This window comes from Rhipicephalus microplus, chromosome 2 (assembly GCF_043290135.1).
Source record: "Rhipicephalus microplus isolate Deutch F79 chromosome 2, USDA_Rmic, whole genome shotgun sequence".
NCBI classification, from domain to species: Eukaryota; Metazoa; Arthropoda; class Arachnida; order Ixodida; family Ixodidae; genus Rhipicephalus; species Rhipicephalus microplus.
Window position 1 is genome coordinate 41,398,889 of NC_134701.1, and position 72,089 is coordinate 41,470,977.

Genomic DNA, 72,089 nt, shown 5'->3' on the forward strand with positions numbered 1-72,089 from the left:
AGAACATGCTGTACAGCTCCCTTCCATGCCCTCGTATACCGCCACGTTTGTATATTTGGAACGTTTATGAGACACACAATAATGCAATGATCAACAATTATTATGTTTTTCCACTTGTTTGCATCTTGCTTAGCTACACGTTCTTCATCCCTATAGAAAAAAAATACGCGAGTTTCGTAGCATGCATGAACATAAGCTGCTGTTTCTACTTCGTCAAAGACTGTCATTGGTGTGCTTTCTAAACGCATCACCTACAAACATTAAAGTGCGAGCTAGTGCAATGCATAAAATCCCCTCTTATATCACGAAAACTTACGGGTTTCCCGGAAACAAACTCCTAATGCCCTGATATTCAAACTGAAATTTGAAATCGTCCCGACGCAAACGGGATTAGCTCCAGGACCAAATACACTGTGAAATGTGCTACAATTAGCAGTGCACTATAGATGTATAATAATAATAATAATAATAATAATAATAATAATAATAATAATAATAATAATAATAATAATAATAATAATAATAATTGTGATTATTATTGTTATTTTTGTTGTTGTTGTTGTTGTTGTTGTTGTTGTTGTTGTTGTTGTTGTTGTTGTGTTTGTTCTGAAGCAGGTCATCGTGTTTAACCTCGCGTTTATAGTTGCTATATAACCTTCCTGAAGGGAGGTTATATAGCACCTTTAGCCAATCTCTGTCATCCGGTAAGTTACCTAAAGACGAAGATTGACAAGGTAGTCCCTGTATTCCAGGGCGGACAAGCACTCACCCGCAATTATCGACCCATTTCACTAACATGCATATCTGGTATTCCCCAAGGCAGTGTACTGGGTCCATTACTGGTTTCAATTTATCCACGCGTGTTTCTTACTTTCACTTTTGTTTCTTTCGGTTGTCACCCACAAGGCCTGTCATGAATGCTCAGTACAAACTGTGCCTGATTGTTCGAGGAGGTTCGCGACATTGTAGATTGTTCTACAATGGTGGCGTGCAAGAAGCGAACACTCGATATTATTACAGAGCTTGCGCGACGACCAGTGATAGCGCTAGGGTATTCTACGGCACATTTATAAAGGCCGACGCATGTCATCACTTGTAGTTGATCGACAACCGATGCTCTGTTAGCCGCTATCAGTGCCAGTGTCTTACTGCAATCTGAGATTTCTTTTACGTGGCCACACGTTCATCCCAATAGGCAGTTTATTTTCACCACTCTGTCTGCTTCCTTCGTCCAGATCACGAAACCGTGGCAATATACATTAAAGACTTACCCGCTAACCCTTAAACATCAGTTAGATTGTGCATGGACGATTGCGTCATATACCGTAATACTTAATTTCTTGACTATCATTCTGCTCTTTAAAATGAGCTTAATCTAACCTTCAGGTGAAGATTTGCAAATGTCCCTTTACACCTCTATATGTAAGTTATTCTCGTTCACTAGAAAGCGTCCTAACTCACCCTTTCTTTATGCTATTAAGAGTACTGTTGTTTCAGTCACACTATCATACAATCATCTGGGCGTTCACATTTCATGAGAATAATCTTAGACTACGCACATAGCAGGTGTCTCTTCAAAAGCCTCCCAATCTCTCAGCTATCTTCCAAGTAACTTGCTCCATCTAACGTACGCGCGTTGTCTTATCTAACTTATGTCCAGCCACAACTGCGGTATGCATCATCGACGTGTCACCACAACAAGATCACCTTGTGCGTATTTTGGAAACTGCTTAGAATAGGACATCGAGATTCATCACTGGTAACTACGAAAATTGTTCAAGCATCACCCTAATGAAACAAGACTTTGCATTTATGTCACTGAATCAACGCCGCGTACATTCCATTTTACGTTTATTTCATAAATACATGACAAGTAATAAGTCCCGCTGTTCGCCCCTTCATCTTCCTCGGCGCACATTTCGACGCATTCACAACGCTAGTTGTTTCATGCACGTTCGTTGTCAAACACATTGATTTACCTTATCACCATTACTTCGAGCCATAGCACATTGGAACGGCCTTCCAGAATGCATTGTTTCCGTCGCTAATCGTGAAACTTTTTGTGATAATCTGATTGATTGATTGATTGATATGTGGAGTTTAACGTCCCAAAACCACTATATGATTATGAGAGATGCCGTAGTGGAGGGCTCCGGAAATTTTGACCACCTGGTGTTGTTTAACGTTCACCCGAATCTGAGCACACGGGCGTACAACATTTCCATCTCCATCGGAAATACAGCCGCCGCAGCCGGGATTTGAACCCGCGACTGTGATAACCTGACTTCGTTGCATTTTACTATTATATAACTTTGTTGCACCTAGCTGCTTATAATTAGTTTTCTTTGTTTTTTTTAACTTTTTGTCTGTATTTTTTGCAGTGCATTTACTGATGCTACCCTTACTCAATGCCTTTTAATGGGAGTGTAAGGCATTTTCATAAATACTTAAACACTAGTGGCGTTGTGTATACGCGAATGTAAAGTCGTCATGCCCGACCCCGTTGCGGCCTGTATTTTTACATCCACATCAGTGAAAGCACCGTATTCGAGCACCAGCACCTGTGGCTGCAACGTTCGTGTTCACAAGGGCTGTGGTCACACATGCTCGGCTGCATTCCTTGCTAGTCGCGTAGGCAATGTTTCACGCGAATCTTGCTTTTGCGAGAGCGACTTGTGCTGGCACATGTTATGGACTACAATAGAGGTGTCACGTGTTGTGGACTGCAATACAATGACAGCCCGGCCACCTAAACTGATTCACAATTACAGAAATACAAATGACATTTTCATTCCTGATATGGGGGGTCTCATTTTCCGAACGAGACCGATTGTCTAACGAGACGGAATGTCCAATGGGTCACGTGACGGGTGAGACTGAATGGCCAACGAGCCTGAATGTCCAACCGAGACTGAATGCCCAACGAGCTTCAATGTCCAACGAGCCTGAATGTCCAACCGAGACGGAATGTCCATCGAGACGGAATGTTCAACGTGCCGGAATGTCCAACTGAGACGGAATGTCCAACGAGACAGAATGTCTACCGAGACGGAATGTCCACTATTGGACATTCCGTCTCGATGGGCATTCCATCTCATTGGACATTCAGGCCGCAAGCGCCTGTCACCCCGGTAGCCGTCGTATCTTCGTCACCAACCAAATCACAAAGCACCGTTACCTGGTCGCAGCAATTCCGATATTTGCTGCTATACCCGCGATTTTACCTTCATTGTATTCGCTCACCGACACCTGTAAAGCTCAGCGCGGTGAAGGATTCAGTTTTGAATGCCCAACGAGACGGATTGTCCAACGAGAGGAAATGTCCAATGGGTCACGTGACGGGCGAGACTGAATGTCCAATGAGCCTGAATGTCCAACTGAGACTGAATGTCCAACGAGACTGTATGTCCAACGAGCAGAATGTCCAACCGAGACTGAATGACCATTGAGACGGAATGTCCAACAAGCCTGAATGTCCAAGCGAGAATAAATATCCATCGATACGGAATGTCCAACGAGCCTGAATGTACAACCAAGACTGAATGTCCATCGTGACGAAATGTCCATCGAGACCATCGGCAGTTTCGTCCGTCGGCCCAGACACCATGCACCTGCAGAAAAAGCGCAGGGCATAGTGTGCCAACTGCGATGCGCCGACCACCGCTTCGTACGTTGAAGAAACCACGAACTTCCATGAAGGAATGCGGCAATACAAGAATGACCTCCGTCAAAGCAGCAGCGTACAGAGCACAATGGCGTAAAACTGTGAGCAGTTTGACTACCATACCAGTCCCGATGGTGCGCTGTCAAGCTCTTTGCCTTGTTTTGTACGCTTCCTGCATTCCTTGGGATGCATAAAGAGAGTGAAAACAGGTGCAAGAAACTTGAATCTGGAAAACGACTATGCCACCAAGCTTTTTGCAGTTTGGACTGCCTGAACATAATCACAGGTGACAGGCCATCGAAGTGCTGTGGCACTTCAAAGCTGACTATAAATGAAAAGGCGTCTGAAAAAAAGAAGAAAAATACAAAAATATGGGCGTAGCTTTGTTGTGTTGGTATGACTGAACTGCAGACGTGTTGGGAAATTAGGGAATATCTCAAACGGGGACTCAAGAATTCGGACAAGTCATTAAAGTTTAAACACCCTTCTAATTGCCCAGACGTAACAGACTTTTTTCACCTCATTGAAGCTTGACGAAACTCGTTTTTGCGAGTGATAAAGCGTCACATACGGCATAAACGCGGGGTTTAACCTCCTTCCTTCGTGAAACCTGGCCGCTGCAACTTTCAAGGTACCTTAAATAATGCAACTGCTGTTTAATATGAAGCGAAGGACATGACAAAATCTGATGGTCTCTGTCGATGCTACATTTAACAGAACCAAATTTGGCGATATGGTGTATAGCTATCGGAAATTTTCAGCACACAACAATGCCCTCACAAGACGTTCACAATAGCTCGTCCTGTATCTCTCGTTTTTGTAAATAAGTTGTTTAGCATTCATAACTTTCCCACAAACCACATTTATTAGTGGAAAACACGAAGTGGCATTTGAGGACACAAACAGTTCAATGCAACAGATAGAGAAGGGGTGCTCATCGTTCAAGAATCGTGCTGCTTTGTCGCATTTTAACTTACATGAACGTTGAAGCCACGGTATAGCACTCATTCTTCATTGATTGGGTACATAACTGTAGACCAAGCTCATTATGAATCACGAAGTCCCGTAATCTAGTTGGCCTGGAGTTGCACATGTGTCAGAACATGCTGCACAGCCCCTCCTATGCCCTCGTATAGAGCCATGTTCGTATACTTCGAACGTTTATGAGACACAAAATAACACAATGATCAAGAAGTATTCAGTTTTTCCGCTTGTTAGTATCACCCTAGCTTCACGTTCTTCTCTCCTTTAGAAAATATTACACAAGTTTCGTAGCATGTATTAACATAAATTGCTGGTTCTGCTTCGTCATAGACTGTCATTGGTGTGCTCTATAAACACATCGCCTATAAATTTAAAGTGTGAGTCAGTGCAATGCTTAAAAGTACTATTACATCACGAAAGCTTACGGGTCTCCCTGAAAGAAACTCCTAATGGCTAGTTATTCAAACTGAAATTTTGAAATTGCCTCGACGCGAAGGCGATTAGCTTCCGGACGAAATACACTGCGAAATGTGCTACAATTAGCTGTGCACCATGGCGGTATTCTCATTATTATCATTATTATTATTAATATTATTATTATTATTGTTGTTGTTGTTGTTGTTGTTCTGAAGCAGTTGATTGTGTTTAACATCGCGTTTACAGTTACTGTATAACCTCCCTGAAGGTAGCACATGCACCTTTAACCAATCTCTGTTATCCGGTGAGTTACCTAAAGACTGAAAAATCGGCAAGGTAGTCCCGTATTCAAGTGGGGATGGGCACTTATCCCGCAATTATCGACCCATTTCACTAACATGCATATCCTGCAAACTATTTGAACATATTATAGCTTCTCATATTTGTGATCACCTTGAATCAAATACTTTTTCGCTCTAATCAGCATGGCTTCCAGAAAGCGGCTACTCATGCGACACTCATCCCCGTATTTTGGAACGCCCCTTCACTCAACGCCCCACCTTCACTTGAAAAAGGCGATGGGAGCGCCATCCCTAGGCAGGGAAAGTCGCTGCATATCATGCGATAATTTGCCGCTATTGTTGAGTAGCGCAGCGTCTTTCTCATCCAAGCAGCGGCGCAGTCCACAACTCTGTCAAGTGAAGGGTGAAAGTCGAGTCGAGGAGCGTTTGTGAATGCGGGGGTCACTTATTCGAATTCAGCACTGACTTTTACTTTAGTAAGAACAGTGATGATCAAACCAACTGCCTCTTTTTCGACTTCGCCAAAGCTCTCGATACTGTTCCTCGTTGTCGTTTAATCTTCAAATGGTCTTCCCTCTGTTCACTAACACTGTCTTGGATACGCAACTTTTCCCGTCGGAAATTTACGGTGGTCAACGACACTTTGCCTATGACGATTGCAATGTCGCGTCTGGGGTTCCCCCAGCCCCGCCGCAGTGGTCTAGTGGGTAAGGTACTCGGCTGCTGACCCGCAGGTCGCGGGTTTGAATCCCGGCTGCGGCGGCTGCATTTCCGATGGAGGCGGGAATGTTGTAGGCCCGTGTGCTCAGATTTGGGTGCACCTTAAAAAACCCCAGGTGGTCGAAATTTCCGGAGCTCTCCACTACGGCGTCTCTCATAATCATATGGTGGTTTTGGGACGTTAAACCCCACATATCAATCAATCAGTCTGGTGATCCCCAAGGCAGTGTACTGGGTCCATTACTCGTTTTAATATTGCCGCGCATGTTTCTTATTTTTATTTTTGTTTTTTCGGTTGTCGCCCACAAGGCCCGTCAGGAATGGTCAGTGCAAACTGTGCCTGATTGTTTGACAAGGTTTGCGATGATTGTGTATTGTGCTGTTAAAAACGCGCGCCAGAAGCAAGTAATCGATATTATTCCAGAACTTGCGCGACGACCAGTGATAGCACTAGAGTATTCGACAGCACACAAGGCCTGTCAGGAATGCTCAGTACAAACTGTGTTTGATTGTTAGAGAAGGTTTGCTATGATTGTGGATTATTCTGTTAAAAACGCGCGCAAGAAGCGAGGAATGGATAATATTCCAGAACTTGCGCGACGACCAGTGATAGCGCTAGAGTATTTTACGGCACACAAGGCCCCTCAAGAATGCTCAGTGCAAACTGTGCCTGATTGTTTGAGAAGGTTCGCGATGATTGTGTATTGTGCTGTTGAAAACGCGCTTAAGAAGCAAGTAATCGATATTATTCCAGAACTTACGCGACGACCAGTGATAGCGCTATAGTATTCGACGGCACACAAGGCCCGTCAGGAATGCTCAGGGCAAACTGTGCCTGATTGTTTGAAAAGGTTCGCGATGATTGTGTATTGTGCTGTTAAAAACGCGCGTAAGAAGCAAGTAATCGATATTATTTCAGAGCTTGCGCGACGACCAGTGATAGCGCTAGAGTATTTGACAGCACACAAGGCCCGTCAGGAATGCTCAGTGCAAACTGTGCCTGATTATTTGAGAAGGTTCGCGATGATTGTGTATTGTGCTGTTGAAAACGCGCCCAAGAAGCAAGTAATCGATATTATTCCAGAATTTGCGCGACGACCAGTGATAGCGCTAGAGTATTCGACGGCACACAAGGCCCGTCAGGATTGATGATTGATATGTGGGGTTTAACGTCCCAAAACCAACATATGATTATGACAGACGCCGAAGTGGAGGGCTCCGAAAATTTTGACCATCTGGGGTTCTTTAACGTGCACCCAAATCTGAGCACACGGGCCTACAGCATTTCCGGCTCCATCGGAAATGCTGCCGCCGCAGCCGGGATTCGAACCCGCGACCTGCGGGTCAGCAGCCGAGTACCTTAGCCACTAGATCACCGCGGCGGGGCGGCCCGTCAAGATTGCTCAGTTCAAACTGTACCTGATTGTTTGAGAAGGTTCGCGATGATTGTGTATTGTGCTGTTGAAAATGCGCGCAAGAAGCAAGTAATTGATACTATTCCAGGACTTGCGCGACGACCAGTGATAGCGCTAGAGTATTCGATGGCACATGTATAAATGCAGATGTACGCCATCACTTGTAGTTGATCGATGACCGACGCTCTGTTAGCCTCTATCAGTGCCAGCGTCTTGCTGTAATCTGACATTTCTTTTACGTGGCCACAAGTCCAGCCCAATAAACAGTTCATTCTTACCACTTTGTCTGCTTCTTTCGTCCACATCACGACACCGTGACATTATACATTACAGACTTGCCCAGTAACCCTTAATCCTTAGTTAGGTTGTTCATGGACGATTGCGTCATAAACCGTATTATTGAATCTCTTGACTATCATTCTGCTCTTTAAAATGACCATAATGTAACCTTCAGGTGGTGTGAAGATTGGCAAACGTCTCTTTACACCTCTATATGTAAGTTATTCTCGTTCACTAGAAAGCGTCCTAACTCATCCTTCATCCTATTAAGAGTACTGTTGTTTCAGTCACACTATCATGCAATCATCTGGGCGTTCACCTTTCATGAGATTAATCTTAGACTACGCAAATAGCAGGTGTCTCTTCAAAAGCCTCCCATTCTCTCGGCTATCTTCGTAGAAATTTGCTCCTTCTAACGTACGCGCGTTGTCATATCTAACGTATGTTCACCCACAACTGCGGTATGCATCATCGACGTGTTACCACAACGAGATCACCTTGTGCGTATTTTGGAAGCTGCCAAGAATAGGACAGCGAGATTCATCGCTGGTATTTACGACAATCGTTCAAGCATCACCGTAATGAAACAAGACTTAGCATTTATGTCACTGAATCAACGCCGCGTACATTCCATTTAATGCTTATTTCGTTGATACATAAATAGTAATAAATCTTGCTGTTTACCGCTTCACCTTTCTCTGCGCGCATTTCGACGCATTCACAACGCTCGTTGTTTCATGCGAGTTCATTGCGAAACACACAGATTGATTGATTGATTGATTGATTGATTGATTGATTGATTGATTGATTGATTGAACGGTTATTATCATTTGTCACATGAGGTTTACAAATACTGAAACACTGGTTTACAAACAATGATGAGATTGACCTCATCATTGATCGAGTCATATATAGTGCATTCGAACGGCCTTCTAGATTACATTGTTTTAATTTCTAATCGCGAAACTTTTTGTGATAACCTGACATTGTTGCAATTTACTATTATATAATTTTGTTGCACCTTCCTGTTTACTATTTCTTTTCTTTGTTCGTTCCTTTGTTCATTTTTCTTACTTTTTGTCTGTATTTTTGCAGTGCATTTACTGATGCTACCTCATGCCTTTTAATGGGCATGTAAGGCATTTTAATAAATAATTACACTACTGGCGTTGTGTATACGTGAATATAAACTCGTCTTGCCCGACCCCGTCCCGGCCTCTATTTTTACATCCACATCACTGAAAGCACCGTATTCGAGCACCAGCACCTGTGGCTGCAACGTTCGTGTTCACAAGGGCTGTGGTCAAACATACTTGGCTCCATTCCTTGCTAGTCGCGCAGACAATGTTTCACGCGAATCTTTCTTTTTCGAGAGCAACACGTGCTGGCACGTCTTGCGGACTACAATACAGGTGCCACCTGTTGCGGACTACAAATACAATGAAAGCCTGGCCCCCTAATGTGACCCGCAATAAATAAACACAAATGGCGTTTTCGTTCCTGATACTGGGGAGTCTCGTTTTCCGAAAGTGGCGGAGTGTCCAACGCGACGGAGTGTCCAATGGGTCAAGGTACGGGCAAGACTGGATGTCTAACGAGCCTGAATGTCCAACCAAGACTGAATGTCCAACGAGCCTGAATGTCCGACCGGGACGGAATTCCATCAAGACGGAATGTCTAACGAGCCTGAATGTCCAACGAGACACTATGTCCATCGAGACGGAATGTCCACTATTTGACATTGCGAATTGATGGACATTCCGTCTTGTTGGACATCCAGGCCGCAAGCGGTGGTGAAGGAGTCCACAGTGAAGACCTACGCCTCGCTGCACCTGTACATCCAGCTCAAGAACCTACGCTCGACCTTCACTAGAAATTCGCCATCTCTGACGTCACACAGACAATCACCGGCTCAGAGTTTCTGGCTCACTTCAACCTCCTTCCAAACTGCCGCAACGACTGGCTCATCAATGTGACAATGATCATTCCACACCAGTCCAACGAACGGCCGCCCAATAGCGAAGCATCAAGGTGCTCAGAGTGGAGAATCACTCGTGGGACCGTGCGACCATCACCCATTTTTCCGGCTTGGTGCGCCCCAACCTACTGCCACGCGAAGTGCAACACACCAATATGCACTACACCCGAACCACTTCAGGCCTCCAAGATTTCTGTCATGCCCATCACCTTGCCAAAGACTGCGTGCACATAGCCAAAGCAGACCATGTTCCGAAGGAATCGCCCGTCGCTCTCACTATCCATTGGTTGTGCCAATCCGCATTGTTCCGAACAAGACCAAAAGCTGCTGCCCCTGTTGGAGCTACCGCGTCTTGAACGGGCGCACCGTCCTGGGCAGGTATCCCGTCCACCCCATTCATGACTTCACCCATCCCACTTATGGCCGCCACGTGTTCTCCGTGCTAGACTTAGTGAAGGCCTACACACAGGTACCCGTGAGCTCGGATGACGTCTCGAAGACTGCTCTAACCACATTTTTTTAATAGTTCGGGCTTCTCTTCGTGAGCTCAGGCCCACGGAACGCTTGAGAAACCTTTCAGTGGTTCATCGATGAAGTCGTCCACGGGCTCGACTTCTGCTTTGTTTACCATGACTATATACTGGTATTTTCCTATGACACCAAAAGCAACATAAGCCCTTTCATCTGCTGTTCGAACGCCTTCATGGCTATGACCTACTAGTGAAATCCCCAAAAAAAGATCACCGCATATCCACGGAGTGAACGATGATAAGCGGGGCAAAGCATTCCTCCGTCAGTCCGTCTGTCTGGGTGTCTCGCTGTCTGTGCGTATGTGTGTTTGTCCATGTGCGCATCTGTCCGCCCTTCTGCCCATGCATCAGTCCATCTGTGCGTCCGTCCAACCGTGCATCAGTCCTGCCATTCATTCATCCGTCTCTCCGTGCATCCGTCGTCCATCTGTGCTTGTGTCCCTGCTTGCGTTCATCTGCCCGTCTGTCCATTTCTCTGTCTGTCTGATACGGCTGGTTACGCCAGACGCAAGACAATGTGAGACTAAGAAGAGTCTTGCCACTAAAAACGCATGGTAGGCGCTTCTGGAGTCCGCTTCTTTGGTCACAAAGTTTCATCTGACGGAACTCGGCCCTTGCCCTAGCGAATCTTGGACCTGCAAAGGTACCTTCGATCCAACCCCGCTAAACAGCTTCACTGTTTCCTTGGCATGCTGAACTTTTACAGGCGTTTTTTGCCACACATAGCCGAACACCAGGCTACTCTCTCCGATGCTTTGGCTGGGCTATGAGGAAACCGAACTTGGACACCGACGTTAGCGAAAACATTTGATGAATGCAACGTCACCCTCTCCACTATTACGCTCCTCATCCATTCCGTGCCAGACGCTCCTTTGGCACTCTTCACTGACGCATGCAGCTTCGCCATCGGCGCCGCCCTCATGCACTGCGTGGAAAACACGCGACGTTCTTTGGCCATCGTATCTGAAAAACTCGCAACTTAGTAAACGACCCCTTCAGCCGCCAGTTCCACTGACGATACCACGGCTACCACCCCGACAACCTCGCCCGCCTACTACAGAGAACTTCTGGCGATATACAAAGTAGCGCAACACTTTCGCCAAGTTCTCGAAGCACAAAACAGCACTATCTATACCAACCACAAGCCTCTTGCCTACTTTTTCTCTTAACGTCGCTACAAACTCCCACCTGTTCTTGAGAACCAACACTTGTTCATCGCACAGCTTCCCACCGACGTCGAACATGCCAGCGCGAAAAGCACCATCGTCGCGGAAGTGCTTTCATGTGTAGCCACCATCAGCTCGGTGCAGATAACAGTGGACGTCCTTGCCGAGGCTCAAACCACGGACGCCGAACTGCAGGAACTTCTCAAGGGCACCTCCTGACTATAGATACAAGCAGGCCCAATTTCATGGTCGGAAATTATAATACGCTGCGACATGTCGTCAAGACAAAGCAGGCCCTGTGTACCCCTGTACCATCATAATGGTCTTTTCAACCAGCTCCATCACCTCAGCCATCCCGGTATACGCACCTCTACACGCCACATACCTGACCACTGCGTCTGACTCGCGATGCAGCGGATCATCGCACGTGGGTGCGCTTCTGCATTTCACATAAAAATCAGTGCCAATCACGAGGAACAAAAAAGGAGACAGACAGCGGCACTGACTTACAACAAGATTGATTTGCTTGTACCACGCAGTATTTACTTGAGCAGTATCTGACAAAAACAGAAAATAAAAATCAAAGAAAACAGAATTCACCTAAGAACCGAGTAATTATTGTGATAACACACCATGAACAGCACGTGGGCCAACGTTCTGAAGAAAATATATTTCCTTTTGTGATAAAGCAATCGAAAGCCTGCTGACGCATGCACTGCCCAGCCTTTCAATTTTTGCAGCTTCATAAATTTCGCGTATCATCTGGTCCCGTTGACGCTTAATGACGGTACAATGCTGAAAGGCAGGGACACAACTGCAGTCTCGGAAATGAATGCCGAGGTGGCCCGATACTGTAGAAGAGACGTTGTGAGCGTGCTCTTTAAGCCACTCATTTAAACACCTGCCCACTTGCCACCGGACAGGGGTAGAGAGTACACCACCCCTTCGATGCATGGAACGTACTTCTTCCGATGCTTGGTTTTGCAGCCTGGCTCTCCCCTAAAACCAGGATTAACGGCCTTGCACAACCTAGCCAGCTTTTCTGTGGCAGAAAAAAACAGGTCTACCTCGCACCTGCTGGCCACTTTTTGAGGTTGTGGGTGACGCCATAGATATAGGGAATAACGACAAAGTTTAGTTTCTCCCGTCCCTTATCCCTTTTACAGTTTCGAGCATTATTCTCTGGGCTCATTCTGATTTCTCGTAGTAGACACTCAGCAACGGCCGTCAAAACGTACATCGGGAAACCAACCTCAGTGAGGCGTTTAGTTTGCTGATTAAAGCTTGACCAAATCATGTGATGGCAGGACGTTCGCAGAGCGTTTGTGTAGCAAGTCATAGAAATAGCGCGCTTCACAACTTTTGAATGCGCCGAACCAAAAGAGAGAATTGGCTTGTTTGCGCGCGGCTCATGGGCCCAAAAAACGTGGGAAGGGCTCAACATTATCATCAAATCTAGGAGCGTGATGGTTCCTCTGCCCGGAACTCTATGTGTTATAACAAGCGGAGAAAGGCGCTTACTGAAAACTTCTAAAATACTAGTCGAAGATGAAACGGCCAACGAGGTTCCAGCTCGAAACAACACGAGGAAGTCGTCAACATAGCGGAATACTTTCTTAACAGTTGTGGATTCCAAGGAATTGTGAATGGCACGATCACGGCTGGCTAAATATAAATCCCTTAAAATGGGCGCAAGGCATGATCCTATGCCCACACCTTGACGTCGCAAGTAAACATGATCATCCCACTCTGCAAACGTCAACCTTAGGTAAGGCTTTAGCAGTTCCATAAAACCTTCAACAGATATGCCTACAGCATTCTGATAATTCACTGCGCAAAACTGTCAATGCACCCACGAATGCAAGCTAGAAGCTCACTGTGTGGCAATGAGTAGTACAAATCTTTAATATCTATCGAGCATGCCTCGTAGCCAGAAAATTTATCTTTCATCACAGACATCCCATCATCGGAACTCTTAGCTAAAAACGAGTCCTATATGCTTGATGACATCAGTTTATCCTGAAGAAACCGTGCCAGCGTTTTTTGCCTTGAGTTAGCCTTTGATAATTATAACACAGAGAGGACAGTTAACCTTTCGCGTTTTCGCGTTAAAGGAAATTTTCATGCTAAGGTTTTTCCCACCATCTATCTATTTTACCACACCATCTATATTTAACCATTTAAGGAAACTTTTTGCATAGGTTTTAACCTCCAGAAGTGACACATTAGCTCGGGGCTTATAAACAGACAAAAACGATTCACTAGCTTTTTTATTATGAAGAAAAATCTTGCTTTATTACTAAAAAAATAGATTTTCTTCAGAACTTTGGCACACGTGTTGTTCATGGCGCGTTAAAACGATGATTACTTGGTTCTTAGTTGAATTTTCTTTTCTTTGATATGTCTTTTCTCTTCTTTTGTCAGATACTGCTCAAGTATATATTGCGCGGTCTCAACAAATAAATCTTGTTGTAAGTCAGTGCCACTGTCTGTCTGTTTCTTTTCCTGTCTCTCGTTATTGGCGCTGTTTTTTATGTGAATCATGTCGTACCAACTCACCCAAGCAACCACGTTAGCTTCTGCATTTACTGCAAACGTGCTAGAATCCCCGGGCACATCACGTCTCCACTCGGAATATTTCTCAGCCTTCTGTTCGGTTCGAGCACGTCCAACTCGACATCATAGAATCATTTCCCCTGGCTAGACACTACCGCTATGGCCTCACTGCCATCGGCCGGTACACTCGATGGCCCGAAGTGTGGTTCATCGAGGGAATCACTGTAGCAGACGTCACCACGGCCTTCTTCCACAGCTGAATTGCCCGTTTCGGCGCCTCCCGCCGCGTAAACACCGAACAAAGACGACAGTTTGAGTCGCACCTCTTCAGGCTCCTCAGACTGACTATCGGCTTCGAACGCTTCAGGATCACCATTTACCACTCCGGTGCCAACGAAATGACCGAGTGTTTCCACTGACACTACAAAGGCAGCCACTATGTGGAACCCGGACTCAACCTGGCTTGAGGCCATCCCAGCTGCCATCTGGTCTTCGCGCCACTTTTAAGCCAGACATCCACGCTACACCAGCAGAGCTGGTCTACGACGAACTACTCCGTCTACAATTTGAATTTCTCGCCGCTCTTCCCTTCACCACCATGACGTCAGACTCCACCAACTTCGTCATCTGGCTCCGACACCCCATCGCCACCTTGCGTACGTCACGTGCAGCACACCACAGCAAGCCTACACCTTTTGTGTTCCAGAAGCTAGAATCGTGCACGCACGCTTTTCTCCACGACGAAACTGCTCGCCGGCCTTTCCATCCACCCTACAGCGTACTTTACCTAGTCCTCCATCGCGAGGGCAAGAACTGTCTTCTGTATCTGAACACGAGTGATGTCCGCTTATCGACTGACTGACTCAAGCCCACGTGCAGCACTGCGAACGAACCATACAGCGCCACTCCTTCCACAAGCATACTTCCAGAGGCACCGACGTCGCAGCCCGCTTCTTGCACGACACGCTCTGGACGCCTGTACGCCTCCGAGATTTCTACAGACTCTGGTGGCTCTGCATTCTACACTGGGGGCTGATGTAACGACAACTGCGCACAAAACTGCGTGGTCTCCGTCTCGTCACTAGTTGGCCGGACGTGACACCGTCACTTGCAGCAACACGCTTCCGATAAAGTAAAGCACCACCGCAGCTTCACGGGAGGCTGACGTCACCATTGGTGGCTAATAAACGTAAGCAGCCAAGCACAGTTTTATTCTTCTGTTTCTATGACCATTCAAGCGCATCGTCGACATGCTCGCACTACTGTTGCTACCACGTCGATAAGCAGTCGTTATGTTCAATGTTGCGATGTGTCATTCTGTCGGCTTGGCTACCTTATGACTATATCAGGGAACAAACGCGTGTTAAGGACATCATAGTGGCAATAAAAAATAAATTGTCATGCGCATGGCACGTAGTGCGAAGGCAAGATAATCATGGGTCATTAAGGATCACACACTCCATTCCGAGAAAAGGCAAGTGAGTGATGGGGAGACAAAAAGTTAGGTATACGAGGAAGTTTATGTGTATAAAGTGGCCGCACCAAGAATGGAAACGAGTTGAGGGGCGAAACAGAGGGGAGGCCTTTGTCCTGCAGTGGGCATAGTTAGGCAGATGGTGATGATGATAATAAAATTGGTACGCTTGAACATGCCAGTATGATGGACATGATGACTGGTCACATCATAAAAATCAGGAATATGAATGTTATCATTTAGACGCCATGGGCATGGTTCTTGTGCAGCCATTATCATAACTTCATGCATCCGAAAATTTGCATTTTGAGACATTTCTGCTTGTATAACATATGTGACCAATCGTAATATGAAAATCATCACGTGTACGTCAGGTACAGTCTGTTTCATACCTAAAGGAAATCTCGTAGCGCGTTGCGTCTCGATACGGTCATGATGTGACCAGCGCGGCAGTCACGCGTCAGCAGCAGCTCGCGCGTGCGCCGACGCTTCAGGGGCACTGTGTTGAACGATTGAGCCGCGTCATCGGCAACGGCGGTGCACGCTGGCCACGTTGTGAGGCAGCGGGCGAATTTGATCGTTGCTGAGAAACAGGGCTGGTGTTTTTCATCGTGCCACAGTACCCTCACTGCCGTCTAAAATGAGCGCCGTCACCGTTGCCACTGGGGGCATGACGGGGTGTTAAGTGAAGTTGGAAGCTTAACGCATCAATTTCAACGTCGGTGAGTAAACGCTGCCTCAAGCAATGAAATACCACATAGAAAAAGCATGTTCAGATCGTTATCTTTACCTACAGCATTCCTGAACTCGTTCTCGTTTGTTTTACTGTGTTGAACCCGCACGGCTCCGTGTGAGTCGTTGTAGAGTGCTAAGTTGTTTTTAGCGTGAAATAAATTACACGCACGGTACTTTCTCATTATGGTATTCCCCTTGGCAGCATACTGCGATTCACAAACAAACCAATGTACGTGAACGCACACAGTACCACGGCATTTCGAAAGAGCAAACAATGTCGGTTGTCAAAATGCCTTTCTACAACCCCATTATCGCCAATGAAGGCTGAGAGGTTGTCATCAGCATAAAGTTTCCTAATATACCTGAAGGACACGCCCTTCGGCGAGCTACCAGCTGCCATGCTTCCGCCACTCTGCCCGCCAGTGCCGCCGTTCCACCCGGCCTTACCCCAGGCATGGCTCATGCGGCTGGACGCCGTTATTGCTGTGAATGGTGTCGCGGACCAGCCGCTTATGCACGCCATCTTGCTCGACGCGCTGCCGGTCGAATTTCGCCATCTTGCTACCACATCGATCACGAGCCCGCAGCCATATGACGCCCTCTGCACTGCGCTGCTCACCTGCTACGGCCTCACGTACCGACTGCTTCCAGGATCCCGCGACTTTGGGGCTTTCACTGCGTTGCAACGTGTGCTACCAACCGGCACGCCACCCTCTAATGACCACGACCTCAGCACTCCGTCTACGACTTCCTCTACCTCAGATCCTGTCACAGAAACATTGAATCCTGCACACGACCACGACGACGAGGTAGAAGACGCTCGCACTTCCACTGACTACACCACCGAGATCTGCGTTCCATTGGCGCCCACGTACAAAGGCTCACCGCAGGTGCCTGCCACATGCACAATTTCCGTGACATCAACGGCACGCGACACCTCAGTGGCCCCAGACTCCAAGACGGCTACCTTGCCGCGTTCCTCGGAGTCTGGGCACGAGATATTTTCACCCATTATTCGGCACCCTATCCCGGAGCTTCACAGTCGACATTACCCAATGGACATGATATTCCATCAACCTTGGCGATCTGCGCATCCTGCAAGCAGCCACTACCATCTATCTACCTTGACGTCTCCCGCAGCTGAAGTTGTTGCCCGGAACATGCTACAGCAGAACTTCCAAAATGCTGCTACAATGACCAAGGACCAGATGACAGAATTGCTAATGGCAGAACAGCCAGCACAATCTATAACAACCACACAGGCGGACATCCACCAGGCTTGCCCGACGAGCACGAGTGCGCCAGCCAACTCTCCGGTAGAGCCCACGCCTTCCGGATCCCATGGCCAACCTCCGGAGCCTTGGAAGGACGACACCACAACGCAACAATCTACCTTGAATTCAGACATGACCCTCATCATGACCCAGGCGACTACCGCCTTTGCGCGGAACATCGGCAGACCAGTCACAGTAGACCTAACTGCCTGCAGTGACTTCCGTGCACTATTTCGACCATGGTGTTTCCACGCCCGTCGACTCGGTCACCCGCGCCGGCATGTGAGCCACACTGCAACGCTCAGGTTGGTGTTCCATCGCTGGCTACGTCCGGGCCAGAACTGCCAGCCCACTGCTGCTTGTCAACAGCCATGACGGCGCCATATGTGCTGTTGGAGGCGCCGCCGCATCCTTTATGTTTCAGTGCTCGGTCGTCCTGGTTCCGCTTCAATGCATAGTACCATCTCGCCACCATCACCGGCTCGGCCTTTCCGGCGCCCTCCCACGGCTCCACCTGTGGGTACTTTTGTCATACACGCATTCTGGAAACACCGGGTGCGCTCTCGAGTGATTCCGCCAAGTCATCGTGGGACGCTCGTGTTTATGGCCACAGCGACCCGGCGCTTCCATCTTTGCCCGCTGCGTTTCTCCCAGGGTCGCCCACCAGAGACCCACTGGTTGCCGATTGTCCCTTCCCGTTGACGAATTTGACTGCTCACGGACCCCGTTTCGTTTTGCGAACCTAACTCGCTTGTATATACGCTCTCACTATTTTCATTCCGGCTTCATTTCTGTGGGAGGGGGGGGTAATCTGTAGCGTCATCATCATCGCCATTCATCATCATCGTTATTTTTCTAGCCACCGCGCTACGCCTCTCGTGCAGCTCACGCGACAGCTCGAGGGCGAGCGGTGGAGATCGAGCTCACGGCCTGGCGGTTCGGACGTGGCAGCCGCCGCCGCTCCACTTCGGCAATTGCCTTTGATAATAAAGTGGCGAGAGAACAACACGACCACGTTGGCCGCCGTCCCGTCTTCCTCTCTCACTACATACCCTAGAAAAAACTCTGCCGCTAGTGTCTATGGGAGCTGCAACGCACCGTGCTTCAGTGGGCATGGAAAGGATGGGTAGTATACAGATTTGTCTAGTCTTTATACTGCTGGCCTACTTCTGGCGCTGTGCTTGTTCGTGTGGCTTGGGGCTGTTTTTTCAAGAAACAAAAATCAGCAAATGCTCAGCGGCTGCGCTTCACCACCTTATTCTTTTAGGCTTATCATTTCAAATAGAGTTACGAAATCTTAAAGGGTTCTTTCTGTTCTTCGAAATGAAACCATAACCAGCAATAATCCAAGACGCAAGTACGATTCGCTGCCCGCAAGTACGAAGACTAGGGAAATCTGCGTACTTCCCATCATTCAACAAGGTCACTGAACGATCGCAGCGCCAGAGTCCTGTATAGTTAATTTTAGGAAACTTTACGGGTACAGCACAACGTTTAGTACAAAATATTGTCCTACTTCCCGCAATAACAATGAAATCTGCAGGCTTCCCGACAATGTGGCCTGTACGTGCCGCCTTCGCAGACAATGCGATTCAATTGCACGCTCCTCAAACGTCTGGCCATGTGTGAGCTGCTGCCGGCGCGTGACTGCAGCGCTGGCCACGTGGTGATGCCATGCACTTCAACATTTCCGGAAGTGTGAAAGAGACTCTACAAGATCATTCACATGCCCCACTCATGATGTGCTGACGGCCATTTCACTCTAGCTTCATATACACCTAATTTTGTATTGCGTAGCGTCACTTAATTATGATGAACATGGTTATTAAGGTGTACTATGTAAATCATGACATGTCAAATGGGCAACACTACTTGCATGCCACATTAATTGGGAAGCCCATGACGTTTTTGCTCATTTGGTATACGCAAAGATTACTATTGCGTGACGCGGCTGTATGACGAGCATAAGAGGAAGGTTGTGATATGAAAATCATAACATGTCAAGTGTAACATGACTTGCATGCCACACCCATGGCACGCTCACGGCTGTTTCGCTACCTAATAAACACCAAATATGGCATTGTGTACGGACTGTGTTACGAACATGAATGATAACAGGCAATATGGAAACTATGACATGTCACGTGCGCAATATAGATAAAGCGCTGTGTGTGGTGTGAGTTTCTCGTGTGGAAGTGTGTGTGAATGTATCAGTGTATCGTGAGAGTACAATGTTTCACTAAATTTTCTTTACAATATGACAAATTACCAACTAGCCCAACAAGTGTTAATGAGGTGCTCTATGACATGCGTGTCACGTTTATGGCCTGCTCGCGGCCATATCGCTAGCTTGATATACACCAACATCGTAACTGCGTGACGTTACTGCTTCACAAACATAAGTGTGAGGCGGTAACGCAAAAGTTATGTCATGCATGGCATGTTAAACGCTGTTCACATGAAATTCTATACATTCATGTATGCATCACTTGATTTACATGCCGTGCTCATAGTGCACTCACAGCTGGTTCGCTAGCTTGATGTACACCAAACCTGGTAGTGCGTGACGTGACTGTATGCGGTCACGTCACTATTTACCGTCAATGTACCGGTACTTACATAAAAAACGTGACATGCATGCCATATACAGCCCTATTTACTCCGTGCTGACTCCTTCGCATTACCTCAATTCCCACAATACATGGTATCTGCCATTCTTTTTTGCTATAAGTGGGAGGTGAAATTAGTACAGAAGTGAAATTAGTACAGTCAAACTTGGAACAAAGACACTGCACAGCAGTACTGGGTCTGAGAAAAACGCTCTTTCTTCTGACACCACTCGAAACAAAAAGGCTCTTAGTATTTGGCCATAGCTTACTTGTTTCTTACCGTGCGAATAAGCGTCTTATGTAACTTCAGTCTGACAATAAGAAGTCGCGTAATTGTATGCAATCCTTTCTCAAAGGCTTTAATGGCCAGGTAAAACAATGTTTAGGGATGACAAAGCATGTGCGAACGCAGGAACAAGAGATAAATCAAGACACCACGCTAATAATTACGAAATGGTGCCACAAAGCAAGACAATAATATGTACCTATAAACTATAGACCCTTACCGACTTGCTCAGTTTTCAGTTCTAAAAACCACACTCAACTCTTGACATTTTTTTCTTGGATGCGTGTGCACATCCTGTATATATACTAATAGGAATAACAATGTCGCTGCACACAAAATAGTATCACAAGGTCGCCCTCTCGACTGGCGCAGAATTCACTAGTGAAGTTCGGTGAACGACGCACGTTTCCGAGTCTGTGTCGTAGTTTGGCACATCGTCTCCGCTATAACAAAGCTGCGGTCTCATGATGCATAGAAATTCCTAAGACGCTACTTTAAGGAAAGAGGTGAAGACAGTTGTAGTCAACCAGCTTCGTACGTAAGTCTGTTCATTTCATATCGCAAAGCGAGGCAGTGTGGGAGATATTGCGCTCACTTTCGTAATTTGTGCGCCAAGTGGAATTTGCATTCTTTAACATGTCTTCAGCCACTGGATGACATGAGATGTTCAACAGCGCAAGATGTTAAACCACATTAGGCGAACACTGGAACCTTACCACATGCGTACACTGAATCGTGATAAACACATGCTCACGCTCCAGCATTCTATCAGTATACCGCTCGTTGTGGAATCGTCGGGCTCTATTTAACAGCACTCAGCTTTTTAGATGCGGAGCATCTAATACTCGAGGCTTGTAGTGCGGCGCCGTCCGCAAGCTTCCTCCTCCTTCTTCCACCATCTGTGCATCCCTTCCTCCTCTACACACCGCGCGCGCTTCACTCCTCCACCATCTGTGCACCCTTCCTCCTCTACACACCGCGTGCGCTTCTCCTCTTCACGAACATTCGCTAGCTGTATAATGTAGCGCGCATGCGCCGTCACGCTTCGAGAACATCGGCAGCTGACGCGCGCGCATGCGCCGTCGCGCTTCGAGAACATCGGCAGCTGACGCGCGCGCATGCGCCGTTGCGCTTCTCCCCCTTCTCGAACATTCGACAGCTGACAGTGCATGCGCCGTCGCGCTGTATATATAATCAAGGTCGGTGCTCGCTCGCTCAGTTGCCGCTCGTCGGTTGGTTTGTACGGCGCGTCGACGTCATCAAGGACGATTGGATAGTCGAATACATGGCGTCGCGACACTCGCTGAAACGCGCAACACACGACGACTGCAAACACCACCAGCCGACAACCATTCGCGGAACCTGCATCGACCACGTCATTGCAAATTTCGACCTACGACCGCTGCAACCCGATCCACTCACTCTTCACTTTACCGACCAAAAAGCCATCGTGCTCAAAGTTCGTCGCAATAAATAAACACCGCCCTTTCGCATACGTGTCGTACGTGTTCACTCATTTAACACCCCCTCCTACAACCACGTTAACCAATTTAGCCAGCGACCCAAGTAAGTCGCAATTTAACACCCCATTTCACAACCACGTTAACGAATTTAGCCATCTACCCAAGTAAGTCGCACTTTAACACCCCGTTAACCAATTATATGCTCCGCATCCTCCTCAGTGTTCCCCCGAGGGAAGCTGCGGGCAATTTTTTTAAACTAGGCGTATCTCATGATCCCGAGCTCTTACCATGTTCCTCTTGCCGTGCCCTCAACACCAGATCTGCGATGCCGAGACGTTGTTTGCTTGCCGACTTGGCCCTTGTTATATGGCTCTTACCCACTTCGCGGGACAGGCCATAAATTTGGCGTATATATAAGGGTCAAAATGGCACTTCAGATGAAGAAGAAACCAAAACAAAATCTAATTATTGATGTGACTATTATAGATATTTCAGATTATCGTTTTATGTACCAATAGAACTATCATAAAAAATACAATGGTATGGAATTGGCTAAACAGAGAAAGAATAAAGTGCAAAATTTTAAATGAAAATAAATTGGTATAGAAATATTTCAGTGTCACCAAGAAATACACAATCGGCTAAGCACATGTTTTTGTTGCCGTGGCCTAGAGAATAAGCCCTAAAGGAAAGATTATTTTCCGAATTACGAATAATTCACGACTTTCTGATAAAATTTTGAAATGTTTTTTATCGCATTGAAGCAATAGAAGTTCGTAAAAATGATATAAGTTTTGTTGCTTTGACAACTCATGCTGCACAATGGAGATGGCATCCTACAAGACCTGTATAAATAAAAATATGGACACTACATACGGCGCAAACTTTTGTGAAGGACACATTTTATTCACGAGTTCGACCGCATTTATCATTTCAAGTAAAAAAAGCTGACCATATTCTTGAACTGGTAATTTGATTTTCATGCAATATTGAAGGAGAGATATTTGTGCTATCTGCATTGACTCAATAATCAAAGCTATGTAAGGCATATTGGACATTATAAAACTGTTAGGGGACCACCGGGCTATAGCGTCTGCCATCTTGATCAGAAAAATGCCACGATGACCAGGAACCCACACCAATCACACCGTACGCAAGTTTGCAGAGATGCATTAAGAATAGAATACTCGGAAGGAGAAGTTCAAGTGAGATCTCTACATACAGACAATGAACCACAGCCACCGAATCATTTATTTTAAGTTTTAAGACGGCTAAAGTAGTTGCTAGAAGCTCTGCTTCGAATATGAGAGGGAGACGCAAAGAGGAGGACCACAATAACGCAGCTGAAAAATGGACAGTTATAGTATACTGGGCTTACCGGGATACCGGGCGTACCGTGATACCGGAATCAAAGTGCGCATGCGCATATACGTACGTTACCCGTACCGCCTACCGTACGCGCGGTATTTTTCAGATTTAAGGTTATCGTGGTAGGGTAAGCGTACGTAGTGTACGTAAACAAGGCGGTGCTCTCGGACGCCCGCTTCGAAGTGATTTTGGCGTAGTTGTTGAACGATTTACCTTGTTCGCAGAAAACGACTGCCTAGGGTGGCTTCGCCTGTCCTCAGTTAGCTTCGATGACCGAGTTTTACGTATAGATTGGCGTAATTTTCGACATAACTTCCAATTTCGAACGCGTCTAGGCCTTACTACAAGATTGATGTAAACAAATCGGCAACATAATTTTTCTCGCGTTTGGTGCGTGGTTCACATTTATTCGCCTTTAATATTAGTAAAATAAACTTGTAACAATGCTTCGCGCGGTGGCATAGGCAAGCATTCTCGTTTTCTTGCCCTTTTCACTGTCTCTAACTTATTCACCATCCGACAAGTGGCGCCACCGTCTCAGCGATGGCACGTACACCACGTAAACGCTATCCCGCTAAACTATAAGACGCTGTTTACAACGAACGTTTGCTCCACGGTAACGCCATTCCCTTAACCTCCACTATCACGCAAACCGTAAACTATAACGGTCTGATGCCTAACCCCGCTTTCTTTTAAAGGAACACTAAAGACAACTAAAGGCAAACACCAAAGGACACTAAAAGCAGCTAGCTTGCTAAAGTCGACGTTTATTGTGCTAATAGTGCTCCAAAAGCCTCGCAGTGTTATATTTGTGCCAAGGAAAGGCATATTTTGAAAGAAAACGGCGTTTTAGTGACCCGAATCATTTTGGCGCACTTCAAATTACCCGCCTGAAGAAGCAGACTGACTCACGCCACAGTTGTCGTGCACAACGTTGCCAGGCTTTACGGTGCGGTCGCCGAAACTAGTAGACAGAGTGAACGCAGCGGGAGCCACAGCAGCAGCAACGGCTATGTATCGATTTCTTGCCATTGGCTCCGAAACGGCAAACGTGTTCTGGTTCAACTGGGCCCCAATAGATGGCAGGACCTGTCCAGTATAATTACGCGAAAATTCGCAGTGATTCGCAGCAAAGGGATCCCGGACTCAAGATCCAACTCACTTATCTACTCACGCAGAAAACCACAATAAACGTTCTATTCTCTCTCTCACGAAAGTTGAATTTTCAAACCACTCGCGCTTTTCCCCATACTAAAGTTCCACGGTTCTTTTTTCCATGAGTTCAAGAGAAACGAACAAGCAGCATTTTATTGTGTCTCTTGATGCACAGAATGTGCTTTATTTAGTGCAGCTCGACAGACTAGTAGTAATTATATGTAGGCGGTTTGTCTGACGTCATCGTTATCATTTCGAAAATGTCCCACTGCAGCGCATGTATTCTTGTGTATTTGCCTTACTTAATTTCTCGGTAAGTAAGGCACTGCTGTTGATGATATTGTCGTTTGAGATGTTGCCATGCATTAACATTTCGCTCTGACGTAAATTGTTCGTGTTCCTTTAACTCAAGGATGTAGCAGTAGCAATTGCGATATCAATCTCCGACTCAAGTACAAGACAATTTAGCAAGCCTAATAAGTATCTAGAAGGAAGTAGTTTGAAGTGCATGAAAATACACCGAATTCAATATTTTTATGTTGGCTTGGTCAATGAGTTGCCATTTGAAACGATGCCGCGTACATCCATATGTAAAGATTCTAGCTGTTCTTGCACACTGACATTGAGGCTCATGTACCTAAGGCCAAAGCTCATTAAAATGTTCTCGATTCAGACACGTATAGCAATGGAAGCCATCTTAGTGGAGACAAGTAAATTTCTAAATATGTTTTTATGGTAAGAATGCTGCATGTGCACACTGGTTCACTGCACATTGGTACCCCCAGGTGAAAAACGCAACCTAATCTGCCAATACACACTTGAACGCTATGTTGTAGATAATCTTGCTCTAACAAAAACCAGGGGATTATTTTGTATGCCGGCCTTTTCAAAGAAATAAACACAAGCTGCACTGGGATGAATATAATCTGTAATGCATACTGGGCCGATGGGGCCAACATGCTTTACAATTTATTACGTTGCTTGCACCTCTGACAGTGATGGATGTCAACGCTGCACGACCCATACTGTTGTCTGGTCTTGCGGACTCTTTTACTTCAGAAATATGCTTACAGAGTGGAGTAAAAATAAGCGCACAAGCAGCAAAGTGTCTGACGTGCTTTCCCGAGCGCCACTCTCCGAGATGGTGAACCGGCCGCCGAGGTCCTGCTTGTGAGAGTGCCTGCAGATGACTGGGAAACACCGGTCTCACGACAGTAGCTCTTAGTCACTCAAAGAAGTGAAAACCAGTGCAAACAGGTATGCAGGGGCCTGGGCACTGCCAGTCCCACCAGGAATACACGGTCCGCAAATACCTATGGCAGCTACTTGCAAGCCCATGACGTCCTGCTTATGCGTTACGATCTCTGATTTCAGACTGGCGAGTTCCCGTTCTGCGTTTTCAGTCTTCGGAAGCTGCGCAGAACTCTTGGCGTACTTCCATGACACACGCCGCGCTGGTCACAGTGTTGAGAACTTTTGCTTTCTAGTTTAGACCCTAAAAAAAAGTAAGATACTTTTTGGGTTGTTAGATGGTATGTGCGTAAAAAAATACTCCATCAAATACAAATATCACAGCAGATCTATGGAGTGATTGATGATGAGTGGGGCGAAGCGCCCGCACGCTCATCTGTGCTTTTTGTCAACCCGTCCATACGTGCGCCCGTCCGTTCATCCATCCATACGTCTGTTAGCACATCTGTCGGTTCGTCCATTCATGCGTCCGTCTGTACGTCCGTGTGTGCGTCTGTCTGTCTGTGTGTCTGTATGTCTCTGCGTCTGTCCGTTCATTCATATATCTCTCTGTCTGTCCGTCTGTGTGTCCGTGCATGCGTTCGATTGCGCTCGAGATTAACAAAGGCGCGCAGGTAACACCGACGAGACGTGAGCCACTGAAGCTGAGCGCAAGCGTCTTCAACGCACCCACCACCCATGCCCCATCAACGATCCACCACGTACGGCGACTATACAAGAGACTGATGGAGGCTCTCCTTCCTCCCGTACCCTGGCACAACACGCGTAGCAATGAATTGGAAAGTAGCGGTACAGCGCTGTCTAGAATATTCGCACTCAACTGCAGTTTGTATGTACCTCTATGAGAGAACGCCGTCTGTTATACTGTTCGAGACATACTGCCTTCCTTTTTTTCTCGTCTCTTCTTTTCTTGGTTATTCGTTTCGTCTCTCCGTTGTGCCACATGCAGGACAACGCTAGACTAAGAGGAGCATTGGCCCTAATATCCATTTTCAGGTCCGTGTGAATCTCGCTTCGAATCGCCTATTTGAGGTAACCATGGTTAAGAGACTAACAGGGGTCACGCCGGCTATGTCGATACCTGTAAGCGTGGTTAGCCATACTGTTCATGTGACAGCGGCATTGATTTGCTGCAGTTGAAATAAGGATGCTAACCAAGGTAGCGGATAAAACCTTTTTTTTTGCGCTGCGAGAAAACATTTGAAATTTCGCGTCGCATTCAAATTCTTTTCAAGTTTTTTTACTGTTCTTCCTGCCCAGGGGTCACCCTATTCATCATGATGTGCAAAGTTATTTTGACCGGGCCGACTCCCGATTGGCAGCACACCTGTAGACATATTGAAGTTACCGGCAGTCTCGTGGAGGAGCGCGTATTCTCCAAACAGCAGCTTCTATTAATTAGTCTTGAAGTCATGGACACAGGAATAGTGAAATTCATTGCGATGGTTGTTCACCAAACTGTGCTCAGCTAGTGTACTCCATTTTTAGTGGAGCTTGCTGACGTTGTTTCTAGGTTCGTCTCGGGAAAGTCTTTTGCTTCCCCACAAATGGACGCTTCAGAATTAAGACGTTGCATATACAAAACTGGCCCATGCACTTTCCCTTCGGGCCACCTGTCCTTTGGGAATGAAAAGGGTAGCCGCCAGTATTGCGCGTGCTACAATTCACTTCCACGAAAGGCATGTCCTTGGAATTTATCATGGCCAATTCCGCAGCTTTCTTCAAGCTGTCAGGGGAGATGGCCCAACTTTTTCCACAGGGATTCGGGGTATCTTAAAAAATTTCGGCCCGCGATTTCCCCAAAACAATGCCAATTTCGCCCACAAATTCTTCATCTATGTCTAGCAGGATAACAGCGGACGCTTCTGTCACACAGGTCCCGTTAATTAGGGAGGCGATCGCCGGGCTAATTCCAAGGGCCGAGGTATCGGCCCCCCGAACCGCACCACGAAAGCGTGGGCAATTTAGAAGTGGTCCTATTTGGCGCGCCAGCGGATGCCGGCTCTGGCCCAAAAAACAAGTCAGAGCCAAGAGTTGATAACCAAAACAAATATATATTCTCAATAATGGCAGATCAAAAAACACAATACACAAATATGCACACTCCACAATAGTTGCATACAATATGTCACCAATCAAACAACGTCCTACACAGTACAATCAGCCACACTCGAAACAACGGACACAGACAACGATACGCACTACAATGCAGTCGCATGCATTGAACAACCAAGACACCTAAAGACTAAAGAGATAGAAAACCTATCCAGTCCTAAGTTCTTGGAACAAAAGTCTGGATGAGACTCTTCCGAGAATCACTCACTCTAAGTCCTGCGTTGTTGTCGTTCCGCAGCCCCCGAAGTTTCTCTTCCAGGAAACCTCGCCGAAGTTTCTCTTCCAGGAAACCTCACGTCTTCAATAGGCCACTCTCCAAGCTCCAAACTTCTTCGCCGGAAACACGTCGGCTTCACACACGCAGCTGTTGCCACGCGTCTTCGCTCGATAGCGGTAAACACACACTCTTGGCTGTAGCTCGAGTCGTCACCCCTCAGGTGGAAATCATCTTCTTCTCCCGCTTTGTCTCTACGGACAAAACCTTCGCCGACTACACGGTGGTATCCCCTACGCGCTCTTGCGCTAACTTCCGTCTTCTCCTACTCTCTCGTCTCGGCCGCTCGATTGAATACCTTCCGCGCGAGATTCCAGAAGGTTCTCGTCATTTCGTCGGCGTGACACGCAGCGAAGCCTGGGGAGAGGGCGAGACGGTTCGAATGCCCTCCGCGTCGGATGACTCAAGTCGGCACGACCACGCCCTTTCCTTCTGAAAATTTCGAGTGTTTGCTCGGCCGCCGATGTGGGGTGAGGAGGTTCGTCGGCGAAGCCACGCTTCCGAGGGGAGAGCGCGCGCCCGGGGAGCCTTGGATGTTTGTTTTTCTTTTTTTTCTTTTGACCTCTCCCGCGCGTTATCGCAAGAATTTGGCGGCGCGCCCATTTTTAGCGCTCGTTCTGTGACAGTGCCCCCCACCTTAAGAATATTATCTCATAATATTCAAAACCACACAAATGAGCGCGAACAGTCACCACACACTCTGAAAGACTGTAACACAAACCGTCGCTCATGACACTTCACATTCACAATAGATCGCTCAATACAATCGTACATTGTAGTTCAATTCCACAACACATGAAATATAGCCACAGGTACATGACTACAACACTTCATCACACATTCCAAACAATGCAAACGTACAAAGTACTGTCTTTACAACAATTATACAACACTATACATCACATCATCGCACAGAACACTTTGACTCGCTCGACATACACTTGTGACACAGGATAACAAGAACATTAACACAACATATGTCACTCAGCCCTGCCAAACACATTCCGATTCCACCTCAGCACCTATCCTGTGTATTTCGAGCTGCGCTTGCGTCCTTTCTAGCGGTGCTCGCTCGATCTCTTCTTGTTTTTCCTTGTTCTTTTTCGGCGAGCCTTTTCCAACGATGGTATCTGAGGCGGCGTCTCAGCCATCGTTGTCACTTCCGACATTGTTAGCGGGTCATGACGTTCGACGGGTCCTGTCTGTTTATTAACCAGGTTGTTCATGTCTCTACATTTGGCTCGGCTGGCCGACTCCGTCACCTTTACACTGCCGGTCGGTTGAGGTCGTGCCGACGTAAGTCCAGCTGCCCGGCACGTGAACTTATTCGACCCGATCGTCTTCTCTTTCGCTGTCTCTTGCGCCGCGGCTTCTCCTTGGGCTCTAGTGAGATCGTCACGGGATGCTCCTCCACTGTATCTCGCGGCCACTGGGTTGGCGAGGGCTCTATCTTCGGGTCTTCCCCCAAACGTTCTGGATCATTCGGCCCTCGCACCCCGTCGATGTTTCCGATGACAAGGTCGTACAGGGGGGTCGTCATGCATAAAGCAGTAACCTCCCCGCTGAAGTACGGGGTTTCAACCTCAATTTCTGCTTCGGGAAGCATCCGTACCGTACGGGTAATTAGGTAAACTGGTTTCGTTTTGCCTGTTCACTCACTTTCCCGTACCGAATTTCTCCGCACGATAACCGTGGAGCTACCGGTATCTCTTAACACCGTAACCTTCTTGCCCGCAACTTTTCCAGGCATCACAGGCATTCCCTTCCTAGCACCTCTTTGCTGTTTTGTCACCACAGCACCCACAATAGGAATTTTTTCCCATTTTTCAATTCTACGAATCCGTCGGTGACGGCATTATCATCGGATTTCAGTGCTGCTAGCACACAGGATACCTGGTGAGTTTGACTCACTCCGTTACGACATGCGTCTGCTTTGTGCCCAGTCTGACCACACTTAAAACATTTTACTACCGTAGGGCTCGTAAAGTTAGTACGGCAGTTGCTCGCGCGATGACCCACTCGGTTACACAGAAAACATCGCGGAACACTCTCCGGTGCACGCTTCTTTTGTTCGGGTGCCGAATGTTTTGAATCTTCGGGACTCTCCTTCTTGACCTTAGCCAAATTAGTTCCACCTTGCGCTTCCAAGAATTGATCAGCGAATTCAAGCATTCCTGCAATTGACTCAGCCTTCCTTTCTTTCAAGTACAGCGACAGGCTTGGGTGGCAACTAGTAAGAAATTGTTCTCTAATTAGGAGCTCTCTAAGCTCGTCGTACTCCTGCGCTGTCCCTGAAAGTTCAATCCATCTGTCGAAATTATGGCTAAGTCGGGCGGCGTACTGCGTAGCCGTCTCACCATCAGCTGCCTTTCCTGTCCGAAATATGTCCCGGAAACCTTCCACAGTAAATCTAAATCGCTTCAGCAAAGCAGCTTTCACCTTTGCATAGTTGGCTGCATCGGTCGGCGTCAGCCTGCCGTACACACTGAGTGCTTCACCACGCAAGCTAGTACTCAAAGCAGTTGCCCATTGATGTTTCGGCCAATTCTGGCTCCTTGCAATCGTCTCAAATCTGTGAAGGTACGCGTCAAGGTCGTCCTTCCTGTCATCAAACGCCACGACCAGCTTGCTTGGGTTCAAGCGGAAGCCATGTTCTTCCCGTTCGCTGCTTTCAACTCTAGCTTGGACGGGAGTTTCACTTCGTTGTTGCAAACGGAGCCGCTCGAGTTCCATCTCGTGCTGTCGCTGCCGTTCCCTTTCCTGTCTTTCTTCTTTCGCCCTCTCAGCTGCCAGTCTTTCTTTATCCAGCTCCAACTTCAATTGCAGCTCTCTTTCTTTTTTTTCAGCTGTCGCTCCCTTGCCTCTCTTTCTTCTTTAAGCTGTCGCTCCTTTGCTTCTCTTTCTTCTTTCGCCCTTTCAGTTGCCAACCTCTCTCGTTCCAACTCAGCTTCTTTTTCTTCTTTGGCTCTCTCAGCTGCCAACCTCTCTCGTTTTAACTCAGCTGCTTTTTCTTCCTTGGCTTTTTCAGCTGCCAACCTTTCTCTCTCCAACTCAGCTTCTTTTTCCGCTTTGGCTCTTTCGACCGCCAGGCTTTCCTTTTCCAGCTCAGCTGCCTTATCCTCTTTGACCCTCTCTTTTTCTTCTTTTTCCTTCTGGGTGACCCACTTCCGTAGTTCGGCGCCAGAAAGACCCATCTTCTCACCAAGAGCGACTAACGTTTCGAGATGCATTGTGTCTCGCAACTTGCAAATAAAACCTTGCCGCGTGCAAAAAGTATCTGTCTAAATAAGTCTATCGGAACACTCCCCTGCACTCGTTAACGAGAACACTGAACAACACACAAAATCGTTCCGATAGCACTATCAACAACTGGAGGCTCTTTCTCACTACTTTGGACACACTATGCACCAAAAGGTCCTGTCGCGGACGCCAGATTATTTGTCACACAGGTCCCGTTAATTAGGGAGGCGATCGCTGGGCTAATTCCAAGGGCCGAGGTATCGGCCCCCCGAAGCGCACCACGAAAGCGTGGACAATTTAGAAGTGGTCCTATTTGGCGCACCAGCGGACGCCGGCTGTGGCCCAAAGAACAAGTCAGAGCCAAGAGTTGCTAACCAAAACAAAATTATATTCTCAATTATGGCAGATCAAAAAACACAATACACAAATATGCACACTCCACAATAGTTGCATACAATATGTCACCAATCAAACAACGTACTACACAGTACAATCAGCCACACTCGAAACAACGGGCACAGACAACGATACGCACTACAATGCAGTCGCATGCATTGAACAACCAAGACACCTAAAGACTAAAGAGATAGAAAACCTATCCAGTCCTAAGTTCTTGGAACAAAAGTCTGGATGAGACTCTTCCGAGAATCACTCACTCTAAGTCCCGCGTTGTTGTCGTTCCGCAGCCCCCGAAGTTTCTCTTCCAGGAAACCTCGCCGAAGTTTCTCTTCCAGGAAACCTCACGTCTTCAATAGGCCACTCTCCAAGCTCCAAACTTCTTCGCCGGAAACACGTCGGCTTCACACACGCAGCTGTTGCCACGTGTCTTCGCTCGATAGCGGTAAACACACACTCTTGCCTGTAGCTCGAGTCGTCACCCCTCAGGTGGAAATCATCTTCTTCTCCCGCTTTGTCTCTTTGGACAAAACCTTCGCCGACTACACGGTGGTATACCCTACGCGCTTTTGCGCTAACTTCCGTCTTCTCCTACTCTCTCGTCTCGGCTGCTCGATTAAATACCTTCCGCGCGAGATTCCAGAAGGTTCTCGTCATTTCGTCGGCGCGATACGCAGCGAAGGCTGGGGAGAGGGCGAGAGGGTTCGAATGCCCTCCGCGTCGGATCACTCAACTCGGCACGACCACGCCTCTTTCCTTCTGGAAATTTCGAGTGTGCTCAGCCGCCGATGTGGGGTGAGGAGGTTTGTCGGCGAAGCCACGCTTCCGAGGGGAGAGCGCGCGCCCGGGGAGCCTTGGATGTTTGTTTGTCGTTTTTTTCTTTTGACCTCGCGGCGTCTCTTCCGCGCGTTATGGCAAGAATTTGGCGGCGCGCCCATTTTTAGCGCTCGTTCTGTGACAGCTTCATCAAAAGAATTGGTCAGTGCGAAGCCTGCCGAAATTGCATTCATAAGACAAGGGTGTAACAGGGAACTTGGGTTTGGGAGCAGTCCTGGAAGCAGGCAAAAGTGTCTTTCGTAGCAGGCTTGAAGCACTCAGGAAGACAATTTATTGCCACCACAAAGGCCTGTTTGAGCAAATAAGACAGTACTCAGAGAAATTTTAGAGTAGTCCGAGAGAACGTTCAGAGCGGATGTCATGCCGTTTCACAGCACACGAAGCAACACTTGTCCAATGCTTCATTTTGTTTTTAAACACACAGTTAAAAAATTCGGCGGATCACACGTACCTGGAAATCAATGCTAAGCACGTGGGGGGGGGAGGCGACTGTGTTGCATTTTATGTTTGAGCAACACGTCATCAAATGATGCTAAATAAATGTTCAAATGTTGCATGCAGAGACATATGTTGAAGAGCTGCAGATGTTTATATGCCCAGCTTTCCACTTGCACAGCGATGTCAGCTGGAAATGTGTTTTAGCAACAACAGAAGCTGAAATAGAGTGCTGATGCTCGCGAAGATGCCAGCCCTTGACGCTGCTACTTAAATCAATTTCAGCACATGGCATCTCACCACATTTGACGTTAACCCAACGTGACGGCTGTATGAAAGGAGTACATATGTAATGTTTTTAAAATTGCGTAGCCAGCACTGACACCGCTACTGACGTTTCATGAAGGTAACCGTCCATTGAAAGGTAGTTCCGAGAACTGGCGTAGCTCTGTAGTGGAACGCTTGACTGTTACGCAGAATGCTCTGGTTCGATTACTGCTGGGACCATGAAATTTATTCTTTGCATTCGTCGGGTGGTCAATGCTGCCTACATCAGGTTTTTCTTAACACTGACATTTAATCTATGTCTTACTTGTGTCGATGCTACCGATGTCGGGTGATGTCTAATGCTCACGGGTTGAAATTGTCCATGTATGTTTTCGTCCTTTCTGGCCAGAGGACTAAGTATCAATCAACTATGGCACATACCTGCTTACCGGCGGCGCATACCTGCCTATGAGTATGTGCCGCTGTCTGACGGGAACAGTTGGACGACGTACGCTACGAGGTTGTGACATCATTCATGTCTTGATCAGTGCGTCATATTCGTCAAACCATTTTACCATCCCATGCTAATTTTGGTTCACGCCAAGCAGAGAGGGTGACCACGAGAACACCCAAACGTAAGCGACAAGATAGATAGATAGATAGATAGATAGATAGATAGATAGATAGATAGATAGATAGATAGATAGATAGATAGATAGATAGATAGATAGATACGCTCAACGTCGCCGAAGTTCAACGTCGCTAAGAAACGCTTCGCATTAAAAAAAAGTGCGATGGCAATATGGACATGCTCGAGAGGTTTTCTCCGCCACCATTGCCGTGATATTGCGTATAAAGCCCAGACAGATAACGTGACCCACTGTATGCTGTAAATGCGGTTACATGTACGCGAGTGGTGCCGACGAACCCGGCTGAAGCAGCGACATAGTGAGCAGGCACATAACTGTCGCTCGAACGGCATGGAATAACGCCACCCTGCTCAGTGTGCTTGACGTCGAAGCTATAAGGGAACACGCCACCCTTCTTGAACGAGCACGAAGATACGCTATAAGGGGAAGATTTCGCTCAGGAAGCAACTGTGAACTTCGCTCCAAAAGGCGCTGGCGTGTGTAGAGCAAAGCGGACGGCTCGCATATACTTCGACGCGCTGAGATTTCATCACATAAATACTGCGTGAAAAGTGTTGCCTCTCTGGCGTGGCCCTATCCTCTTACAGAAGCGTTTTGCCTAGTTACGTGAGATAGGATATAAATGGGTAATCTGCTAGCCTCAGTTCGTATAACATTGCAATTTTGGTGGCTTTCACATCGACTTCTTACTGATTGTGCTCTCTTTAGCTGCTCCCCCACTTTTTTTAAAATGCGAAGCATTTCTTAGCGAACTTCGGCGACTTTGAGCGTATCTATCTATCTATCTATCTATCTATCTATCTATCTATCTATCTATCTATCTATCTATCTATCTATCTATCTATCTATCTATCTATCTATCTATCTGTCTATCTATCTATCTATCTATCTAGCCGCCTACAACTTTTAGCTCTCCTGGCCGTTTCGGTAATGGTATCAATACCAAATTCAGTGTGGCATAACATGACTGTATATCGAGCATAATTGACTAGTCATAACAAGACTATCATCCTATGTATGTCATCAGTGTCATGATTTATTTCATGGTCTTGCTAATATTGTGGTTGTTTCGTTCACAAGACATGTTGCCAAATTGGCATGAATGCTTGGTGAACACTAGTGAGAGACCCTAACGTGAAAATCATGACACGCATGTCATGTAAGACATGAAATATGACTACACGCCACGCTCATGGTACGCTCGCAGTCGTTTTGCAGCTTCACATCTATCAAATTTGGTGTTACGGGGCGTGAATGCATGAAGAAGGTATGTGGCTGGTGGAAACATGATAATCATAAGATGCGTGTCAAGTAACATGAGTACTTGCCACACTCAAGATGCGCTCGCGGCCATTTCGCTAGCTTCACATACATCAAATTTGGTATTACGGGACGTGAATAGATGACGAAGGCATATGAGTGGTGCAAACATGATAATCATGAGATGCGTGTCATGTAACAACATGACTACATGCTACGCTCATTATGCGCTCGTGGCCGTTTCATTAGTTTTATATTTACCAAAGTCGATATTACGTCACGTGAACAAATGATATGTAAATTATACGTCCAAGCATAATAATCATCACATGCGTGTCATGTAACAACATGTCTACGTGTCACACTCAACGCACTAATGCACTTCGACGTGACCTAGTGCGCGTTCGTGCCGGAGTTTGTTTCGTCAAGTCACGCCGGCAATGCCACTCCAGGGACGGATCACCTGCCATATGCTCGCAGGTGCGCGTCGGGCTGCGTTGCTTTGATGCATGCGCATTTGAGCACACCCGGCGTCCCTCCGTCACGAAGCGAGGCAGACGCGGTGCCGTCTAGGTAACGTCGTTCGTGCGAAATGCAGCGTGTCGCATTTCGTGCCGGTTGCCACCAGGCCTCGCCGACAGACGCTGGTTGCACCTAGCGTCAGTCTATAGAGTGCTCGAGGTTTGCTAGCGTAGCGTCACTGCACTCAGCGTACGCGCGCATCAACGCTACGTGCGCTCGCCACCGTTTCGCTAGCTCCACATATACCAAATTTGGTATTTCATGACGTGAATAGACGTATAAGGTTCATGACACGTTCGAACATGACAATCATGACATGCGTGTCATGTAAAAAATGACTACATGGTACGCTTATGGCGTGCTCGCGGCCGTTTCACTAGTTACCCACTACCAAGTTTAGTATCACGTAACGTGAAAGGACGACGAATGCAAATGACATGTCCAAGCATGATAGTCATGACATGCGTGTCATGTAAAACATGACTGCATGCTACGCTCATAGCACGCTTGCGGCTGTTTCGCTAGCTCCACATATTCCAAATTTGGTACCAGGTGACGTGAATAGATTATGAAGGTAAATGACACGTCCAAACGTGAAAGTCATCACATATAATTCATATACGTCATAATTTACCTCCGCCTCGTAACGTCGGGCCAATTTTAAAGTGACATATCAGCCTTTTCCTTTCGTTCTTCACATGTCATCGATTCCCACTGTACGTGGAATCTGCCATTTTTTTTGCGAAACATTTCTTAGCGAACTCTGGCGACATTGAGCGTATTTATCTATCTATCTATCTATCTATCTATCTATCTATCTATCTATCTATCTATCTATCTATCTATCTATCTATCTATCTATCTATCTATCTATCTATCTATCTATCTATCTATCTAGCTAGCTAGCTAGCCACCTACGACATTTAGCTCTCCTGGCCGTTTCGATAATGGTATCGATACCAAACATGGTATGACATAACATGAATGTATGAAAAACATATTTGACTAGTCATAACGAGAAAATGTTGACATTTATGTCATGAATGTTATGATTTACTTTCATAGTCTTGCAGCTCCTGCGGTGGTTTCGTTCACAAGGCATGCTGCAAAACTGGTATGGTATGACAAGAATGCATGACAAACACAAGCGACAGACCCTAGCATGAAACTTATGACATGCGCGTCATGTAACAACATGACTACATGCCAAACTCATGATGCGTTGGCGGCCAGTACGCTAGCTTCACTTATACCAAATTTAGTATTACGAAACGTGAATGGGTGACGAAAATAGGATACTGGTGCAAAAAACACGATAAGCATGAGATGCGTATCATGTAACAACTTGACTACATGCTATGACGTGATGCGCTCGCGGCCGTGACGCAAGCTTCACATGTACCAAACTCGGTATTAAGTGACGCGAACGGACAACATAGGTAAATGACACATCTAAACATGATAATCACGACATGCATGCCACGACGCAGCTGACTGAGGTCATACACGATCTTGCGCTAGGTATTCACAATCGCTGCCAAACGGACATATTCCTACTTGACTCTTCAAAAGCGTTTGATTGCGTTTGTCACACCAAGCTAATCGCTAAACTACAAAACATTATCGGGGACGGAGAAATTGTTATTTACTTGCGTGAGTTTTTGTCTAATAGGTGTCAGTTTAGTGTTGTCGAAAGCATGGCATCAAATATTGTACCGGTTACGTCAGGAGTGCCCCAAGGTTCCGTGCTCGGGCCCTTGTTATTTCTCGAGTATATCAATGACATATCTACTGTTATAGACTTTAAATTAAGGTTATTCACGGATGACTGTATCGTTAATAGAGAAATAAAAATGACCAAGATCACTATTCGCTCAACAAATCACTCTCTGCTATTTCTGAATGGTGTTCAAAGTGGCAGATGACAATCAATGTGAAAAAATCAGCTTGCATGACGATAACGAAGAAAAGAGAGCCATCAAACTTCTGCTACACTATAAATCGCACTGCTCTGAGCAGAGTACACAAACATAAATGCCTAGGCTTAACAATACGTCCATGGGGCGATGCGTAGATGGGCTGAGCACATTAGAAACCCTATTTCATCTGCCACGCAAAAATTATTTTTTCTTCGCAGATCACTTCAAATGGCAACATTGCCAACAAAGCTCCTAGCCTATAAAACATTCGTCTTGCCTATTCTTGAATACGAAAGTACAGTGTGGTTTTCGCACACCCGCACTAGCATAAAGAAAATTCAAGCAGTACACAGGAAAGCCATAGAATTCATCCACAACAAATATAGACGTGAACACTCACCCACTAGTCTGCTCTTGCTAAACTTCCTACGGTAGAAGAACGAGGAAAACAGGCACGTCTAAAATTTCTTCATTGGCTTCCGGCACAATTATTTTAAAAATAGACATTTCAAATTACGTGTCTTATTCACAAACACGAGCCGCAAGACACAAACGTACACACACATTAGTACAATACAAATGCAACACTGATGTGTTTAAATATTCTTTTTTTTTTCAGTTGCTATTCGCGAATAGAACATGTTGGACCCCCACATCACCAAAACTGAGTCATTGTCTCAGTTTGAATTAGAAATTGAAAACAATTTTTAGCTTCTTTAAATACCCAGTGACAATGGTAATGAAACCAGTATGTACTACTTGTACGTTTTGTAAACAGCCATGTAAGCGGCTGTACTGTTAAACTTGCGGTTTTTGTACGCACTTGTATTTTGTTTATTATGGTGTGTAAAGATTGATAATGCACAAAGAACGAGGTTGGTGTTGCTTTTGTGTTCTGTATACAGTTTTTTTTACTATGATGAGCAATCATAGCATCTATACAATACAGAGTGCACACCTTCTATGGTCTCAGTAGAGACTGGCAGTATTGCAAATAAGTAGATAAATAAATAAATAAATAAATGTAACATTATGACTACATGCCACATTCATGATGCGCTCTCAGCCGTTTCGCTAGCTTCACACAGGTGACGTCAATGGATGATGAAGGTGTGTGAGTGGTACAACGTGATAAGCATGAGATGAATGTCATGTGAGAACATGACTAGTTGCGAAAGTCAAGGCGCCAATACATTTCGACGTGACGCGGTGCACTTGTTCACCGGCGTTCATTTCATCGCGTCACGCTGGCGTTGCCACACCAGGCGCCGTCCTGCTATATGGTCGCAGACGCGCGCCGCGCTGCGTTGCTTTGACGCAAGCGCGTTTCAGCGCGTCCGACGTCCCTCCATCACGAAAAGAAGGGGACGCAGGGTGTTCTGGGTAACGCATCGGCGCGAAATGCAGCTTGTCGCCCTTCGCGCCGTTTGCGGTCAGGCTGCATTGCCCCGCCGCGGTGGTCTAGTGGCTAAGGTACTCGGCTGCTGACCCGCATGGCGCGGGTTCGAATCCCGGCTGCGGCGGCTGCATTTCCAATGGAGGCGGAAATGTTGTAGGCCCGTGTGCTCAGATTTGGGTGCACGTTAAAGAACCCCAGGTGGTCTAAATTTCCGGAGCCCTCCACTACGGCGTCTCTCATAATCATATGGTGGTTTTGGGACGTTAAACCCCACATATCCATCAATCAATGCGGTCAGGCCGTGCCGACGGACGCTGCGTGGTCGCGCTGGTCGCGCCTGGTCTCCGACCTGAGAGGGCTCGCGTTTTGCTAACGTATGGTCGCTGTGCCCAGCGTGCGTGTGCGTCAACGCTACATTGGAGTATATTGGGCCCTCCATGCAGTGGCGTAACTAGGGGGGGGCAAGGGGGTACAAGTGCCCCGGGCGCCACTAGGGAGGGGGCGCCAAGCCGAGTCCTCGGGTTGGCGCCCCCTGGAAAGGTTGTCAATGTTTTTTTCCGTAAAACCGCCTGGAAGGGGGGAGGGGCGAGGTTGTAATGTACGACTGGAAGTGGGGATGGTGGTGAAGGAAAGGGTTGCCGCAATGGCTTTTGCATCGGGAAAAGGATCCTCTATTTTCATTTTGCTGCGCTACCTCCGTGCCTTCCCATGACCCTCGGCTAAGCTTTGTTTTGTGCTCCGCAGCACTGGGTTAGATGAGTTTCAGCGAACCCCACCAGCCTCCCAAACCACTTACTGAAAGCTTCCCTGAAACCAACCACGTACGTAAACAAAATAAAATAAAAAAGTTCGAATGCACCTTTTTTGAGTAAGAACAGAAAACTCCAACGAAATAGCCGATCGTCCAACGACTAATCGTCCACGCAGCGGCGGAAGGAAGGGCGAATATAATCCGTGACCTCGGCACCAAAGGCTAAACAAAGGCGTTTATTCGCAGAGTTCTCTGGAGGAAAGACGGAGAAAGCGTGACACGACGGCGACGTTTGTTGATTCCCTGCATCGCGGGCGCCAGCAAAGCAATAGAAGGGCGGGGGTCAACGTTTCCCACATGCCATCCACCGCCATGGGCAGGTTCATCCTTTGGCCCAAAGAACACGCACCTGCGAAAAAAGCGCAGAGCGTAGTGTACCCGACAGCATGTGCCGACTGCCCCGCTTCGTACGTTGGAGAAACCAAGAACTTCCCTGAAAGAATGCGGCCGCACAAGGATGACCTCCATCAATGGAACAGCGAACGGAGCGAAACGGCAGAACACTCCGACCAGTTTAACCCCCATACCAGACCCGAGGGCGCGGTGTCTAGCTGGTTGCTTTGTTTTGTACTCACCCTGCATTCCTTGGGATGCACAAATAGCGCGAAAGCTTAGGTACGAGAAACTTGGGCCTGGGAAGCGCCCGTGCCGTCAAGATTTTTGCAGTGTGGACTGGAAGAGAACAATGACGGGTAAGGGACTTCCGGAAGTTTGAATAAAAAAAGAAAAATACTATACAAAAACGCGGGCGTAGCTCATCGAAATCAGAACTGGTGGCCCTTGGCCTCCGAAATGGCCCGCCGCGCGCCAGTAGGCAATCGCGGAAGCCTACATTAGCGCTTTTAATGGGGGGGGGGGCTGTAGTAATAATTATTATTAATAATAATATTATTATTATTAATAATAATAATATTATTATTATTAATAATAATAATATTATTATTAATAGGAGCTGTAGTAATAATTATTATTAATAATAATATTATTAATAATAATAATAATAATAATAATATTATTATTATTATTATTAATAATAATAATAATAATAATAACAAACATTATCACGGGCATAATGAGGGGCGCGGAAATATATTTGCCCTGGGCGCCGTCCTATCTAGTTACGCCACTGCCTCCATGATGCTCTCGCGGCCATTTTGCTAGCTCCACGTATACCAAGTTGGTGGAAATATATGATTGGTTCAAACATGATAATCCTGACACACTTGCCATGTAAGAACATCACATTAAAATACGCCCGTAGCGTGCTGACGGCCATTTCGCTATCTTCACATGTACTAAATTTGGTATCACGTAACGTGAATAGATGGCGAATGCAAACGAAACATCCAGAGATGATAATCATGACACAAAGGTCAAGTACGGCATCATTTACTTCCACCTCGTAACGTTGTGCTGATGTTAAACTGACACATCAACCTTTCTGATTGGTGCTTCGCATAACGTCGATTCCCACTGTACGTGGAATCTTCCAATTTTTTCGTATCCTGAACGCACTCAGCCGATAAGCATTGTGTGATGGCGCACAGCGGCAGAATGAAGCAGAATACGTGCGTGCGCTCGATGAGAAGTCCTGTGGTCTGTCTTTGCTAGGCTGATATTCGGGGAACAGAACAGCGTCTTATTATTTTAGGCACGGTTACCGTCATCCTTTTTGCAGCTATGAACATCGCATCAAGTTTTAATAATAAGCCTTTAGGAAGTAAGGATGGCAGCGAAGTCTCTTTGATTAGATATTGCGAATCTCCAAAAAACGTTAGCGTAACAGAATACTGTTGCGCTAAGGAGAGATGCTCTTTTTGCACAGTTTATTTGCTCTAAAAACACAGCAAATAGAAGGGTTAACGAGCCATACGTGCTCATGGCTGCCGAGTTAGCACGTGCGCCAGCGATCGCGACTGCACCCTTGGGATCAGCTGCTGCTCGAGCAATGCCTGCCTTGCCGATTCCGAAATTATAATGATTTCGATGAAACTGAAAACACGATCTTTCAGCCATGTTTTTGCGAACGGTGGTTGATGGCCATCGCACGTTGCGGCTGAATTTGGGCGCTACGGCGCAGTTCGGTGCTGATAAACAGGTTCGGCACGACAGAGCTGGTTTGGCGCAAAGTGACGCAAATAGCGCAGATGTTCCACCATTGATAAGACGGAAAGTAACGAGTTAGGTAAGATGACACGTTACCAAAAATGGCAACGTAAAATTGATATTTGGTGTTAAACGTTGTAAAACCACGATATGATTATATATGAAGGACGCTGTAGTAAAGGACTCCGGAAATTTCGACCACCTGGGGTTCTTCAAAGGGCACCCAAATATCAGCACGCGGGCCTACAGTAATTTCGCCTCCATCGGAAATGCTGCCGACACAGCCGCGATTTGATTCCGCGACGTGCGGATCAGCAGCTGAGCACCTTATCCACTAGACCAACGCGGCGGGGCATGGTGACGTATGTACGCTACCCGTTACAGTTCTGAAAAATTGAAGAGAGCGTTACTAAGTTACCAATAAAGGTAACGCGTTACCGGTAACGGCATAGCTTGCAACGTGCAACCGCCAACACTATTACTATGACGTAACAGTTGACACGAGCCAAAAAAAGTTCGAATTATCATCGCTCTGCGACGAGAGATGAAGTGTGTGCGCCGAGACCGTGAAGCGCCGATTAGGCTTTCCTACGGTTTTTGTTTTATTTTGTTTTGTTTTCGAAGTCTGGAAGAAGCTATTTTCATGCTTTTTCAGCACCCTTCCCGGCCGTCGCCATTCGATACAGGATATCCCCAGCAGCACACAACGTGTGGCTGATATTGGTTGTACGGTGTTGCGCGTCGCGGCGACCGCAGTCTGCGGGTAGCGGGGCCGATCGCCGTCGCTCCATCGAGCCAAGGACTAGGGGAGTGCTTTGAGCAAACTTAACGGATTTATTTACATCTTTACAGGGAGTTGTCGAGATGACAGAAGAGAAGAGAGGAACTAGTGGTTTCACAAACCACGAGCGTGGTGGTTAAACTTTACATAGTTCAGAGCAAGGTTCAGAGCAACGTCCAGCACTCTGCCGCGTCGTTTTATGCCCTGTCGGGCTCCTCCTCTACGAGTCGACCACCAATCACGCACACACAGGTGAGGGGGGGGGCGAGCATGCAAGGTCCACATGAACACTGCACTTTGGTGGCGCCAGCAGGGCTCTTCCTCGTCGTGTGTGAGCCTTTAGTCAAGAGTGCCCACAATCCTGGCCGCATACTTCAAAGGGTCCGCCGATTATGTTCGCTCAACTAGCGGGGCGATCCGCGGCAGCCGCCGCGGTCTCCCCCAGGAAGACGCCGTCCCTGTTGTCCTCTTGGTGGCGTCTTGGCGACACTACGTCTCGTACTCCGGGACAATGCCTGGCGGGCATAGGCAATCAGCCGGTCGGCTACTTGACAATGGATTAAACAAGCGCCGATCTTTTGAGAGGTGCCCGGTTCGTGGAATCCTCTGGGGAGAGCCCTTTGACCAGCGCCGTCGTCGTCTGCCGGTTAACGCGCTAACGATGCGTGACTGGCCCAGGCGGGAGACAGAGTGGCGGCTCCAAAACCCTCTTTGGCGACATTCCATCCCGTTGGCGCCGCTGTCAATCAGCAGGCGACGTCTCGTGGGGCCGGCCTCTGTTGCTTCCTCCGTCCAGACGTGGCGAGACTGTCCTTTTTGCACTAATCCGGCGTGGCAAATGACTCGCTGGGTCAAGGCATAGCCCGATCGCTACAGCTCCTCCGCCGACGGGAAGATCTCGGACGTCGGGTAGTATCAGCTGCTCGACGGGAGAGATCACAGTAACCGCAGTCTCCCAACACCATTTAAACCACAAAGACCAACCACTAGAACCAGCAAGCGCCGGCAATGAGTTTTCGGCAACCAGGCCGGTCTTTCAAATGTGCCACAATGCACCTACGCTTTTTTTTTCTTTTAAATGGCAACCACACTAATACTCTTGCCCATAGCTAAAAATTTCGAATACTCCAAATACCCCTTAAAATCATTACGGAAAACGTCCCTCAACGTTCCGTATAACACGACGCTCAGCTAAAGAATTCAACGGATCCCTGAGCACATACCAAAATAACAAAGGGTAATGCAATTTCGTATACTAACACGCTTATTTGCTGATTGTAGTTTCATGTCAGCCCATAATTTTAAAGAACGCACAAGACTTTGCTGTGCGCTCTAGCATGACATCTTACTCTCATCCAAAGAGCGCTAGCATACCCACACGCACCTAACCATAGGCGATATCTCTCTCACCTAGGTATCCTTAAACCCTAATCTGAACGTGAATTTTCTCAAGGAACAAACGCAAGGAACAATCACACTTGAGGTACACGTCAGGAGTGCGTAACAAAACAGGCGTTAATTTTGCGCCAGAACCCCTGTACCGAATGTTTCTCCCCTTGAGCATTTCGAAAATTGCTTTGTTTGGTTTTATTCTAAAACCTTCCCAAACATTGCTAATTTACTCTATTGAAGACGGCATGCGATGCCGCGCTTAACTAAAGGGCACGAAGCATAGAAACTCCGGCGCCGCTCGACCATCGTTACCACGCTTTCCAATTTAGCGGGCAAACCACACTTCATTTACGATTTTTGTTTTCTCAAAGAAAAACTAATTTCGAAGCAGTCGGTTGACCGACGCGGGTCACTGCTTCCGCATAACGCTGAACAATTCAACTCGAAATTTTGACCAAGCTTACACGCAAACAAAATCTAGAGGGAAGAAAAAAGTGTCCAAGCAAACTAGCTGTGGAGATGACACAGGAACACCACTTTAAAACCAAATATAACCAAACAAGTATATTTCAAAATAAACTCCTGTGTCCGACTCTCCCTCCTACAGATGTCGCTCCCCCTTCAGCCGTACACGCGGCGGTCGTGGTCTTCGATTCTGAAAATGCGCGAGACAACGTGCACGAGCAACAAGCTGAACTGCAGCGTTACGCCTCATTCGCAATTTTGGCGGGCTTCTGTCAGTTCGGTGTAGGAGACCGGAGCGATGCGTGGGACAGAGTGGCCATGCCTTCTTTGTGCTAGCTCGCGTGTGGTGTTGAGCTATTGTGGCTTTTCCTTTCCTCTAGGACCCCTTCTACAATCCCGTTCCCGCAAAGCTTTAAATCTCCTGCGTACATTCCGTCGCGGGGATGCGCGCTGGGGCCTACCCTTCCGCTGTTGGAACCTTACTTTACGCCACAAAGGACCTTTCTTTGAACTGGCTGGTAACCTACTCTTGGGCCGCTCGCCCGGCTGATTGCCCCCTCTTTCACCTCTTCGCTTTGTCGCTCGCGCACGCCTCTCTCGTTTCCGGCGACGTCTGCGACCGACCTGTCCTGCACTGCTGGTGAATTCGTTGCCGGTTGAGTTATCAATGGTTTTACCGCTCAAGGGTGCCTCTGCACCACCTACCACAGTGTTTCGGCACTTTGATTTCTTGGCTCTGTCGCCCTGTCTGGCCGATTCACCTGTGCTAACGCTGTACTCGGGTGCGCCCTGAAACGTTCTGTGGATAGAATGGAAAGACCGGCGCTCTCCACGCAATTCCATCCGCGAACCCGCTTTCCTCTTACTTTTCGTCTGGTTGCTCGGACGCATGCAATGTAATTTTGACGCTGCTGCAAAGCTCTTATTTGCTGCGCTGACAGGTTTTGCGCCTTCTTTTACACGCGTAGTACTGTTCGTCCTTCTCGCGTATTTGCGACGTCTCTTTCGTCTGCGCCGCTTTTTGCGTGTCGTTTCCGAGCCTAACGATCGCATCTCACACTCGTGAACCCTCTCACAGCTTTCGTTAGCTGTCTCAGTCGCGCGGTCTAAATGATTTTCGACCTGGTCATCTTTATTCTCACCCTCTAGACCGGCGGACTGGTTAACACACTTAGACACAATGCAGCTGCTTGCCTTCGAAAAATCTTGCTCGCATTCCTGAGAACTGTCTGCAACTGCACTGATACTATTCTCTACGCTCGCTGCTTCTGAGCCTTCTCCGGTGTTCTTGCCTACTACAACCTCATTTGCAAGATCCACCGCCGCGACAAACACAGTTGAGGTCTGTGCCAGATTCTCTACAGCTATTCTAGCTGTTTCGCTAACAGTTAACTGGCACAGCACCTCGTCGCACTCGCTTTGGCCTTCGTCGGCCTCTCTACTCAGCGCAGCTTCATTCGCAGCACTCAAACTCGATTCGCCTTTGAATCCGCTGCTATGTTCACACGTGCTAGCCTTCTCTAAAGCTCTGGGCTGCACCTCGCACTTCTCGTGCTCTACACTTGCGGATGGCTGAATCTTCAACCGCGTTGCCTCGACTTTTTGTTCCGACAGTTCAATATCTAGGCTGAGTGCTCGCTCGAACTCTTCACCTCGCTCCCGTTTTTCTATCTCCCATTTGCTCTCACTATTCACCTTGGTGCTATGAGAGACACGCGGACCCCTCTCAGGCTTGGTGTTAATACCAGCACACCGCCGCGCGTTCTTCAACGGAGCGTTCATGAGCTTGCATTTAATTTGCTTTCTGTCAATTCTGGTGCCGAAGCACCGCAGTAAGGCTGCCTTAGCTACATTGTAACTGTTGAACTCGTCCTCGGAAAGGTACCCTATTCTACCAATTAGGTCGCATGGAAAGACACTCAATAAGGCGATAGACCAATAGTCTTCGTCGAGCCCTAGGTCTGTGCAAACATTCTCGTAAGAGGTTAGGTAACTCTCTATATCCTCGCCCTCTTCGAATGGATGGATCCTCGAATTTACTTGAGACCATCTAAGGCACTGTATTGATCTTCTTGTCTCTTCCAGTTTTACCTTTAGGGTTTCCTTCCACTGTTCTCTCTCTTGCTCTCGACTTTCCTGACGCTCTTGTTCCTCACGCCTTTCCTGACACGCCCCGCTTTCAGGCTCCCGTCTTTCAGCTTCCCACTTTCTTTCAGACTCTTGCCTGAGCTGCTCTTCTTTTCTACTGACGGAAGTTCCGAATAACCTGAGCATTTCTGCCTTAACTACCTCGTAGTTGTTCGCGTCCTGCTCACTGAGTCGCGCAACAGCTTCATCTGCCTCGCAAGGCAGAACCGTTAGTAGCCTTTGACACCATGTGGCTCGCTCAAATGACAGTTCCTCGCACTTCCGCTCAAATATCCTAAAGTACCAGCCAATATCTCCTGAATCTGTATATGGCTGCATGTACCTAGACATCCAGTAGTCGGCCTTCAAGTTGCGATAAGGTACCACTTGCTCGGGACTACTGCCTGACCTCTTTCTCGACTCGAGTTCTTGTTTGCGGATCGCAATCTCGTGCTCCAGTCTTTCTAGTTCACGCTCCTGTTCCTCACGCTTTTCCTGACGCTCCTGTTCCTGTTGCTTTTGAATCCCGTTCCACGTTTCTTTAATATCTTCACTGGTCAGATTCAAGCCCTTGATAGCGCCAACAATTGCGTGTTTCTTCATCCCCGCATTTACTTCTGCTCCCAGCTCCTCCCCCAGAATCAGGAGCTGATTCTTCAACAAACGCTTCATATCCATGACAGAGAACTAGTGTGGTGCAGCTCACTCTCTACCCAGAAGTTCCGTAAACAACTGCTTCTGTGGTAGCCTCTACAAGCGAAAAGATTGCACTTCTATCTTATCAGCCTGGCAACCAAAAAAACCAAAGCCAGCACTCACCAGTCCACAGCTGCCAGTCTCCATGATCTCGGCGTGTTGTTCATTCTCCGTCCTCCAGGCTCACATCCAACCGCTTGCCATCCAGTTGTTAGGGATGGGAGGGAAGGTCGCTGCTGATGGCATCCCACCGCTGCCAACCAGTTGTTGCGCGTCGCGGCGACCGCAGTCTGCGGGTAGCGGGGCCGATCGCCGTCGCTCCGTCGAGCCAAGGACTAGGGGAGTGCTTTGAGCAAACTTAACGGATTTATTTACATCTTTACAGGGAGTTGTCGAGATGACAGAAGAGAAGAGAAGAACTAGTGGTTTCACAAACCACGAGCGTGGTGGTTAAACTTTACATAGTTCAGAGCAAGGTTCAGAGCAACGTCCAGCACTCTGCCGCGTCGTTTTATGTCCTGTCGGGCTCCTCCTCTACGAGTCGACCACCAATCACGCACACACAGGTGAGGGGGGGGCGAGCATGCAAGGTCCACGTGAACACTGCACTTTGGTGGCGCCAGCAGGGCTCTTCCTCGTCGTGTGTGAGCCTTTAGTCAAGAGTGCCCACAATCCTGGCCGCATACTTCAAAGGGTCCGCCGATTATGTTCGCTCAACTAGCGGGGCGATCCGCGGCAGCCGCCGCGGTCTCCCCCAGGAAGACGCCGTCCCTGTTGTCCTCTTGGTGGCGTCTTGGCCACACTACGTCTCGTACTCCGGGACAATGCCTGGCGGGCATAGGCAATCAGCCGGTCGGCTACTTGACAATAGATTAAACAAGCGCCGATTTTTTGAGAGGTGCCCGGTTCGTGGAATCCTCTGGGGAGAGCCCTTTGACCAGCGCCGTCGTCGTCTGCCGGTTAACGCGCTAACGATGCGTGACTGGCCCAGGCGGGAGACAGAGTGGCGGCTCCAAAACCCTCTTTGGCGACATTCCATCCCGTTGGCGCCGCTGTCAATCAGCAGGCGACGTCTCGTGGGGCCGGCCTCTGTTGCTTCCTCCGTCCAGACGTGGCGAGACTGTCCTTTTTGCACTAATCCGGCGTGGCAAATGACTCGCTGGGTCAAGGCATAGCCCGATCGCTACAACGGCGGCAATGCGATGAATTCGCCATTGCTAGATCTTTTTATCCGACCACATGGGCTGACAGTATGCCCTCCGCCCTCAGAAAAGTTCGCTACCCTACAGTTCGGCGCATTCAAAACTTGTTAAGCGAGCGATTGCGAAATCTTGTTCAGGGGCGGCCTTGATGCGATCATGCCATCACATATTGTGCAATAGCTTCGATTCGCAGGTGCCCAGAGTGCGCATGGCAGGTTGCCTAGATAACGTGCTGTGTTCCATAGCCGAAGGTATTTTATAAGACTTGGAACAGCTAACCCCATCAACTAGTGTTCAAGAGCCCATTTCCAAAAATAGCGGTCATTCCCTATTTGCATAAGATGTCGCACTGTTTAAAAAAGGTTGCACGTGAAGCCGGCTTCGGAGTTGTTTTTTCAGCAAAAAATAAGTTCTCTAGTATGTGCCAGAATGTGAAAAGAGAGGACAGAAGGCCTGGCGTTTGTAATAAGAAACACGCAATCAAGTTAACACGTAATAAGTTTGTTAACTGTTGTTTCTGAGCGGTAAATGGAATTCCCCTCTCATGTGGCGGATGTTACATCAGGCAATCTGGCCGCTGTAGAAATGACCGCCCCACAGAACACCTTAATCTCATGCGTGGTTCTGTTAGCAGCCCCTTAGTTGCGCATAGCTCCGTTTGTGAATGTCATGCTATGTTTGATTAATGCAAGATACTTCGACGATACAGAGATCAACAAGCACGTGATAAATATTAGGCGTTTTGCATTAACAAGGAAGGTGATATGTGCGTCAGTTAACCTTCGATAATGCTCCTCACCAGGAAATTTGCGTATTTTTCAAGTGATTGATTGCTTAATCTCAAGATTTCATAAGAAAAGTTCTACAACACTGTTATCCTGTCCCTCCTTTCATGTTTCGTGTGCTATATATACCCCGATAGATCGAATAAAAACCTTGGTTGTAAGTTCAGTGGTTCCTCCGTCTCTGTCCCTGTCGCCCCGCCGCGGTGGTCTAGTGGCTAAGGTACTCGGCTGCTGACCCGCAGGTCACGGGTTCGATTCCCGGCTGCGGCGGCTGCATTTCCGATGGAGGCGGAAATGTTGTAGGCCCGTGTACTCCGATTTGGGTGCAGGTTAAAGAACCCCAGGTGGTCAGAATTTCCGGAGCCCTCCACTACGTCGTCTCTCATAATCAAATGGTGCTTTTGGGACGTTAAACCCCACGAATCAAATCAATCAAATCAAATCTCTGTCACTGTCCTGTGTGAAGCTCTGCTTTTCGCTTCGTTGATCATGTACCAATCGGCTCAAATTAGCACTTTAGTACATCGTGTTCGACTTGCTTGGTCCCGTAGAGGTTTTCAATGAATCACGCTCGATTCTCATCAGATTCACACCGTGCAAACGTTTTTACAATCTTTTTAAACCTTCGCAGCAAGTCACAAGCTGAGGTGACACTGCACGCGCAGGGCGACAAGACAACAAGACAAGACAGAGCACGTGAACAGACAGAGTGCTTGAACGTGCTGAGAGAGTGCAGGCAGAAGGCGGGAGCGGGATACCAAGCGACCTGTTTTTGCTAGAAAAGCGGCGAAACGCCCGCGGCGCAGCGCCCCCTGGCCAAGGTTGGAAGGCCTATAGGATAAAGCCAGAGCTCGCGCTCCTGCCGAGCTATGTAGGGAGCCTTCATGTGCACGTGAATCCATGTTTAGGGCGCTGACAATTTTGATCATTGTTGCTTACAGCAGGCTGAAACGGCCGCCATACTTGACTGGCCAGCATGTTGGTTCTCAGCGGTTCCTCATTTACATTGAAGGTAGCGTGAGTTTCAACGAGAAGGGGCTGGATTTTTTTTATAGAGCAAGTTCTGAAATCTGGAGGGTTGTATTCTGATTTCAGCCACCGTTTTGTTAAACAGAAATAAATCACAGCATAGACATGGTGTGAATGATAATGACTGGGGCGAAGCGTCCGTCAGTCCATCCGTCCGTGCTTTGGTCCGCCCGTTCGTTCATGCGTCAGTCCGTGCAACCATCCGTGCGTCCATCCATCTATGTGTCTGTCTCTCTGCCTGTCCGTGTGTCCATCCATCTGTCCGTCCATCTGTGTGTCAGTGCATCCATTTGTCTATTCATCTGTCTATCTGCCTCTCCGTACAGACAACGTTCCCATCAGTTAGAGCAAGTCGAAAGCGGAACAGTCTCCAGATGGCTTTGCATTGCGGCATGGAGTACCCTAGCATTTACACTTCAAATTTCTTGTGGGTGCGCTTCGGGGAGGATGGTGTCGTAGCGTAAGCTAGGTTTCCAGTGAAGTCAATAATGATTGATTTATATGTGAGGTTTAACGTCCCAAAATCACCATATCATTATGACAGACGCCGTAGTGGAGGGCTCCGGAAATTTCGACCCTCTGGGTTTTTTTAACATGCACCCAAATCTGAGCACATGGGCTTACAGCATGATCGCATCTATCGAAAATGCAGCTGCCTCAAAACGCAGCCCATACCGCAGCTTGCACACTCGCACCAACATACAGTTGGTGCAGCGCGGCGGAGCAGGAACGCTTCGCCGTGAGATCCAACATGACGCTTGTGGCCACGGAAACACGGACTGGTAGCAGTCCCCTTTAGCGGGCGGTGGCAAGCGGGTGGTGGCAAGCGGTAGGTCAAAGGCCGACACTGCTCTAAAATACGAAGACGTGAGCAAATGAAAGCTCCCGAGACACCTGCAGGCGCCGCTTATCTTGGCCTCGCCAGTCATCTACACGTATTCTGTCTGCCTCTCGCTACAGCAACGACCCACATAACACGCACTTCCTTCAATAAGCGGCCGCTTCCATGCTTTCGCGACTTCGCCGCTAGTGCGGCCGTGCACCTGGCCTACTACCGAGCGTCGATCAGCTCTACTAAACTCCCTCAATGAATTCAAAGGTATCGAAAAGTTTTTACGAAGCCGACGGCGCCCGCAATAGGCTCATCTGTGACACGTGACCTTGCTCCGCCATGAAGGTTCCTACACTCTAAGCCGAAAAAGACTAAAGTGGGGTATGCCATTGGTCCTTTAGGGGTCTAAATGCGCTGCCACAGATTTTGAACCAATTTTGGACTAACTGCGGGAGTAACTACAAGGGCTCAACTGTTACCCCAAGCACTTACTCCACTTGGTTTAAATGTTGGCCCCAGTAGAATGATCCAGCGGGACTAACAGTTGAACCGTCTGGACCAATGGCAAAAAAATGGCGACACTGCGTTTGTGCAGTATATTTTAGGTTTATTCCAATTTAATCAGCACTGAAGATCATAGTATGTTATTCATGCAACACACACACACACACACACACACACACACATACGCACTATTATTTCAAAGTAAAACACCGCAAACACTGACTGCCCGCGCTCTACTACAAAGAACAGACTCTCGGGTATATATAGCACAGTATTTTGACCTCCCATCTAGTGCCAGTGGGCGACATTTACTCGGCTTAAAAAAACAATAAACATGGATACCGTAACGCGAAAATTTACATCGGCTAATTCGTAGCACCGATGCGCACCGATCTTTTAATGTTGATCCATCTAATCTTCAACATGCTTCCAGCCCGAGACTACGAATTATCAGCTGGTATTCGATCATGTCGGCCGAACCAGCGTTCGCAGTGCTGGCGCACGAGTCCGCAAACACAAACATAGCAGCGGCGCTTGTGCGGGAAAGCCGGCGAAGCAGCCGCAGGCGCCCCGCCGATGCCATACCGTGTCGGCTCTCCGACGGCGTCGCTAGGCTTACGACGAGTACGGCTCAACGACCGCCGGCGATCGCAACATGCGGCTCGCGTGAAATTTTCGTCGTCGTTATTTTATAGTCACAAATGAACAATAGGTAAGTGCCCCATGTTCGCTGTGTCTTACGGAGTGATGCAGATATCTGTATACTTACAGCGACGAGACCGTTTGCAGGCACGGTTCTTTCATCGTGCTGGTAAGGCACAACCTGTGTACCGCTGGCCGCACGATTAGTCGTATCCGCGATCACCTGCCTACACGTTGGATTTTTGATAACGATTGTCGCATGGTTAAAAAGACATAAGTTTGCCTGAGCTACTATTTTTGTGAACTTGTACGCGACGTTTCCTTCGCTTGTACCGGCAATGCACTCACACCGTCAGCCCGCTTGATACCGATGACGTACGAAGCCTACTTTTCCTATATATCGCTTTGAACTTGTGGTCACTGTGTGGGTACACGACCGCTGATGAACAGCTTACCTTTATTAGCATTGTCAGTGTTCACCATAGTTCGAACTTATTCAGCACATTAAAGCGAGTTCTCGGCATTGCCCATGTTTGCGGAGACTTTCACTTGGCTTCGGCTCGCCCGTGCCGGCATGGTGGAAACGCGAGGGCACTTGCTGTGTGCCCTGACAGCGTGTTGTACTACTTTCCTCTAATAACATCTTCTATTCGTTTCATAGTGCTTCAATTTCACAGTGGCGTATAGCCTATTTAACTTGTTTTCATGATCGCCGACCACGCCGAGCATTGCAGTGCAGCATCGACAGGAGGCGATCGCGGCGCAGTTGCCCTCCCCGTTGGTCCCTTCATTGCCGGGCGTTTGCGCAAGACATGCATGGTCACACATTTAGTCCCTGTTGGACGAACCGTTCGTCCATTGGTTTAACGAATGCAGTTAGTCCAACTTTGCCGAACTTAGGCTTAGAGTGTACGCTCACTTCGCCTGTTCCGCTTGCATGTTGTGCGGTGATTTCGTTCTGGAAGGTCCGATATGCCTTGTTGCTGTGCGTTTGGGTGCCGAAACCGAACGGGAGATGGAAAGAAGTTATTGTGCATCCCGCGGGGCAAATAGAACCTAACCAGAGGAAAAGGGTGGTTGCACAGGACGGAAAAACTTGAAACCATCGGCCACTGCATGACTATGCGAGGTAAGTAACGCGACACAAAGGCGCAAGAAAAAGCATACGTGTGCATGTGCCGAGCTGAAATTGCATTTCATTCGTGCGTGCTGGTTTTGATGGCCCACGTTTGTCGAGATTATTCATTTTAGTGCTTTATGAACCCGCTGACGTAGGCCACACACTACGAGCCTAGCATGCAAGTAAATAAAGCGAGGGAAGCGCACTAACTCGCTGACAGATATCCGCATTGTGTTGCACTCGACCTAAATTTGTCCGCCGTCGTGGTATGGCAGTTACTGCGGTTACGGTGCTCAGCTGCTAACCGGAAAGACGTGCTTCGATCCCGTCCTCGGCATTTTCGATGGAGGTGAAATGCTAGAGGCTCGTGTACGGCACGTATTCAGACCCAGGTAGTCGCGAAATTACCGGAGCAGTCCACTACGACATGCCTCTTATTCATATCGTGGTTTTGGCACGTAAAACTCCAGCAATTATTATTATTGTTATAGCGATAAAAATTCATAAATTTCAGCGGTGAAGTCTACTGTTAGATTTCTCTATCTCTGCGCGCGTTGTTAAATTCGCTTTACAAAATGTTCAGAAAGTCGTTTGCAACTCTGCTACAAGATCATTTCACAGAAGACCAGTGTAAACCGATTATTCTCAAGAATGCCGGTGAAAAGAAGCTAAGGCCATTTGCGACGCCAAGCATCTTTTTGCATCGACCAGTTGCAAAGCCACGCAAGCCGCTCCCTAAAAGAACAAGAATGGAGAGTACTGGTATGTTCATGGTGTTCATTAGGACAAATGATCTTGAATGCTATCCATAGCGTTCAAGTAAAATTTGATTATTGCAATGAAAACAATCTTTGAGTTATCATTTGTCATTATGTTCATGTATCCTACCCAGATGACCCCAAAGTAAAGCAAAACACACAGGGCGATGTCGAACCCCAGCCAGTGGACACTGAGAATGGCAAGTTTCTCCCGTCTGTGAGCTCCTACCTTTCCATCAGCTGGTAAATTGCGTGCTTATGCTCTTCATTCGTTCACATACAGACGAGATATGCTGTGCAGACAGCACAGAAATATTTTATATTTTGTAGTTTACAATCTTTTTTATGTTGCAAAGTATGGTTCAAACTTACCTTCACGTCTCATAATGGTGTGTACACAGCTGATCCAAGCAAACAGGCAAATATCTTGTGTGTCCCAAAGCATGTGTATTCCGCATGAGAAATACCAATGCCTCTCTACATTGCTGGTTGTCAAATTGCTTTATGCTCCTCGCAATGTTCCTGATATGCAACTAGACCCATAGATCCCTGCTCCATTCCAGCCAGAAAGAACACAGGCTGGAGAGTTAAACAGTTTTGTTCGAATTTCATTTGCGCATAGCGACATACTTACGGAAGCTGACACAACCTTTCTTTCAATGCAAGTTTTCATGCTACTAGGAGGTTGAGGACCTTTGTTTCATAAATAGCAATACATTATATTCGTAACAGCACCGATTTGTGTGCAAATCGGGCGGAGTGAGAGAAATTTAACTGCATGAAGGTAACAAGGAAAAAGAAACATGCGGGAATGTTAGATATTCCTGCGCGTATGTGATATTTTCGTGTTGAGCTTCCCTGCTCTCATGTAGTTCATTTGCTGTCAGCAGCGCATTGTTGACAATGCTATTTAAAACTAGTGGAGATATGGCACTGATACAGAATACGCATACAAAGAACAGCAAACAGGCTTTTCCGTGCATGCGCTTTCTGTATCAGCGTGACATCTCCAATACGAAGCACCACCTAGCCCCCGCTATTTCCTGTTTAGAATTGACAACTGCTTTTGACCTAATATGGTGCACTATTGCAAGCCACTTGATACAAGCAGTGGCCCAGCTTAAAACTTGACTTCAGGCGACGCGACGGAAGCTTCAACTTGCTCAGAGGCAGCGTTTGCAGGCACTAACTGCAAATAAGCGCCTTGTGTCAGGACTAAACAAATACTTTAATGAAGACCAAGTTAAATGTCTGAAGATGGCAACACTGCAGGGGACTCAATGGACTAAGAAGACTATTATAAAGGCATTGAAAATGAGACTTTCCTGTGGAGCACGTGGCTATGACTCGGTCAAGGAGCTTGGACAACCTCTGCCAACAGAACGCACCCTACATCGTCACTTGGAAGGGTACAAGTTCACACCAGGTTTGCTGGAGGACATCATGGCGTCTCTCGCACTAAAGGTAAGTGCACAGACAGATGCCCATGACCGTTGACCTGCCTTGTTACCAAGCACCGCTGTTTGTATCACCTACCTAAAACTTTCCACTCCATAGGTTAGCCTCATGTCACCAGAGGAGCGGCACGTCACTTTATTGCTCGGTGATATGCAGCTTGCACCAGGCTTAGTGTACAGCCCATCCTCGGGAACAGTGCTTGGAGCCCCAACTATCCCTCTTGGCGACGGAACACTGCCACCCCATTGTCATGGGCTGGTATTTAGGCTCCGTGGGATAACAACCCGCTGAAAGCAAAGAGTTGCTTACCATTTGACTGGAAATTCATCCCATGCTAAAACAGTTAAGGATGCATTCATTGTCATCATAAAAGCATGTGAGGCAACTTCCCTGAAAGTAGATGTTGCGGTGACAGACATAGGAGTGGAGAACCAAGCCGTCTGGAAAATGTTCTGTATAATTGTAGGCAAGCAAATCAAGCCTCATACCTCGTCTCCCCACCCAATTGATGCATCTAGGCAACTTTCTTTCATGTCTGACGTTCCTCATCTCCTTAAGAACCCGAGGAGCCATTTAACTAAGGGCCAGAAAATATACTTGCCCGAAGAAGTAGTGGAAAAAAAAACAATCTGCCAGGAAATGAAATATCCATCGAGCCTATCAAGAAGCTTGTCGAGATAGACGGCAATGCAGAGCTAAAGCTAGCTCCCCACCTGAAGCCTTCTTCAGTTGACCCCAGCCATTATGATAAAGTGAAGGTGGGGCCAGCATTCAGCCTTATCAACAGTGACACCGCTGCTGCAGTACGCTTGCATGTAGATAATAGAAGATTAGATAAACCAGCCTTGACAACTGCATGGTTTTTTGAGATGATGTTTCAATGGTTCAGACTTATGACTTCTAGAACAACAAAACTGGCTTTGAGCCATTTTGATGATGGTGAGTATGAAAAGGCCTTTCAGTTTCTTGAACAACAGTTGCACTTTTTGATATATATATATATATATATATATATATATATATATATATATATATATATATATATATATATATATATATATATATATATATATATATATATATATATATATATATATATATATATATATATATATATATATATATATATATATATATATATATATATATATATATATATATATTGGGGATGAAAAAAATGCCACGTGGAAACCAGTGCAGACTGGCGTTATCCTAGCGACATCAGTGTTGCAACTGCAGGCACTGTTTTTTGAAAAGTACAACTTCAAGTTTCTGGTCCTGAGCAGGTTCAGCCAATATACCCTAGAGAATCTTTTTCTACACTAAGGTGTAAGAACCCAGTGCATCGTGTACTTGAATTCTAGTTGTCGCTTCGAGCTGCTACGATGGCCCAGTTTCTGAGGCCAAGTAAGGATGGCAGCTACACTGAAGAAGACTGCTTTCTCTTGACTCGCATGGCCGATGACAACAAACTAAATCAAAGCAAAATGTAAGTTATTCGTCCGTTTGACGTCCTTGATATTCAAGACTTGGAACATGAATCCGTGGAGTACCTTGCTGGTTATTTTGTTGTACAAGTCAAGAAGGCAAACACCTGTCAAGCTTGTGTTGAAGCGATCACAAGCTCAGCCGAGGGCAACAAGCTCCCAATGCTCAAGTGCAACAACAAAAAGAAGCCGGCATTGACAGTCCCATCACCACCTGTTTTGCAGTTAGTAGAGGCTGCTGAGAATTTTGTGCGCCTAAATGAAGATGCATTGATTGCAAACAGAGTTTCTGCATCTGACCTTCAGAGTACCATTCAAAGTTCCCTGTACTTGAGTAATTGCTTCACTACATGCCGCTGCATATCGGACAAACTTCTTGCCACGTTTTTAAGAACTAGAATCTTAATTCTCGTGAAAACGAAAAACCATCTCCTTATGACAAAAATTCAAAGCTCACAGAAGTGTGGTAGCCGAAGCATAAAAATGCATGTTGCTGCAGGTAGCATGGGGTAGTACTGGTGAAAAGTTTGTGTAAAATGTGTGATGTTTCTTGCACTACTGTAAGTGTGGCTGTTCTTTGTTTTTGCATTGTAATAGTTATTTAAGCTACCCTTACTCTTCAGTGCCATCTTCATGTCATGTTCTTTTGTTCACTTGGAAGCCCATCCTAAAGGTATTTTGTGCATTGAATGTGTAATAAATACACTAGTAAGTACCGGCATTGCCGAGTACTTTGCAATGTGGGTGGCATGTGCCACAGCTTTTGTCTGCAAGCATAACCTTGCGTAGTTGTTGTACAACTTAGTGTCATTATGTTTTTGTGCTGCATGTATATATGGATGGATGTACGAAAAACTTCGTTCAGCTCCTGCAAGGCGGCATGTGTATATGTCAACCCGTTGTGGTAAATAAGTGGTAGTTGCTGTTACTGTAGTGCTCGTGCAGTGATAATTGTGTGGTAATATGAAACTTCATTTGGGTTTGTGTATCGTTCGGTTCATTTTAAACAAATGATGCTCTAGTTCCTACCTTATGATCTGTTCTATATTTCACATTGTTATGTACGCCTTGTGTATTTTTTGTATAGTGTTATTCTCATTGTATTGCTGATCCTGCCTAAAGAATGGCATTCGGACTGGCTGCATGTTCTAAAATAAATAGAAAAGTACCACATAGCCACTGCTACTGCCATCACTGTAATTCCTGAATTGTGTTATTCCCACTGTATGGCTGACCCTTGCCTAATAATGTATGGCATTCGAACTAACTATATGTTCCTAAATAGATAAATAAATAAATAAATAAATAAATGCCATTTAGCCAATGGCCATCACTGTATTTTGCTATATGTATCGCTCACCGCTGCCCAAAGTACGGCACTCTGACAGGCAGTATTTTCTTGAAAAATAAATAAGTAAATAAATAAATAAATAAATACCCCATATTCACACCTACTAGACATCAAATAATACAACTATATCCAAAATACATTACATACACTTGTCTACTCTGTTACTCTTAGGTTACCTTCACCCTCGCATACCAAATTCGGTAAGCAGCAATGCTATTTCACTGATGAAAAGCACCGAACTGTGAACTAACATAGGAAAAACATCAGAAGCGATATAAAATTGCCAGAAAAATAAACTGGAGCAATAACTAGGTGAACTCGCGGGCGTTTCACTTAAGGATCTTTAATTCTTGAGAAGCTTGTGCGCTTCAGGGAGGCACAAGGGCAAATAAAAAAAGCATAAACACACCATTAAAAATCTACGCGATGATGCAAGGTTACGTAGCGACGTTGCTCATATCAGGTATAAAACCGCATTCACACACGCACACACAAGAAGCCTCGTTGAATAAATTTAACTACACCATGGTGTTCCGCGCGGTTACGTCGCCTTTGCAACACGAACAAATTCGGCGATCGGCGATGACATGCCACTTTGGAATGTCGTGACACTTGCGTTGACTCGAAGCACAGAATAGCAAAACACACCCAAGTGGTCGGGCAATCGCCGCACGCACTGAGAATAAGACTGTTGGCGCACGCGTTTCCACAAAATTTTAGTTTTCACACACGTGCGCAGGATGTTTTCTTTCAGCGAGAATGCGCTTCAGCAACGCCATGTCAAAATTGTTTCGCTCCGGATGGCTCTCAGATGCATTCTTCGGCCGAAGTGAGCGCTATATGTACACAGCACACTTACGAGCAAGAAAGGTGGAGAGCAATCGGATTAAGCGCACGCAGTCGCCAAGGTAGGGCCAATACAGCGACCAAGCCTATGGGCAGCCGCGGGTAAACTCGGCTCTGGTTGTCGTCGGTCCCCGCTCGTTGTTTACCGTCAATGGCTTCGACTGTTTTGTGAAATGCAAGCGAATTAACTTGCCCTCGTTTTTTAATTATATTTAGCTAATTTATGTTGCAAAATGCAATGTAATACGAGCGCGAATAAACGAGATGTAAACATGCCGAACCTATGCGATCAAACATTTTTTCCTCTCTCTTTCAATGTTTATCTGAAATAAAGGCACAGCTTTAGCATTTTGGGCCCTTATTTCGGCATTTATCATAGCCAGGCATCAATAACTTTTATTTCCTGGCATATGCAGATTCTTTTCCACCAGCTGAATGCCGTGTTTTAAGCTGGGCGTCGTCTGCTACAGGAACTTTCTAGGTGGCGCACGCGGCAGATGTCGCTACCTTAAAAATTATGGAGGGACCTAAAGCTCTACGCCACGCTCACGCTGAATGGTGTCAAGGCACAGCCGTCGATGCACGACATTGTGTTCAATGCCCTCCCGATAGAGCTGCGTCGTAATCTTGCCGGAGCGAGCTCCAGCCCGCAGTCGTATGACGATGTTTGCGCTGTGTCACTGGCGAAAAAAAAACTCACTACCAGGGCCACTGCTTCTTAAGTCAAGTTCTTTTTTTTTCGCTTAGTAATGCAGGAAGAGAGTACTGTAAAAAAAAGCTGCGTTTTAAAACAGCTTCAGAAGCTCACGGCCTCACGCAAAGAGGAACTGAAAATTATTATAAATAAAAATTTAGAGTGGTGGAGTGGTAACAGCACCGCGGTAAGGATAGCGATGCACCGCAACAGGACTAGACAATGAAGCTGTGATGGTAATGCATATACGAACCGCAGATTGAAAACAACGTTATTACACTGTGTATTAATAAAACATGATAACGCGGCTGTCATTTAGAAACAAAATGTAAGGCACATAATGTCTTAATGCATAAATATGACATTATAAAGAGCACATCATTCCACACTTTATAAATTATAACCCTGGACGTGCCTACAAGCTAATCAAAAGCAAATATATATATCTAAGAGGTTTGTTAAGGATCATCTATTTCTGCACCTGACCATGGTGACCAGGTAGCAAACACCCCCACATCGAATGACCTCCTCACGGAGAAGAGCGTTCCCTCGGTGTCCTCGTACGAAGATCCGTCACACGTACTTGTCACCCGCCCGTCTTTCATGACCTCGACGGCTCACGACACACCAAAGCCGCTAGACTCAATGCCGGCTACCTCGCCGTACGCCATGAAGTTCACCAAGGCCGCGAACAGTGCGCCGCCATAGTTCGAATACCAACCGCAGAGTTGTCGCGTTTACACTGTGCCACGAACCTCACTTTTCATCGACTTTAACATTGTGCGCATGTTGTCACCAGCAAGCTGCATTGTCTTCAACGTCTACCGCAGCAGACGATTGAGCTAATAACCGACTGCACCTGAACGTTCACTGTGCAGCAACCACGACGAAAGATCCACAGGACCACTTGCGTGGTTTCCCACAAGTTGAGCCGACCGAATGTGGGCGACTGGGCCCACAGCCGGAGAATCTACCTCCCGTCCCGAACACATTCTCTCCTGTATTTGGTGCACTCGGTGATCCTGCGACTATAAATAACACCACTTTCCGTCCGCCGGCTTCGTTCATTGCCACGATCTACGGCCCAGACACTGTTACTACTTGCACCACCGCCGACACTGTTGCGTAGTGCGCCGAGGTCATGGTCCACCAAGGTTGTTCGGTAGCACTTTTCTCAGCTCGCGGCTGCTTCTGCGCAGAGCTGATAGACGAGCGGACAATACGATGGTGAGTTATGACAAGATTTATGTACAGCATAGAATAGAGTCGTTACATATTTGGCACTGGGCCGACAGCTTGGGGACCCGAAGAGCCGAGGTGTCTTCGGACGCTCTGACGCTGTCGCCTTCTCTCCGACGCATAAGTCGGCTGCTCTGCATCGCGTCACTTGGTTCTTCATAGGCCCCGGGTTGTTCCTACGTCAGAAACGTTCAATAAACACCACCGATAGCCATAGCGTCAAAATTCTCCAATTGGGACGCACTGTTGGGTTGCGTCATGAGCAAGTGGTACAACCACGCGTTGTGTAAGACTCGCCAGACTGGAGGGCGTGGACTGCATCATCGGGCTGCCATCGGGCCCGCGGGTTGAGGGAGCTCAAGGAGGTCACACTAAAAACTTTTGGAGTGGTGGAGCGGCGCCGTGGCTGAAGCTGACGCACCGCCATATTGCTCAGGGCAGAAAGCGAATGGACGCATTGTAGCAAACGCGGCTTTCGCGTTGTTTTTGTGCTAGCATTGTGGCGTGCGGGTGCCTCTAATTGAACAAAACAGTTCTAAACACGCCTGTAATCACTTTTTAAAACGACGATTGTGGGCTCTTGCGTAGCATTTGGCTGCGCGAATCGTGTGAAGTGGACACCGGGCACAAATTCGATGCTTCGCTCTCTCGCTTTTCCTCCCATACTTTCGGGTCTACGAATGCATTCGCGAGTACATCAATTTCTTTTTTTTTGCATCCGGGTGCACAAAAACACTTTGAATAATTTTTCTACGTTTCAGGATTCCAAAGACGTCATTTCGCGGCACGTGGGAGCGCGCTCTGATGCAAGAAGGATTAGTGCCAAGAAAGGTTGACGACTATGTTTAGTGCACATGTTGAAACAGGCTGCTTCGATGGTAGAGGGTAAATAACGAAATGACGGGCTTGTAACATTACTACCGTGTTTGCATCATTTTCAGCGCACTTACAAAAGCCAGTACGCGAGTGCACTTAATACAAGCGAGTGCTTCATTTCTGAAAAGTAGTTAACGTAGCACCGGCTCTGCATTTCTGGGATTTTGAGTTTCTCACATTTGCAAGAATACTACGCTCCTAGCGCCAAGAGAGAGAAATAAATAAAAGGAAAAGACAGGGATGTTAATTTAGAAGAACTGGTTTGCTACCCTGTTCAGGGGTGGGAAAACAAAGGTTGGAAAGAGGATAGAGATAGAGATACGATAAATTAGAAAAAATACACAAGTAGGGCGTTGATTGATTGATATGTGGGGTTTAACGTCCCAAAACCACCATATGATTATGAGAGACGCCGTAGTGGAGGGCTCCGGAAATTTCGAGCACCTGGGGTTCTTTAACGGGCAGCCAAATCAGAAGACACAGACCTACAACAATCCCGCCTCCATCGGAAATGCAGCCGCCGCAGCCGGGATTCTATCCCGTGACCTGCGGGTCAGCAGCCGAGTACCTTAGCCACTAGACCACCACGGCGATGAATGCAGGGCGTTCCGACTACAGTCGTTTGGAGAGGCTGGTTGAACGCAAGAAGCGCAGGTACGCCTTCACAGCCTTCTTCTGCGGCATAAAGTATTGTCGGTAGCACAAGATTCTTTCTTCCGAAAGAGTCTGGTTGCCCATGCAGTTCGTCTAGTGTGTTGCAGAGTGACTGTTTCTACGAGCAGCACTGTGGGCTTCGCGCAGAATAAGCCAAGTTCTTTCGTCAGTGCCGCTATGGTCACATGCCGCAGTGTCGGCCATTTCTATGCGGAACGCGCGCGCATTCGTAAATGAGACACCCAACCATAACATGCACAGCATAGTTGCGTCTCGTCGGCGAAGTTCTGGAGCAATTAGAAGACTGAGAGCTGGGTCTAAGTTACGTAATCGTGCGTGAGTTAAATGTGACTCGTTCCACTGTGACGTGTTGCGCTTGCGAACAAGCATGCGGAGTTTCCGTGCAGCGTCAGTTCAGGAGAGCGGTATTGATATCTGAGGGCTTTCAGTATGAGCAGAACAGGCAACTCAATCGACCCGTTCATTCCCAATTATTCCACAATGGCTTGGAAGCCATTGAAAGGCTATTCCATGTCCTTTCTCAATTAAATGGTAAGTCCCTTCTGCAATCTCTAGCCCCAGTTGTTCGTATGGGCAGCGGCATAAAGGTGATTGAAGTGATTGCAGTGCCACCTTAGAGTCGCTGAAAATTGTGCATTTTTGTGGCTGTTTATCACTAATGAATTGCAATGTGGCACGTAGAGCTATTAGCTTCGCTCCCGTCGATGTCTTAAGGTGGGAGGTCTTGAATTTGTGATGTTGCGTTATGTCTGTCTTTATGTAAAAGAAAAAAATGGGCTCCTATGAAAAATCATTTTCGCCTAAAGCATCTGTCATTGATGCAGCTGTCGAAATCCCGCCACCCACAACTTCACCAACAAATAAGTGGTACAGGCAAAAAAGAAAAGCCAAAATGTAAACTGAATTATACGTGAACAAGGTACAAATAACAGCTGACAAATAACGGTAAGACACTCAGTATGCGGCCTTTTGAAATATATTGAGGCTCTCGGAATTTCATTGACAAGATAATAAAGCAGAACATATTGTCAAATGAAGGATTGTAAGTTTTCCAAGCATCGTTTTCTCCTGATATCCAGGAGCTTCTCAAAGAGTACGTGAAAAGGCGCATACCCCCCCCCCCCCCCCGCACACAGACATAAAAAGAGTTTGCACACACGCTACACTGTTATTCGCCAAGTGCTTATGCTTGTGGGCGAGTGAAACTTTTCTTTTCGCTGTATGTCCTCACTAGTTTCTTCTGCTTTGAGGTAACTTTGTAGACATATAATGCGGATCAATATCTCTGAGTAATTTCTTTTTTTTTTTTGCAGCTAGAGCTATGAGAACAGCACACGGGTCACGCGCTGCGCCGTAGTTGTCCACCGCAGCCCATAACCAGTTTCGAACGAAAAAAAAAACTCGGTAAACAACAAAAAAACAACGATGATCTAATGGAATTCCAACCCGGGTCCGCTGCGTGCTTGCCCAGTATTCTACCAGTTGAGCCTCGCTAGAGCTATGAACTCAGTAAATAGAAAAGAAAACACGAATGGCACAATTAAACTTGACCGCAGGTTTGCTGCGTGCCAGCCCAGTATTCTACCACTGAGCCACACCAGTGCTGAGTTTGAACTGGTTTCTAACTGACCTTAGGCAGGCTTGATGTCGAGAAAAGAATCGCGTTAGTGTGAGTGATAAAGCGGTTTAGAACATCAAAGGAACAGGCGTCACACAATGCGAAATGTGTAACGACTGGTTCGTCCAATGCTCCAACCCATGAAAGAACTTCTCGATCACCTGTTAACTGTGGCGCATACCCACTTCACGCATATTTTTTTTTCACTTGGCCACTGCATAAAAAATTACACAAACGTTTCAACAAATTAGGTGTGTAGTGGGTGCACGTACGCTTCTCCAAAGAAAGACGAAGGATAGCACAGTGAATGCTGGCCTACTACACAAAATTCATCATTATTTACAGCGCTATGGGTACCCAGCAGTGTGCTTGTAGCATCCCAAAGAGTATTTAGAAAAAAGCTCTGAGAGGCCGCTCTTCAAGCTTTCACTGTGACTGCGTTGCTCGTTCCGCGCAGGCCTGGCGTTTTTTTTTTTTTTTTGACACGCTTAAAACGCCAAGCGTCAAAGAAAAAGTAAAGCAGATGTGCATTGAAGTGCCTCCCACGTTCTCTCACAGTCTAGGAATGATAAACAGCTGCTTTAGTAGCTGTAACGAAGCGTACGGCCGCAAGCGCCTAGAGCGTTACGGCGCTACAAGGCAGATGCCGCCTTCTTTTACCCTGAGCAATATGGCCGCCGTAGCTTCACTTCGATGCATGGGTGGGTATGCGGGACCACCACTCCAGAATTTTGAGATAACCTCCTTCAGGGAGCTTACCGCACGCTGCGTAAAACACACCGGCGCCGCCGGTCTAGATGACGTCATTGAGGTGATGGTATTAGGCGGGCTCCCTGGCTGGCCTTGACACTAGTTGCCTATGCATAAGCGATGACGTTCGGTCTGGACTCCCAGGTATAACAACGCTCGGCTCGTCAACAGTCTACATGGCGGAAGTGCAGCAGCCGCACTTGTAGTTCTATTCATAGTGCTAAAAAAAAGACCAAGAGGCAGACCCTGGTAAAGAACACATACGCAGGACGGGCACTAGAAATCAACAGATTTTTTTTTGAAAGATAACATGAAAAAACCTGACGACAGTCGTACACGAGCACATGCGCCCCGTCACACTACGAGATGCTTTCTTCTTCTGCAACTTCACGTGCTGCCATCTGACATGTGACAGATTTGCTTCCAAATACTCTTTGCGGAATAAAGTGACCAACGCAACACTGACACATTTTCTCACTAAGAGCAAATGCTTCCATAAATTCCCGCGTTGCCCGAACCTTGCCTTTGCTAAGCACACTGTAGCGAGCCACTTGGATGCTGAACCACAGGTCGTGGGATCGAATTCCGGCCGCGGTGGTCGCATTGTAGATGGAGGCAAAAATGATTGAGGCCCATGTGCTTAGAATAAGGTGCACGCTCAAAGAACCCCAGAAAGTCGAAATTTCCAGAGCCCTCCACTACATCGTCCATCATAATCTGTCATAAGTGGTAGTTGTGGATGTGAAACACACTGAGATATTATTACGATTATTAAACCACACTGTAGTTGTAAATAATTGGGTTGTTTGCGCTACGAATATGAACACAGTGACTCAAACCAACTAGCCCGCATCACCACCTCGTCAGCAGCCGTAACCAGTAAGGGCCGTTTCGTACGCTACTCGCACAGCCGCAACGCACGTGCCGAGACCCCTGCCGCACCCTAGCGGAGGATGAAAGAGCGTCCCCGATTCACTCATTTGCCCCACTTGGGTGCGGCAGCTGTCCCGGCCCGTGCGTTGTGGCTGTGCGAGTAGCGCCTGGAATGATTATAACGTGCCACCTCCTCCGCCATGACTAGCACCGTCGATGCGTCACCTGTGTCACCCACCCCGGAGACGTTGTCATCATGCACCAACAAGACCGATGTAGTCCCATAGCTACCGGCCTGGTCGCACGCGGGCCGCCACTGATTTTCGAATGAAGTTCGCCAATCGAAGTGCGAAATGTTGCCAGAAGTAGCCATGTTTCTTCAAATTTTGCCAAAAAGGTCGGAACTATATATTGATAGCTAATGTATTTAGTCGTAAACATTCCTAATTATGCAATGCCCCGTAGAGTATGGCACCATACATAAATGCTAACTTGTATGGGATCTGTAGGATCTATTTTTATTGATTTGACGGAGGCTTTCGATGCAATAAATCTTCGCATACTAGTTGACAAACTGAAATCTTTCGGCATGCCTGGCCCTCCTTTAAGCTTCATTAAAAGCTATCTCACTAATCGGTCTCAAATGGTACACTTAAATGGTCATCTTTCATCACTCAAGTTCATTAACGTAGGTGTGCCACAGGGATCAATTTTAGGCCCACTATTAATTTTGATGTTTATTAATGACCTGCCTACCATTATTATTACAACCAAGTGCATACTCTACGCTGATGATAGCGCCATCTTTACATCATCTAAATCACATCATCTGAATCAGCAGGAATAGGATCTACGCTTTCGTTGCATAAAGATGCAATAAAACTGTTCGCATTTTGTTCGAACAGGGCAAGTCGCGATCCGCAATGTAGCATGCAAGTTCATTTGAATAGTTCAACACCCATAAGGCCGATCGCAAATCACTGATGGACAGAACACAAAGTGGAACGAGCACATTTTTCTTGGCGAAATTGAGAGGAATGGGCTCCAAAAGAACATCAAACGTGCCTGTATCCGAGGCAGAGGCGTCAACGCGAACGTTCTTCATCAAGTTGGGCGGCAAGACGACATCCTCAATGACGGTGATAGATCTTTGACAGCGCTTGGGATCGTCAGTAAATGCCGATAGCATAATCTCGCCAGCACCGCGATTTACAGTAGCACCTAACGCGCGTAGAAAATCGATCCCCAAGATGATGTCATGGGTGGAGCTGGTCAGGACAGCGAATTCAGCCTCGAACATTTTGTCGCCCAAAGTAACACTAACAACACACACACCGATCGGGCACAGTGTCTCCCCGCTCACTTCACAAAATGATGCACAACTGTCCCAGCGAAACATCACTTTATGTCCTAGCCGCAATTTGATGTTGAGACTCATCACTGAAACAGCTGCTCCAGTACCTATAAAAGCCATCGTAGGAAGTCCATCAATAAACACGGGGACCTTATTTTGCGTCATAAAAACAGGTGGAGGGATAGGTGGATCTAGTGAAAAAAGTTCGGCGACCTCACCTCTATTGGCCGCGCCACCTAGTTTCTCGTAGGCAGGGAGGTGACTCTTCGACCAGGAGATGGTGAACGGAACCGGCGTGTTGCGGGGGGCGTCAACCTTCATACGGTGGAAGGCGAGTCGTCGCGGATATTCCGGTGGAAATTTCGTCCCACCTGTGTGCCACTGTGGGTGGTTTGCTGGAAGCCGTCCCCAACGTATGCGTCTCGGATCTAGCGTATACCACCACGCCAGTGGTTTTGTCGAGAAGAAGCTGATGGTCCCTCGTAGTAGCGCTGCTGGGGGCGACGCCTCTGACTATAGAATCGATCCACATGTTCACGGAAACCGCAGTTATAGCACACAGGGGCCTCACGCAAGTCGCCAAACCTTTCACGAGGCCCCATGTACCCATGATCATCCCACGAAGACACCATTGTAGGTGGTTGGCGGGAGGCGTTCTGGAAACCACGGCGATGATGTAGGTTGTCAGTTGGAGGCTCTGGTGCTCTTGATTGGGGCCCATCATATAGCGTGGCATCAACGGCAGCACACATTGCGTCGTATGGCGGGGAGGCATTGCTAGCGTGTGCCCTCGGCGGGTTGACAGCATCACGTCGTGCAAGTTCTTCACGTACAATTTGCCTGATCATTGAGGCAAGATCACAGAACGATGTTGGAGGGACGTCGACACTTGCAATGGTGGTGACGTTGGCAAGTCTACCGAATTTGGGAGTGATGCACCTAGCCTACAGTGTCTCAAACGTGCAGCAGTGTTCGATGACGTCCGCTACAGATGCCAAAGGTGTACTTGCCGATGAGGAAATTGTAGACATCCTCAGCAACCCCTTTAAGGAGATGCTCAACTTGGTCATCTTTTTCAAGCGTGGGTCTACAGACTTGCACAATTTCAGAACCTCTTCAATGTAAGTTGTGCATGTTTCACCATGGACTTGAGCACGCTGCATAAAAGTTTGCTCAGCGCGCTTCTTCTTCATCAATGGGTCCCCGAACCAGCTCACTATTTTTTTTCAAACGCTTCCCTGGTCGTTATTGTTTCTTCGGGGTTTTCAAACTACACCAACGCCAACCCTTGAAGAAACAATTCGACGTTGGACAACCGGGAGGCCGCATCCCAACTATTGTATTTACTCACACGGTTGAAGTGTTTCAGCCATTCGTCGACAGCTCCTCCGACCCTCCCAGAGAAGCTTCATGGTACCATGTGTCGGGGCCACGTAGCGCCAGACGAAGAGTGCGTGGTGTCGCCGTCAGCAATCAGATCCATAGACAGTGGTGGTAGACCGGCCAGTCGGCTGTTTCGGGTTTAGTTCTTGAGGTAGCGCTTCCGTGATCGTTCGCCTGGGATCACTCCGCTGTACCCAGCACCTCCACCAATCTTGTTACGGTGAGATGCCTTTATTCACAAGAGATGATGAATGCGAGAGTCCAGAGATCTGGCAGATCACCACTCGTGCCAACCTCGTTTTCTTCTTCTACCACGCGTCTCCTCAGTATCATAGCACTATGCTCCAAACTAACCTCAATACAGATTTGCATTACATAACTCCATGGTGCCAGAGAAATCAGCTGCAGCAATGCAACCAAAACCGTCATTATAGTGTTTCATTCTCCGCGAATTTCACTTGATATACCACCATCTCTTCACATCGGCAATAACGCCATAAAGATTTCTTTTGAAGCACGGTTTCTTGGTGCCATCTTAGATACTGAACTAAAATTTCATAAACATGCCGCTTCACTCATTAAAAAGATTGCATTTGGAAATAATGTTATCTTCTAGACACGTACGTATTTTCCACCTCATGCCATACGTTTCTTTTATTTCGCATACATTCACAGTCGTACTTCGTATTGTGTATCATCTTGGACCAACACTTACGTCACGCACATTGAACGGCTGCAGTGACTGCAGACTCAAGCGGTTAGACTAATGGCTTTTAGACCATTTTATTTTTCCTGTAACTCATTGGTTCCAACACTGATCATACTATTATTAAGACAAATGTTTCACCACGGATTATCCATAGTAGCCTATAAAGGCTTATCACGCATGATATTATCATTGCCTGCACTGATCATCACCATTCAACTAACAGTATTATTACCAGGTTTTCCCACAGCAATAATCTTCTTTTACCAGCCGTAAGAACGAACTACGGCAAGTTCACAACCGTGTTTTTAAGCATGGCACTTTGTAATTCATTGCCCTTCGAATTAAAATCATCCCACAACTTTCATACTTTCACCTCGCGTAGCAAAAAACATTTTCGTCAGAAAAAACGAGTCAACTGATTTGTGTATTTAACCGTTAGAAGCTTTCAACAGTTCAGTGTTAGTCCTATGTTAGCATTCGCCTTTCCATAACTTACGCAACTGACGAAACAGTAGTTGCATTCGTCATGTACAGTTCTTCAATTTTGCTTTCTTTTTAAGTTTTATCCCCTGCTAATAATAATTTGTACGTCTAAATTTATTAGTAGTATTACCATCATGTTTTGTAATAATTGTATTGTTACTGTTGATTAGGTTCATTAGTCTTTGCTCACCATATCGCACCTTTCGCTGTACTTTTTTTGTAATTACCCCACTCATGTCACCATGACGGGGGGACCCCACTCAGGTCCCCCCGTCAGTTTCTATAAAACTTTGGAACATCCTCTTGTACTCTTCTTACCATGTAACCGAATGTGAAATATGTAATATACTTGTCTTGACTATAGAATGGTATACCCAGTCCAGGCCTAACTCAAATTGGCCAAACATTTGCCATGTCACCATTCATAATTTTACTGAGCTCACAACGGGCCTCTAAAGTTCACCAATTAGGTGAAAAGTAGCCACCAGTGGCAACCCTGGGCAATACAACAGCAGCTACTATGTGTTTTTTTCTTGTTTTGCTACCAGGTGAGCATCCTGGGGCCACTGCTGATATTCATATTGCTGCGCTCACTCGCTACGGCCACCAGCCTTCCTTTGTAGCAACCTTCGACCGCTGCCCTACTACCAGAGCCGCCCACCTTGTGATTTCCGATGGCTTTCACGCTGACGACTTGGACTGCTCACGGACCCTTTCATTTCGTGACAGGAATACACTTGTATGTACTTTTCATCCGGGGTTCATTTTTGCAGGAAAGAGTGATCTCTAGCATTATCATTATCGACATAATTCATGATCTTAATTTAGCAACCACCATGCCGCACTTGTCACGGAGCTCATGCCTAGCTCGACGGGTGAGCTCACACTCCGGGGTGCGATGCAGGATGGACCGAACTTCTTGGGTAGTCGAGGTTTAAAGTATATATCGAATGGTAGCGAAGGCCTCATATAAGCCCATACGTTCAGAAAATGGCGGCTGATCAGCTGCTCATGGAGCTCAGCGCCATCTCTGTGAGGAGAAAACACTTCCGGTGGAACAAAAAATAAAGTGGATGTGACGCAGTAGCTGGTAAACAAGTGACGTCATTTTGTGTGTACTAGTATCAAATTCGATCACAAAGTACTTTTCATAGGCCCCTATCGCTAACGACTCGCGCAAAGGCGATCGCTGGCGAGTCATCAATGAGTGTGCTTCAAGTCACCGCCAGCTAATCTATTGCGGACTCATTACTTAATAGTGATGTTTAACGGTACTACCGTTCATTTTGCCTCAAGTTAACAAAAACCTATTCTTCGAACTTTTTTCGCCATTTTTGACATCTTCCACCAAAAAATAAGGCAATCAACAGCGTTGCAGCGTGTACAAATAATATCTGCAGGATGGCTTATTTCACCCACACAGGTTCTTTAGCATGCACGATACTTGTGATTTTCTGTTTTAGCAGGGAAAAATGACGCTTCGATGGAGGCGGAAATGTTGTAGGCCCGTGTGCTCAGATTTGGGTGCACGTTAAAAACCCCAGGTGGTCAAAATTTCCGGAGCCCTCCACTACGGTGTCTCTCATAATCTTTAAAAAGGATAACAGCGCACTGAATACGAATACACAAAGAAAGGACACAGCCCCGCCGCGGTGGTCTAGTGGCTGAGGTACTCGGCTGCTGACCCGCAGGTCGCGGGTTCAAAACCCGGCTGCGGCGGCTGCAATTCCGATGGAGGCGGAAATGTTATAGGCCCGTGTGCTCAGATTCGGGTGCACGTTAAAGACTCCCAGGTGGTCGAAATTTCCGGAGCCCTAGTCTACGGCGTCTCTCATAATCATATGGTGGTTTTGGAACGTTAAACCCCACATATCAATCAATCAATCAAGAAAGGACACACACACTTAGCGCTACTTTCAACACTTTACTTTTTTGATCACAACTCTACTTATAGGGCACAAGGATAAGCACAACTCCTGCGCAGAAGTAACCGCAACATTACTACGCATCATAATGGACACCAAGGAAATCAAATTCCTTCTTCGTCAGCGTGATAGAAGGCATACTAACACACCTTTCACCCAACTTTTCAATCTCTCCCGC